Source organism: Hyaena hyaena, unplaced genomic scaffold (genome assembly GCF_003009895.1).
Source record: "Hyaena hyaena isolate Hyena2069 unplaced genomic scaffold, ASM300989v1 scaffold_286, whole genome shotgun sequence".
Lineage (NCBI taxonomy): Eukaryota > Metazoa > Chordata > Mammalia > Carnivora > Hyaenidae > Hyaena > Hyaena hyaena.
The window spans coordinates 1,021,900-1,093,988 of record NW_024080918.1 but is presented as its reverse complement, the minus strand read 5'-3'; the positions used below and the strand labels follow the sequence as shown (position 1 = coordinate 1,093,988).

The following is a 72,089-nucleotide window of genomic DNA, read 5'->3' as shown; positions in this document are numbered from 1 at the left end:
CCCTCAATCTGGAGGCTGACAGTCTGGAATCAAGGTGTCAGCAGGACCTTGCTCCCTCTTGAGGCTTGAGAGGACAACCCCTCCCTGCCCCTTCCACGTTGCGTGGCTCCAGGCATTCCTTGCCTTCCTTGGCTTGTGGAAGCCAAGCCACTCCAATCTCTGCCCCCAGTCTGACATTACCTTCTGTGTGTGTCTTCTCTTCTCTCTCTTATAAGGACATTTATCAATGGATTTAGGGCTCACTGGGGGAAGATCATCTTTCAAGATCTTTAATTTTATTACATTTGCAAAGATCCTTTTTCCAAAGAAGGGAACATAGATAGGATCCAGGGATTTGGATGTGGACATATTTGGGGGGGGGGGGACCATTCAACCCACTCTATACACAAAGGGGCTGCCATTCCAGTGAATCTTGGGAGCACCCAGAGGTGGTAGCTGAGTGCCTCTCCAGCAGCAGCACTGTTGGGTCAGAGTAGTTCTAGTCAAAGCAAGGCTATAAGTGCCCTTCAGCTGAGCTGGTTCATAGTTCACAGCCCTGCATTCACATTCGGTGTTACTGGATTTCTTTACCTCCTCCCAGAATGCTGCACTAACCCTGCTCCTGCCTGGACCACACACTTTAGTGGATTAGGTTTTGCATTTATTGACTCTTAGCATATATAAATATATTGTCAAGTTATCTCTGAAGACCTTTATACTTGATAGAATTCTGGATTCTTCTCATCTCCTTGCAATCTGTTAGAATCATCAACATCTAGGGTTATTAAAACAGTATCCAACTGAAGTCTTGCATCTCTCTTATGGTTCTGTTTGGCTAGTTGGTCATACTTCTCAGGTCTTCCACTGCCAGTTTCAAACAATTACTTAGGAATTCTCTGATGACTTTGAACAAACTGTTGAAAAATGAATCTCAAGAACCAATTCGACACTAGGTCTTAACTTAAAGGAGGTGGCATTGTAGAGTGGTAAAGAAACTCTTCTATGTGTAAGCTGGGTGCCTTGGGAAAACTCCTTAGTCCTTTTGAGCTGGCGCCCCCTGTAGATCAAATGGAGGTAACGTCATTCCAAGTTACTTCACTGGGTTGTGAGCGCTGAAAGAGATGGTGCACGTAGAGTACTTCTCACAGTGCCCAGTTTATAACAGACATGTCAAAAATGTTCGTGATTGGAATACTAGAGTTTGTGCCTCTGATAATTGTTTGGAAGAGTGTTTCCATGGTCCCTGAGAGACTACTTCAACACAAATTTGGTATTTGGTATAGATGGAAATATTCCTTAAAAGGATATTCCAGGGATGCCTGGGTAGCTCAGTCGGTTAAGCGTCTGACTTCAGCTCAGGTGATGATCTTGCAGTTTGTGGGTTCGACCCCTGAGTAAGCTCTGTGCTGACAGCTCAGAGTCTGGAGCCTGCCTTGGATTCTGTGTTTCCCCTTCTCTTTGCCCCTTCCCTGTTCATGTTTTGTCTCTCTCTGTTTCTCAATAATAAGTAAATGTTTAAAAAAATTTCTTAAAAAAGGACGTTCCTTCCTGTGTATTATATTCATTTTTGTTTATATTCAGATATTTATTAAGCACCCACTATTTGCCAGGCACAGTTCTAAGTGCTTGGGTGATGACTGAACAAGAGAGGCAATAATTCCTGTTTCATGGAGCTTAAGTTCCAGTGGGGGGAACCTTAGGAGCAAAGAAAGGGGGCAGGGCATTGCCCGGAGTGGGGTAGATTGAAAACTGGATACAGTAGTCAGGGAAGATCTCATGGAGAAGGGGACATTGGAATAAAGACTTGAAGGAGATGAGGGAGTAAGCTATATGTAGATACATGTGAGATAGCATTTCAGGCAGAGGAAGCAACAGTGCAAAGGCCCTGAGGTGGGAGCATCATGGACATGTTCATGGACAAGCAAGACAACATTGTAACTGTAGTGCTGTGAGTGAGGCAGGGAATAGAAGGGGAAAAGATAGAAAGATGACCGGACTAGATGATGACGGTCACTGGCATCACTTTAATAAGTCAGGAGGCCTTTGCCAGGCTGAGAGCAGAGGGATGACATGATTTGACTTGGGTTTTAAAAAGGACCATTCTGGCTACAGTGTGAATAGATAGTAGGAGGGGAAGGGGAGAAGCAGGGAGACCAGTCAGGGGGTATGTAGGAATCCAGCCCAAAGACAAAGGGAGCTCAGACCAGGGCATAGTACTGGAGGTGGTAAGACGTGGTCAGATTTTGCTTTTATGATGAAAAGCTCTATTTGTTGATATATGAGGTGTGGGTTGTGAAGAAAAGAGAGGTGAAAGAAGACGTTCAGATTTTTTACCTGAACAACCTGAAAGACTGTGTTACCATCAACTGAGATGGGGAGGGCTGTGGGTAGAGCAAGTTTAGGGTAAGAATGAATGACTGACTACTAGCCATTGAAGGGGAATTTAATATGTGAGTTTAGAGTCTGAGAGAGAGAGAGAGAGAGAGAGAGAGAGAGAGGTCCTGGGTATAGATATACATTTGGGAGTTGCCAGTATACCATTTGGGAGATGGTATTCAGAGTCATGTAACTTGACGATATGACCAAGGGTGGATGTAGAAGGAAAAGAGAGCTGGACTAGCGGTGGACCCGCCATGATTAAGATGCCAGGGAGAAAAGTGAAGCCAGCAAAGGAGACTGAGAAGGGGCAATGAAGAGAATGTGCTGCCTTGGAAGCCAAGGAGCTGTGTGTCCTTCATGGTGCCCCAGTTTGTATTTAACTCTGGGAATGTCCTCCAGGCGATGACCGTGAGCCCCTTAGCGGTCTAGGTACATCTGTGGTAGCTCTCCCAGTTTCCCCTGACTCTTCCTCTCTCGTGAAACATTTTTTTGCCGTTCTGCAGAGGCTTCCATGGGGGGATCAAATGGATTTGAATAATTAAAAAATAGTAAAGGAAACAAAAATCAGGAAATACACCTCAGGATAGCAATGATATTTTTAAAAAATATGCCTATAACTCATTCACATAAGCTGCATAAAATACACACATCACATGCAAACGCCCTTGCATTCATTGGTTCTTAGGAAAATTCCTGTTGGTCCCACGGCAGTACTGGATTTATACCACACCCCACCAGTTGTACAAAGGCAATGCAAATGGCACTTTGAATAGTCAGAACTCTGGTCACACATTTTGGACAGTGACTGCAACCTCTGAGTATTAGCCCTTTCCTTGTCCCATGAATACCTATTGGAAGAGCTTTAGTCACTAGTGTAAGCTGTTTTCGAACTCAGGGTCCATCTTCTTTCCCTTGACATCTTTTTCAATCCCCAGCACACTGTCTGCCTCATGGCAGATACTCTATAAAAGTTTCTTCAGGGAATGAAGGAATCAAGTGCTTGCTGTATTGATGAACAATTGAACCAAATAGACTTTCTCGTCAGAAACTGAAATGTATAGCAATTATACGTAGAAGTTGCCTTTTTTGGTGGATGTATGGCATATTTTTTATTGGATCATTTATATTTCTTCTTTTTTTTCCCCGTGTAACATAAAAAATCTCAAAAGTGTACGCTTTCTACCCCAGGACAGGGAAGACACTTTTCACCTTATTTGAACCACATGTATTTCCAAGAAGAAATTTTCCTTGTATTTCCAGAAAGAGGGTAGATTCAGCTTTTTACTTAGCAGTACTGTTGAGGACAGATGCTATTCTATTTTTCGTCTCTCTCTGTCTTTCATCTCACTACCATTTCAGGAATTATCATTTTCCGTATTCTCAAAGTAAAAAATTGCTGACAGAAGGCAAGCAAACCAATATCATCAGTGAATATACCACACAAGTGTATATGAGAAGCTCTATCACTGGCCAAAGGGGCATAAAACAGAGTGAGTCTGCAAACCAATCACAAGGATCATTTCCATGAGCAGTCACCTTATTAGATGCATAACCAACAGTCTACCTAGGGCCTCTTTCCATGGAAGAAGCTGGGGAGATAAAGATTCATTTTGTCAGTGTGTTCCAGTTTTTCATATGATTCTTTGCTGTCTCCAGAATTTTTTTTCCAGCCCTCAAACAGACAGCTATAAAATTGATTGGCTTGAAAGCCAAATAAAATAAAACACAGTAGCCTACTTTATCATTTACTACTAGCTATTTATTACGAGCAGTGCTGTGTTGGGATATCGACCCTGAGATTAAAGCTAGAGAAATATAGATTCTCAGATTCTGTGGACACATAAAGCTCCCTAGCCATGGTGACAGATGATAATGAGATTATACTCAGAGGCCATCTTTTATCTCAATGGAGCCCAACAGCTATCATTTTTTAAAAATAATGAATTGTACAAACAATGCAGGGAACATTTGCTTAGCAATTCTGCAATGCAGCTTTTTTGGGCCCCAAGTACGTTGGCAAGCTGCCCAGCCGTCTGGCCATGGAGGACACTCCCCCAGCTCATTTATCTGCTGGCTGGTGGAATCATTTGTTCTCTTACTTACTTCAACCCACCTGCCACAGGAGGCATCCTCTCCCTGAATATTTCTTGTATTCATCATGTTCTTTCTTGCCTCCAGGTCTTTTTTTTCAGAGTCCCACTAGCTGGGAAGCCCTCGGGCACATCCAAAATCAATACGTTCCTCCTACTTGAACACACAGCTTAAGTCACATCTTTCACAAAAGCTTTGGCAAAAACTTGGGAGCAAATTGGTCCAGATCCAAATCCTGGCTTTTACTGCTTATTAGTAGGGCAGCTGAGAACAACTCACAACACCTGTCTGAGTTTCACCTTATTTACTATAAAGCGGAGGCTAAAACTCTTATCTCCAAGATTCTTACCTAATTCTTATCTTATTCAGGCACAGCACAATTTCTAACCCATTGTAACCACTCAGTCAATGTTAGTTTTCCATCTTGGGCTCCTTTTCTCAGTTAAGTTTTCAGCCCACACTTAAATAATTAAACAGACACTGAATTTTTCACAGCAGGATGTCCTGGATTTTAGGTTCTTCTGTGAACCTTCCCTTTACCTTCTTGCTTGACTCTGTGGTTCTGAACCCTGGCTGCACATGGCAATCACTTCACATATACACTGTGGTTGGGCCCAAGCCCCAGAGATTCCGATTTAATTGGTTGGGATGAAGCCCAGACACTGCTTGACAGACAATTCAGCTCTCTGTCTGCACCATGACTGCAGCCAACCCACTAGACAGGCCGAAGGGAAATACATGAACTTTCTGAATGGTCTTAAATCTGGGCTCAACTAGCTTCACTAGGTGGGCCTTGGTCTGGCAGCCCTACTGAATTTCCTGGTCCACGTACTGCCCCACTCCCCTCAACTTCTCACTTCCTCTTCTCCCCGCTACCCTCCAACTCCTCTTGCCTTATCATTGCCCTCTGCTAAGGATCTGGAGCACTCGCTAATTAGATAGGAGGAAAACAGAGAACACACCCCATCAGCACATCTCCCAACTCCCTGCAGGCATACGCTGCTCTCTCCTCTTACTGTGAATGGAATGTCCCTGTCGCTGTGAAAGGCCAGATCCTCCACATAGACCCTGGAGCCCATTCCTTCCAGCAATCATCGCCACGACTCTCCCAGATCATCACGGACTCCTCTCTACTGGATCATCCCCACCAGCAATGCTATAATAATCCCATCCCCGATTACTGCACACGTCCCTCCAGCTACGGCCCCACTTTGCTGCTCCATTTCTAGGAAAAGAACAACAATTTAAAACTAGCTAGTCGTCACTTGTCTCCGGTGCTTTCCTGCCAGGCTCCCTTGAACCCCCTTCAGGCGGGCTTTCATCCCCACCGCTGCACTGAAACACCTCTGTCAAGGTGACCCAAACCCCCAAGGCCAAAGCCTCACATTGCAGCATCTGACACAGCTGATCACTCTGGGTCTTCACTGTCACTTGGTTCTCTTCCTACAATGACTGGCTGCTCCTTCTGTCTTTTTAACAGACTCTTCATTTCTCTGAAGTGAACATTGCAAATCCCCAGGAGTCAGGTCTTAGACTTCTTTTAAATTAGCTCTATCCATACTCACTGTCTATGCGACTTAGTTTAACCCCATGGCTTTAAGTGCCATTCATCTACTGGTGACTCCGAGATTACCGTCTCCAGCCTGGACAGGTTTGTTTCTCCAGCTGCCTTCCCGACGTCTCCACCTGGTTTTGTCTCTGCATCGTCAAATGTCACTCTACCACTGAATTCCTGATTCCCACCTATCCCCAAATCCTCTGTTTCTACCAACTTCTCCATCTCAGTAAAAACAAATTCTACGTTTGGAGGCTGTGGGCAGGTTCACTCCTTGTGCCCCAGGCCCCTTGCCTGATGCTTCCCTGGGTGGTAGCTGGGGGGTTTGTCGGCGTTGATTGAAAATCACCTGCGCTTTGGCCGCTGGGAACCTCACCTCCCTGCCCACTGTGTGGAGTGAGAAGACCAGTCCTCAACACGCACCACTGCTCTGACCCCACTGCACGTGCCGTGTTCCGCCTGTAGAACCCGGAAGTGGACTCTGAAGCCCACGTGCCCAGGACTGACCAGGAGGGGAGGGGGCTCTGCTCCCAACTTTCAATAAAACTGTTGTTTAAAAAGAAATAAGAAGGGGCACCTAGGTGGCTCAGTCGGTTAAACATCCAACTTGGTCTCAAGTCATGATCTTGCGGTTTGCGGGTTTGAGCCCCACGTTGGGCTCTGTGCTGACAGCCTGGAGCCTGCTTTGGATTCTGCGTCTCCCTCTCTCTCTCTGCCCCTCCCCCACTCATGCTCTGTCTCTCTCTAAAAAATAAACGTTAAAAATTTTTTTTAAAAAGAAATTCTACTTTTGTAGTGTTCAGACCCAAACAGGAGAAATCTCTTTAAGACACATCTCTTGTTACCATATCCAATCCATCAGCAAATCACCATCATACATGGTTTTCAATATTAGATGAACCAAACTCATAATTGGTAATTTATTGGGGCACCTGGATGACACGGTTGAGGGTCGGGATCAAGCCCTGTCTCTCGCTCTGTGCTGAGTGTGGAGCCTGCTTGAGATTCTCTCTCTCTCCCTTTGCCTTGCTTCCCTACTCACACGTGTGCACATGCTCTTGCTCTCTCTCAAAAAAAAAAATCGTTAAATAGCATTGCATACAGAACAATAAGTACACATACACAGTGCCAGGCACTATGTTAAATGCCTGACATATAACTTCTTTCATCTCCCTAACAAGCCCCTGATGGGTGGAATTGCCCAAAGAGGAACTTGCCGAAAGTCACGTAGCTACCAAATGAAAACGCTGAGATATCTTGGCAATAGGATTCCAGAGTCCATGCGCTTGACCACAATGCTTTACATTTACTACTTAAAATGTTTAGAAGTTTCCAGCGTTGTAAATGTTGTTTTGATCACCTTTGTGCACAAAGCCTTTTCCTAATTTAGAACCATTTCTTCAGCATGCATTCTCAGAAGGTGAATTGCTCAAAGAGCATAAACACTCTTAATCTCTAAAATGGCTAACCTATTATCAACTAACATTGGCTCTTTGATTCTGAAGTCATATAATTATTATTAAGGAATGTTTTCAGAATAGAGAAGAAAAGCTAAAGAAAAACTTTAAACAACTAAGTTGGAGCTTCGATTTAGGCACTGTGTATCTTACATACTCATTCCATCTTGTGGTCTTCGGTTTCCTAATTTGTAAGATCAAGATAATCAAAGATGCCTATATCGGGCCCTTATTTCTGTCAAAAGAAGAAGATTTAGTGTTACTTTCTGCCAAGCGAACCATAGACTCTGCAGCAGATCTAGGACTGTTCTACTCCAGAAAGGGGTTGATCCATTCCCATCTATTCAGACACTGAGGTCTGACTTTTAAATGACTTCACCAATCTGTGTCTTACACCTACTTTGGCTTACTCCTTCTTGTTTCAAGATCCACTTCTATTCACACCATCTGGACCTGAAGGAGAGGTTAAGTAAAGTTATATTTGCCATGTTTGTGTATCAACTGTGACACAAATATTTTCCTTCTCATGTTCGAATCTTAACTTTGTTATCATAGGTTTGTATAATAAATGAACTTTGCTCTTATGGGTTTTTTGGTCTCATTCCCATTCATCCTTCAGAAGATCCATATACTATAATGTGGAATCTGTAAATTATATGTACCCAACACTTGATGTTTTAGCGAATTTTCACCTCTTATTCTGGAAATAGTGATATTGTTATCCTCTACAATCAGTCAAGAAAAACTAAAGGATCCATATTTCAGAAAGGGGAAATTCTCAAAAGCTAAGAAGCCTCCTCTCCTTCCTTTTTTCCTTTCTCCATGTGCTGAATTGGTGGTTTGAAAATCTTTTTCTGACTGCAAATCTTTTCTATCTCCCCTGAATCTGAAAGGTTGGAAGCCTGGGAACTATACTTTCTAGAATACAAAGCCAGTGAATATTCCAATCTAGACTGCCAGTGCCAGACGGCTATGAGAGATGAGGGAGGCAGAAGGGAAGCCGAAGCCATATTCTTCCTTTAGCAGCAGCAGTACATTTTGCAGTGGCCCCTGTGCGTCCTTTTCACAAATTACCTGCCTCAGGAGGCATTTTCAAAAGTTCCTGACCCGTGTGGCAGCAATTCCCAGAAAGTTAGCTGCAAACCTAAGAGCCAGTCATGGGCTTGGTTTCCCTTCCCTCTTCTCCTCTAGCCCTTCCAACTGTTTTAGAAGTACCTAACTGCCTATTTTAAATACCTTCCTGCTTTAAGTACCCAGAACGGTTTCTGTTTTCCTAACTGACACCTGACAGATATGTTGCATCTCCCAATTTATACAAATCTGTGATCAGGCATTCACCCAAGAGAAACACAAGTCTAATTTGGATTACCAGTACCAGATCCCTAACCCACAAACTGCAAACTGATTTTAACCCCAAAAGTAGCCCCTTTGTGTGATTTTCTTTTCTTCTCCCTGGTCTTGGGGAATTCTATATCAAGAATTATACAACAGAGCAAGATCTTAAAAATATAACACCAATATCACCAATGTTTCAAAGTGATATCTTGAGGATGGCTACATCCATTCATGTCTCTCCTTAGCATTTTCAGGTCCCTTTCACTTGATTTTCGATTATTTGCAAATAAGTTTATGATTTTGTTAATTCTTTTTTTTTTAAGTTTCTTTATTTTGAGAGAGAGAGAAAGAGTGTGAGCAGGGGAAGGGCAGAGAAAGAGGGAAAGAATCCCAAACACGCTCCATGCTGTAAGCACAGAGCCTGATGGGGGACTTAAACCTGTGAACCAAGAGATCATGGCCAGAGCTGAAATCAAGAGTCAGACACTTATATACTATATACATATATATACATATATATGCAATGGAATATTATTCAACCACAAAAAAGGAAATCTTGCCTTATGCAATAACATGGATGAACTTTGAGAACATTATACTAAGTAAGTCAGGCAGTGAAAGACAAATACTATATGACCTCACTTAAATGTAAAATCTAAAAATGCTGAATTCATAGAAACAGAGAGAAGAATGGTGGTTCCCTGGAGCAGGGATTGGGGGAAATGAAGAGATATTGGTCATAAGTTACAAATGTCAGATGAATAAGTTCTAGGGATCTAGCATAAGACATGAACGGTGGCTATAGTTAATAAATACTATATTGTTGGGGCACCTGGGTGGCTCAGTCAGTTAAGCATCCGACTCTTGACTTTGGCTCAGGTCATGATCTCACTTGATAGTGAGATCAAGCCCTGCACTGGGATTGGGCTCTGCACTGACAGCATGGAGCCTGCTTGGATTCTCTCTCTCTCTCTCTCTCTCTCTCTCTCTCTCTCTGTCTCTCTCATTCTCTCTCTCTGCACCTCACCCACTTGTGCGGTCTCTCAAAACAAATAAACATTTAAAAAAATACTATATTGTATATTTGAAAGTTGCTAAGAATTGATCTTCAATATTCTCACCACATTTACAAAAAAAGTAACTGTGAGGTGATGGATATGTTAACTTGCCTTATTGTGATCATTTCCCAACAAATACATTTCTCAAATGAAAAATAGAGACACTAAACCGATTGAGCCACTCAGGCACCCCTGGTTTTGTTAATTCTTTGAAGGGTAGGACTTTTTATTTGTTCCCTAGCATCTAGGAAATGCTCAAAAATGTTAAGCATTTACATATATATGTAAAGTAAATACGTGGGTTTCTATTTGCCTTGGAGTAAACACCAGCTCCCACCTTTCACATTTAAGTTTCACTTTAGCACACATAGGCAGGCCATCAGGTCTCTAAGGTTCTCCATTTGATAAGCAATTCAATTTTATTCCAGAAATCTTTACCCCCCCCTCCCGTATTGATAGATTTACAATTACACATTTCACACCTACCTACCTTAACCTCAGAGATTTTCTATGGTTTCCCTAGGTGATTCTTACCTACACAGAAGCTTGAGAACCATTGTGATAAATGAAATCAGCACGCCTTCTCATTGAAATTCCCACACAAGGAGTGAAATGCAAAGAATCCAAAGACTTAGCGTTCTTTCCTTGATTCATATCTGGTAGGTGATGTATAGAATCACAGAATTTTGGACCTAAAAATGTCCTTATGGATCATTTAAGCCCCTCATTTGGCAAATTGGCAATCCTATATAGAGTTTCATTGACCATTTAGGGCAGAGCAGAAATTGGAACCCAGGTATTCTGAATTTTAATCTAGTGCTTTCTTTAAGATGGTTGTCATGTACATTCGTGCATGTGGTGAACTGAAGAACTCTAAGTGTACCAACCATACTGTGGACCTACATACATATTAGTAGTTTCCTGATAGTAGTAAAGTTCTAACAAAATTAGGATATCAGACGATTTTCCAAAGATGCAAGTTGAGTATCGTGAGGAAGGGATAACATTTTCTACTATGCACAAAGATCTAACCTGGGCTTGTGGCGGGCAGCCTGCCCCCACCCCTACTTTTTTCAGTATAACCCTATGACTTACATAGAATGTACAGGCTCTAATCTCAGTAACAAACACAACACAGATGGTTTATGGAAATTTCAACTGTGCAAACTTGAAGTTGCTGATAGAGAAAATTTTCATAAAGTTTTGCTGTACAAAATTGCAACTCTCTAGAAATCTGGCAAGAACTGCGTATTCCAAGACTGGCTGACCCAGAGAATTGCAAACTGCGTTCACAGACGGACATGCAAAGGCACTGCCTCATATACATAGAACAGTGGGACCCACATTCCTATCGATGTCCACTGGAACCTCCATGTGGGATTCTGGCGACCATTATACCATTGCTTGCACTATAAACCTTTAGCTCAGAAGTAATACACGATAAAACACTCTGAATTCTGGGGCACCTGGGTGGCTCAATCAGTTAAGCATCCGACTTCAGCTCAGGTCGTGATCTCTCAGTCCATGGGTTCGAGCCCCGCATCTGGCTCTGTGCTGACAGCTCAGAGCCTGGAGCCTGTTTCAGATTCTGTGTCTCCCTCTCTCTGCCCCTCCCCAGCTCGTGTTCTGTCTCTGTCTCAAAAATAAATAAATGGTAAAAATTTAAAAAAAAAAACACTCTGAACTCCTCGTCATTGCCATTAATAGTTTACCATCGGTTAATTTAGGAGAGAGCACACTCTAAAAGGCACTGGAGAGAATACTATAAAAATAAAATACGGCATTAGAGCCCCCAAAATCCCAACCCCCACAGCAACAGCATCTCCCATCCGAATACTATTCTTTGGTGAAAACTGGTCTTAAATTATGAGTGTTTAAAATTAAGTGATGTGTTCAGGAGAGCACTCACACAAAATGTAGCTCCCCTTACTTAAAAAGTATTTCAGGTCTTTAAGTGATTCTAACCCCTATGCCTACGCCTGAAAGACAATGTGTAAAACTGGAAGGAGCCCTAAGGGTTTCCAATTTAATATCACATTTAGTCGTCCTCCAAGGGGATATAATTCTTTGATAAGCATCCCAGAAGTCAGATCTGCGTTTGCGAGTTTTAAATTCGTTTTTAGTTCACAGTGAGATGGATCATCATAAAGGGTAACACTTTGGTTATTTTTACTCCAGGTTCTAATAGGGCTTGAGATTTTTGCTAAGTCACCTTCATGGTGTCTTCACGGGCTTCACATCTATTCAATCAATTAAAAGAGGGCCAAGCACTCTTCTCCCCTGACCCGAATGATTAAAAAATCAGTGGGCTAATAAACACAATGACCCGAATGATTAAAAAATCAGTGGGCTAATAAACACAAAACATGTTCAACCTCATGACATTAGTCTGCAGACCTGGGGCATGGCACGTCCTGTGGTACATGGAGTGGCATCAGCAGATGAACCCAGCTGTACCACCTGTTCCCGTGTCTCCCCTACCCGCCACTACCTGATACTGATACTACTGATGACTTCACCTCATCCTGGATCCTGGATCCTGGATCATCCGACTACGGGCTATACACATGTGAAACAGGGGCAGCGCAATTTCTAAATTTTGATCGTTGGTATTTATAAAAAGCATCAAAGGGCTGATTGTGAGGGCAATTAGAGCTTTGTTAGAGGCTTACATTTATTCTATGGGTTAGTATTGCTTGTATTTGGAATTACACAAATGGGGGCCATAATTGTCTCAGTGCTTAGGGCTTTTAAAGACCACATTATGGCCCCAAGTCTACCACTCAAAAAAAAATTTCACCAAAAAACTTCACCAACTTATTTCCAAAAATTCTTTCTTTCCTAGCAGGTAGTCTTCACAAAGAGCCAACTTCTCTCACCCACACAGATATACGCGAACACCTTGGGCAGTGGCACAAATCTAAGGCAACTGAATCCTGTTTGGCTGGGGAGGAAGCCATGCTTTGAGTCAACGGTTGGTCTGAAAAGGTCTAGATCGAATTTTTAGAACCAGCGTCTCCATGACTTGCAGGTGAGCTTGGGGTCCTAGGATTTAAGGGAAAAAGTGTTCTTTCTTCACTTTGTCTCCAACTAAGGGATGTGCATGCCATGCTCTCGGTGAGCCCTGTGAATGCTGCCACTTGTCAATTCCAAATACACATGACTTCTCTACTCTTGAACCATTGCTGAGAGAGAAGTGTGCACATAAAAACAAAAGCTATGTATTTCTATCACGAATTTCCCACACTTGGATCCCCTCCAGACACTATTATGAACACTGCATTCTGCTGCAGGGTACTAAAAATGGTGCTCTCCTCAAAATAAAACCTTTAAAGATCCCTTAGTAGCTATTCAGGGACTGGAATTCAATTTCAATCCTCCGCCCTTTGGCCAGCTGTAGATTCGAAATGCTTACATAAAACACTGAGAGTATGTACTTCATGGCAAATTTGATTTTTCTTCTGCAATAGAAATGTGTGTTATAGTTACCACAGACTATATTTTTACTTAGAAAATACAGAAAGCAATAATGCACCTCAACAAGAGAGAACAAATTCTTTATTTTATTTTATAGGTATGTTCCATACAAGCTTCGGATACACTCCACTTACTACATGGAGTTGGTGATATCTACACCTTCCAATCATAATACTCTCTACTTTAGGCCATTATCTCCAAAAGCATGACTTTTCAAATCCTTTTATTACAAGTAGTTCTTGCACATAAATGTTATATCCCAATAGCAAAAAAATGTAAACTTCTTTTGCAAACTACATAAATATTATAATATCTGCTTTGAAGTTATTCTAATTTTAAAATCAGAATATATTCTAAATGCTTTATATAAAAAACTTTGGTCAGTAGCCTGTGTGTCTGAAACATTTTTTTTCTTACTGACTTGGCTTTCATGTTGCTTGCATATTTGAAGGAGACAATTTTAAAAGAGAACTCAGATCAAAATTCAGTCCAAATATAAGACGAGTACCAGAAATATGTCAATAACTGTGGGCAAAATGTGAAATGTGAAAATTATTCCATGTACTAAAATCCGACCAGCTACCAGTGATATGGAAGTAACTAAAGACTCAAGTCAAGCTCATATTTGATCCTATATGAAAGCAATTCAGCCCACTTATCAACATACCTTTTTCTGTGCTGTATGTCTGTTTTCAAATGAATCCCCTCTTTCTCCTTTCTGTTAGAACACAACAGGTCATTTCTACAGCTATAGCTCTAGACTGAAAAGTCTAGATGGCCAGTGGATTTATTTCACTATTACTGTCCTTGAGGTTTTAAAGACAAATGAGAAATGTATAAACACACAGATATGTATACGCGCCCATGAGCAGGTAGGCGATCACATCAAGGCCTTTTTTTCTGTTCCAAGAGAAGTTTCTAACATTTATCTTGTTTTGCCTGTAAGTAAATCTTCTTCCTCAGAATGTTCTTTCAGTTAAAAATCAAGTCTAAACTGGAGCCCTTACTGATTTGTTTTTCTGAGATTCCCATTGAACACCTAGCTACTGGCCACGGTTTCTTTGAGGAAACAAATATAGCTGAAGCATTTTAAACATTTTAAATGCATGCAGAAAGAACTACATAGGCTTTCCAAGCAGCTATAGCAAGTGGCTCAAGTAACATTATTATTTATCTTGGTCTAAGCCTTTTAACAACATCCACGGAAAACACAAAGAGAAGGGCTACAAGGCGGTGGTGGGGCCCAGAGTGGTCCCGAGTGGTTCACAGGACTCAGGAATCCACTGTGCTGTCTTCCCTCTTTCGTGCATTTTCTCTGAATGCACTGGTCCCCTCTTTACGGCCCATGCTTTTAAACTATGTACAATAATTTTTTTAAAAATCTGCCCATGATGAATTTAGACCCCAAATAACACTGTAGGTGGGTGTGTCAGAGACAGGCAGCCATTCTCAACAGCTCCTCTCCCAGAGGCGGCCTGGGGGGCACGGGGACACCCACGGCTTAGGAGCTGCTCTTGCCGCAGACCGCACCTTCGCTGATATTGTCTTCCTTATACTGGCTGCCCGTGTCGCTCCTGCTGAGGATGGTGGAGGGGATGCTGGAGGGGCGTCTCTCTGGGTTCTTCTCCTGAGAGAAGCAGCAGATCATCTTCTTCATGGTGCTGTACATGTCCTCGTCCTTGTAGGAGTAGATGATGGGGTTCATGACGGAGTTGAGCAGCGCCAGCAGCAGGAACCACCTTTTCACGTGCTGCACGCCACACTGCGTGCAGTTCAGGCCGTCCAGCAGCAGGACGACCAGGCCCGGGGTCCAGCACACGACGAAGGCCCCTGCAGGGAGAGAAGAGGAAGCCGCGCTGCTTACTTAGATTTCTTCTCCCCCGGCCTTCAGGCAGCGGCATCAAGGGACCTTAAGGATTTGTTTTGACAACTGCAAAGCAAACTTTCACCCTTCCTCTGAGCACTGGAGACCTGGGCTCGTTAGGGGCAAACAGCTGGGCATGTCTTTGCCTATTAACCCCGTTCTCTTTCAACTCCTTGTCTGCTTACCCGGGGCTCCTAATTAGGGGCTCACATGTACCTCCTGCTTGCTAAGCACTGCTCGTACCTTATCTCTGCCAGTTCTCTGAACCACACTAGAAGGCTGCCGCCATTATGACACACGCTTTGCAGATGAGGAAACTAAGGCCAAATTCCAGGAGTATGCATGGAGAGGCCTCACACCTTTAGCCCTATGCTCTGCTTTCCCTAGATGAGATGTTCCGGGCACCTGGGTGGCTCAGTAGGTGAAGCATCCGACTTTGGCTCAGCTCATGATCTCGCTGTTCGTGAGTTGGAGTCCTGCGTCAGGCTCTGTGCTGACAGCTCAGCTTACAGTCTGCTTCGGATTCTGTGTCTCCTCCTCAAGCTGCTTCTCCCCCACTTGCACTATGTCTCTCTCTCTCTCAAAAATAAACATTAAACATTTAAATCAGATGTTCTGCTTTCCTGACAACAAGACATACTGCATCTATGGCCTTCTTTTAGACTCTTAACTAAAGTCACCTGTTCACAAACTGTGTTCTTTATAAATCTATGTTGATAGCTAGAAAGCACTGTGTGCTTTTTCATATATTCATAGGCCATCTACTGAATACTCTGCTCTGGATTAGGGTGTTTGTTCTTCTTGTTGTCAGGAAGAAATCTTCCCGTTTCATGATGATATAGAAATGTGCTTGTAGACAATTTATTCATTTAGCACAGTCTTAGAGCCATGTGTACATGAAGGGTAATCTCTTCTGAGTTACTAGATATCTGACCATACTTAGCTTACCACTAACTAAGCTTTCTGGCATGGTTTTCCTAAAATATGAGACATATTTTAGGCTCAATATTCCCCAACTTAGTCGCCAAACCTTGGATAACAGTGACAGCTCACATTTATACTATGCTTACTAAGAGTGAGGCACTGGTGTAAATGCTTTTCCTTGATTAATTCACAGAACCACACTCTGAGGTAGACACTGTTATCACTCCTAGGAAACTGAGGCACAAGAGACGTAGTCAGCTCACCATCAGACATCTCATTTTGAACCTTGGCAGTCTTTCTCCATATGGTTTCTTTCTCCCGAAGTCCCCACCATTTCTAAACGCCCTTGCTTATCCATTCGATAAACATTCACTGTGAGCCAACAATGTGCCAGGAACTGTACTGGGCACTGACTGAGGCAGAGACTATGCACTCTGGGAGCTAAAGTGCTACTGGGGAGACAGAATAAACGAGCGAGGCTGTAATCATATCACCAGCTAGTTATTCTTACTGGTTAGAATTAGTCACAGACAATATCCCTCTTGTTTCATCTTCATTCTGAGAGATACAATCATAAGCAAGTCAGGTCAAGAGCTATAAAAAGGCTGTGGGAGGCTATGAAATGCCATGAGATTTGGGGTCAGAAGGTTGTGTCCAGCTCCTTACTGTATAAACTCCATGAATGCGGCAAATCGCTGTGCTTGTCCGAGCCCCCATTCCCTCGTTTATAAAAGAAGGATAAACACTCCTGACTGTGTGGGTTGGTCGTGAGGGGTCAGAAGTAATGAAAAGTGCTTCTCAACACGGAGTTGGGTTCACCAAGTAGTGATTATCAGGAGACGCTTTGTCAAAGACATCTGCCAGATTAGATGTTTAGGAGTTATCAGGAGGGTTTAATTTCCCATTTCCCAATTCCAGCTCACCAGTGCTTCCCTTTTCACTCCATTCTGTATCATTTTTGGTCTGGCTGACATATGTCAATAAAGACCTTGGAGATAAGAGACCAGAGATTGGGTCCTAACATTCACTTCCTGTACGACTCTGGGAGACCCATGTCACCTGGCTGGGGTTCGGCCTCCTAAGCTAGTTTTGGCCAGACCACCTTAGTGGGTATGCAGTCAATTTAATGGATTTGGACAAGATTGGGGATTTTTAAATGAAAGAAGGGAATGCAATAGCTAAGAGTGTATGTATAGACCAAAAGAAGTTTTGTTTCACACAATTTTTGTTTCAGTTTTACATACATACCATGTTTATGTGTGTATTGGTTATGAAGTAAACTATTATTTCTTACTCTTGGGCTTTGTCAGAAAGTTTGAAAAATGCTAGTTTAGATCATCTTTAAGGCCTCATCCAGCTCCAATGGTCTCTGTTTCCTGTAACAGTAACATTTTTGTTCTCTGCTAGTCCCAAGAGAAGGTTACTATGTTCTCAAGAGGCAAGAACTAAACAAACCAGACATCAAAAGCTACGGCTGCCAATTCTGATGTGAAGACTCCTTTCTGTGTGAAATTGCATAATTCCATAGAAATCCCAGTAGGAGAGTTCCAAGGTCCTTGTGTTAATGGGAAAATGGAAAAATATTGATTAACCTTATACCTTGTTAAATATGCATGTCAAAATTTGATAAGAGCATATAACTTCCAAACCAACGGAAGGGGAAGAATGGAACCAAAAGAAAGGGGAAAAAAAAGGGGGTGGTGGTGGTGGATATGTTTGATATAATATATCAAACATAGCAAAGTAGGACAAATAAAGAAAAACAGAAGATACTGGAAATGAATCCAAATATGCTGATAATCAAAACTCAATGTGAACTGTGGTCTTGTGTTTTTAAAAACAGGTGAACCTAAACAATTTGATGTCTAATATGACATCCATATGTAGTAAAACCAAAAGGGAAAGCAAGACGATTAACATGAAATTTAGAAGAGGTTATTTCTGTAGGAGAGAGGGTCACTGAGGCAGGGCACAAGGGCCACGCTAAAGGTATTGGTAATGTTCTATTACATCGGGTGGCAAGTACACAGGTATTTTTTTAAGTTTTTAAAAAATTCTTTTAAGTGTTATTCTTTGTACTGTACATAGATCTTATATAATTTTGTCTGAATACTTTTCGCACACATACACATGTGAAAAAAGGATAAAAGTAAATTTCCAACATCTTTTCCTAAACACTGTTTTTATTTACTTATTTATTTTTACATTTTTGTCCAATGTTTGTTTATTTTTGAAAGAGTACGAGTGGGGGAGGGGCAGAGAGAGAGGGAGACACGGAATCTGAAGCAGCCTCCAGGCTCTGAGCTGTCACAACAGAGCCCGATGTGGGGATCAAACCTACCAGCCATGAGATCATGAAACTAGCTCAAGTACGATGTTTAACCACTAAGCCACCCAGGCACCCCTAAAAACTGTTTTTAAAATGGGATTTTTTTTTTTTTAAATCATAAAAGTTTTTTCCCTCCCAGCATGAACCTCTGCTTTAGATTGTTCAGGGGACAATCTAAACACTCTAAATAAGTCTCCAAACTGATCCCTTGTTTGTCATAATGCAGTAATTCATATATCTTCCCCCTTTGTATTGAATTGCACAAAATGATTCATTCAATCAACACTTGCCAAACCTTTCCTTGAGCAGATTCTAAGAACTTTGTATGTTCTAAGAATTTTATATGAATTAACCATTTACTCTTCGTGGCACCCTATTAGTATTATTAACACTATCTAAAAATACTAATGCTACTCTCATTTTAAACCTAAGGGAGCTGGAGGATAGAGAAGCAAGGTAATGTGTTCAAAGCCACACTGCTGATAAATGAAGAGTCAGGATTTGCACCCAGATATCCTGGTCAACCAGAGCCTGAGTTCTTATCCACATTCAGCAATGGACATAGAATCTTATTACTAAAGTGACTGACGGGGAAGGTAGAAGGGTACTTTGGGCCTGTAAAGATCCATTCATGGTATGTCCTATCTGACTGTAAAGCTGCATATGTCACGATTAAGTCAATCTGTGGTTGGCTAACATAAAGATTTTCTAGCAGGCAGGTAAGAAGGAAGGAAGCAAGGGGGCGAGGGAGGAAGGAAGGGAGGGAGGAAGAGACGGAGGGAAGAAGGAAGGAAGAAGGGAGGGAAGGAAGAAGGGAGGGAAAGAGGGAGGAAAGTAGGGAAGGGGGTAAAGGGGGGAAGGGAGGGGAGGAAAGAAGGGAGAGAGAATTCCAACAAAAACATAGGCTGGCCGTAGGAGTAAAAAGCAACAAAATCTGCTGACCTCTCCTTTATACTGCTTCCAAGAACAACAGGACACAAGCCTTTGACAGAGTAGCCGAGACACCCTGAGCTGCCAGAGGGCCGGCGCTTCGGCCTGGGCCTGCCGTCTGCGGTGATGGCTGCACACGCGGCAGTGACCCTGGGAAATATGCTGCTTCCTGGCTCCTCCACCGGGCAGCCAAGTTCTCCCAGCAAACACATCTCAGAGCAGATGCGCGGTTTATCTAACACTTCATTCTTTGGGGGGGGAGGCAGTTCATGTGTGTCTGTAATCCTGGAGAATTCTTACGAGATTGAAGGAGCTGTCAAGAACAAACAGATGGGCAACTGGCCTATTTCTTAAAAAGGGGACAGACAATGGATCCTGGGAAATATATATCGGTCAGTCCCCTATCAAGTTCCAAAAAGTTTTGGGAGAAAAAGCTAGTGCAAATGTCTTTTGAGTATTTAGACTCCGTGCTCAGACCATGCCAGCTGGGAGTACACAGAGTTTTCAAAGAGAGGTCATGACAAGTCCTAAGCACTTTTTTTTTTTTTTTTTTAAATCAGGCATTAACAAATAGGAATGAATCCAAGGTGTCTATTTGGGAACCAGTGGAAAAAAATCAAGTATGTTCCCTGTGGAGAAGAAAAGGCTTAGGAAAGGCATGATGTGCTAACTGCCTCATAAGTCTGAAAGGCCATTGTGTAGGAAAAGAAAGTACAGACGTATCGTGGGGCACGGCAGGAGGTCACCCTGAAACAGGGAAAAGTGAAGAGAGGCAAGATTTGGATATAAGCGTTCTTTCTAAGTAATGAAGCTATTTAGCAGGGGAACTGGTTGTCGGTCAGCAGAGAGCCTTCCCGCAGCAGACTACCTCCTTTGCCTGAATCATCCTGAGATGTACAAAGGGCAGGAGCTTTTCCTAAATGAGAGAGGGATAAGTGGCTTTGGAACTCGTTTCCAAGTAGAAAATTGTCACATTCTGTAAGACTAGGAATTTCAACTCCCAATAAAGTTCAAACAAATTTGACTTGTTTGTTTCCTGGACACAATGATCAGATGGTCTGGCTAAAAACTGCAAAGATGAAGACTTTGAGCTAACTGTTCCCAAACCTGGCCAGTCATCTGAATTACCAGGGCAGCTTTCTGATGATGTGGATTCCCTGGTCCCACAACAGACCCAACAGTCAGAACGTCTGGGAGGGCATGTGGAAATCGGTAGGACTAAAATGTTCCCTGGGTGGTAATGGTACAGAGCTGGTTTTGCAAACCATTTCTCTATGTGGACTCAAGGCGGTTTCAGTAAGCCGACCCCGTGAGCAAAACTGTACACTCCACAGATACTTAGCAAAAAGTCACTGAAAAGAGGGGAAGGACAGAATTCTTTAAAATAAGCAAATAAGGGGGAGCCTGAGTCGCTCAGTCAGGTTAACGTCCAACTTCGGCTCAGGTCATGATCTCACTGTCTGGGAGTTCGAGCTCTGCACTGGGCTCTGTGCTGACAGCTCAGAGCCTAGAGCCTGCTTCAGATTCTGTGTCTCCTCTCTCTCTCTCTCCCCTCCCTGGCTCATGCTCTGTCTCTCAAGGGTAAATAACTGTTTAAATAGATGATAGATAGATAGATAGATAGATAGATAGATAGACAGACAGACAGATAGATAGATAAATGAGCAAATAAGCCTTTTTAGACATGAATATCTTCAGCTTCCACTTGGAAAAATGTTTGAGCACGTCACATACATAAATAAACGTACAAACACTAGTAGCAAAGCTGGACTGAGCGCAAGGGATGCACGGTCCTCCCCCGGCCCCTCTGGGCTCTCCAGTTTGCCCTGCCAGGAATGCCTCCCTGCCTCCTAATCCAAGGTCCACTTTTCTCTCAAAGCTTAGCTCAAATTTTGCCTCCTCCACTGGACCTCCCCCATCACTCAGGCTGCAGTGATCGTTCCTTCTTCTCAACTCCTGTGGCACTCTCCACTGACAACACCCACGTGGCGCCAAGCACCTTGCCTGCTTCATGCACTCTAACACTTCCCGAGAGCTCTGGGCCAGGCAGCGCGTGCAGAGCTTAACGCACAGCGCTCATTTAGCACTCACAGCCCTGTGAGGTTGCCCCTCTTACCGTTATCCCAAGCTTACACACAGTGATTTCAAGTTTAGAGTGGCTCGAGAATTTGTCCTGGGTCCAGAAGCCAACACATAGAAGAGTCATCATTTGAACCGAGGACTTAATTCCCTCATGCAAACTCTTGAGCACTGTTGGGGCTATCCTGGAGGTAGTTTTTAATACACGTGTCCCCTTTCTTAGGCCTGTTATACGTTCCCTCAGCACGTGGATATGCCTCACCACAGTCTATGTTCTCAGAACTAAGTACGGAGCCCCACATTCAGTTGCGGAGATGAGTCGGTTGGAGGCGAGTGAAATTTAAGAAGAGCCCTCACAGGGCCAGGGGCTGCACAAGCTGTAGCATCTGCTGCTGTGAACGGTGTATATAGTCCTGCCCTTTGGAGGCTTACGGGCAGGGAACCTGGATGCTATATGTGATGAATCTGACTGTTGTCAAGGAAAGTCTCAGGTGAAGTGATAGCCAGTTGAGCTGGGTGTTGAAGGTCAAGACCAGCAGTGCTGAGGTGAGAAACAGCATGATGCACTGGGAGAATTCCAAATAGTTCAGAATGGTTTTAACCCAGAGAGGTGATTGAGGAAGTACGGTAAAGTCTGAGAGATGACACGGATCAGACCCATGTGGCCTATTCACTGTCATCTTCATACCACACACCGCACCCCCATACACATACAGACTCCAGGCACCTCTGAGCAAGGGCCCTGTGGGCAACACTCAGGAGTTGGGATTTATTGTAAAGATCAGACCTCATAAGCCTTTGCTCTCAGGTGTTTGTGGTATATAATGAACTAATTTCTCTCCCAAGCATCTAGAATGGTTATGAGTCATATATCATCCTTTGGAAGATTAGAAATATTTCTACTTTCTGTGGTTCATAAAGGAATCCCATTGAGAAAGCCTAGATCAGAGGTTTTTCAGACTCAATTGCAACTCATTAGTGAGCTGTGAAATCAACTTAGTGGGCTATAACCAGCAATTTTCTAAAAGATGAAATAGCACAGAACAGAAAACATCAGAGTGCATCAAGTATAGTAAAGGGTATGTTTCATGAGACTTGTTTCAGTTACACACAAAAATGTGTGGGTGCACTAGGCCATAATACAGAATGCACACTATTTCTTACTGTAGGTCCTGATTTAAAAAAAAAAAAAAAAGTAAAACCCACTTCTACAGATCAGTGGTTTTTCAAGTCAGGTTTTGAAAAAGTAGAGAAACACTTCCCAAAGGAAATCTCTTGTCAAAGTTCAAAATCCAAACTTCTCTGACTAAAGAAGGAGATGGGGAGCAGGGAGTGAGGAGGAGTTGAGTAAAGGCCTTCACAGCAGAATCCCTGCTCTACACATATGCATACACTGAGGCGCCCCTGGGAGCCCCACTGACCACTGTTTGAAAACTGTAGCTACCGAATGGTTGTTCATTGAAGGTTGTTTTTTTTTTTTTTTTTTTTAATTTTTTTTATTTCTAGGAGAGAGAGAGAGAGAGAGACAGCATGAGCAGGGGAGGGTCAGAGAGAGAGGGAGTCACAGACTGAAACAGGCTCCAGGCTCTGAGCTGGCAGTCAGCACAGAGCCCGACGCGGGGCTCGAACCCACAAACCGTGAGATCATGACCTGAGCGAAAGTCAGACGCTTAACCGACTAAGCCACCCAGGCGCCCCCATGGAAGGTTTTTAATCGGGGGCATGGATACATCTTATGTTTCAGAGTGAAGCTTTCAGTGCTCAGGATGGACTAGAGGTAAGCGGAGCTCAAAGTCTGCATCAGAACCACCTGGCCGGGGCTGGGGAGTGGGGGGACTCTTTTAAGTTCAGATTTCTGGGCCCTGCGCAGACCTGTCAAGGGAGAAACTGATGGAAGAAAGATCTGGGCATCTTCAGGTCGAGCCAGCTCCCTGGGGAATGCTTTAGTGTAACAAGCGTGAGAACCACTGGCCCAGCAGGGAGACTCGACCGAAGACTGGCTACAAGTCGGGCGAGAATGTAAAGGATGGGAAGATCAGTAATGGCGGAGACGGACAGAAGCAGATGGTGATCAGCAGACAGTAAGAGGGAAGAAAGTGCAGGACTTGACAAGAAGTGGATGTGAGAACAGAGGGTGAGGAGAAAGTCTGGGTGACTGGGTCACATGTGGCTCTGAGGGGGCAGCGGACAGACAGGTTTAGGGGACAGTGTTCGGTTTTGCATGCATCTACTGTGTAGATGGCCTGTGGCTCCTCCAGCCAGAGACGTGGACAAGGCAGCCGGCAGTCCTAGAGCTCCAGACTGAAATGTTGACTTGGGAGTCACCAGCAGTAGGTGGCAACCCTGGCCATATGTCCTCCCATTAATAAATATTTACTAAGCAATCACCTACCATGTGCCAGCTACTAGGAGTGAACATTTTCATGATGATTACATTTGGGTAACAAATTAATTTCCTTTTATTGCCAAGTGACAGGTCAGTTACATTGACAAGAAGCAATTAGGTTTTGTTTTAATGAGGCACTATGTTCCTTCAGTACCTGTTTAAGAGACTCGCTAATTGTCCAATTAGACTGTAAATGAGCTTTCCTCTGGTAATTAAATAAACTAGTTTCGTGCCATACTCAAAAAGCAGTATCATGAGTTCAATGTTAATTTTTAAAGTACAGTGAATCATATACTAGAATATGCAATTACAGTGCTGAAATGATATTTAATGACTGCCATTTAAGGTAATCAGAAATATCAAATTAACACTTCGGAAGATAGAATTACAAATGAAAATACTGATGAAGTGAAATATAAAATCTTCACAAGTCCCTAATCAATATCATGTTAGACAGTCTATAACAGCCCTCCTCTCTTATTTGGAAGTTTTCAAAATGCCTCAAAAACCCCTCTGGTTAATACTTCACCCCCCACAGTACACAGGAAGTCAGAAGGAAGGACACCAGTGCATCTAGAGGAAGGGCCTCTCACTGGGATGTATTTAAAATAGTTCAACATTCTTGGGGGGTTTGGTGACAGAGGTGCAGAAGACTAAGACTTCAAGTTGCATGAAACCTGTTCTTCAAGACTCATACTTTTTTTCTATTACACTAGCCACACTTGTAGCCATAGTTTCATTTGTTTAAAAATTCACATATGCAGGGACACCTGGGTGGCTCAGCATCTAACTTTATAAAGCTCAGGTCATGATCTCATGGTCTGTGAGTTTGAGCCCCACATCGGGCTCTGTGTTGACAGCTCTGAGCCTGGAGTCTGCTTCAGATTTTGTGTCTCCCTCTCTCTCTGCCCTTCCCCACTCATTCATATTCTCTCTCTCTCTCTCTCTCTCTCAAAAATAAACATTAGGGGCACCAGGGTGGCTTAGTCGGTTAAGTGTCCGACTTCGGCTCAGGTCATGATCTCAAGGTTCGTGGGTTCGAGCCCTGCGTCAGGCTCTGTGCTGACAGCTAGCTCAGAGCCTGGAGCCTCTTTCAGATTCTGTGTCTCCTTCTTTCTCTGTCCCTCCCCTGCTCACGCAGTCTCTCTCTCTCAGATTAAATAAAACATTAAAAAAATTTTTAACTAAATAAATAAGCATTAAATTTTTTTAAAAAATCACACATGCAATTTAAAAAAATCCTGACATGTGAATGGCACACAAATAAAACATCTATACCAATTAAAGCAATTACTCACACTAAATTATCGCACTTTGGCACATGGACTAGTCATTTCATCAAATAGGAGGATGTATTTTAAATATGTTCAGTCTGTTATTCGTTGTTTTTAGTCCAGGAAAAAGTGGCAGGGCACAGGCAATAATGCTAACCTAGTAAGCCACAGGGCTGTCTGATTTACTAAAATAGAAAATTACAACTCTACATAAAAGTCAGGTTCTGAACCTCATCCAAGGGAAGCTCTCCTCTTATTTGAAACGAAATTTTAAAACTTTTAAAATAAAAAGCTATTCTTGGCCAGAAGCTTTGTAATATGCAAGTCACACATTAACAGAGTATTTAAGTGGGAATGCCCTTGTGGCGGCAAATAATTAGTTCAATAATGTCAAACTAACACTTCCAGATGTGGTTTGACTCTAAATTCATATTCGTTTAGCCACAGTGACAGATTGTCACATATTTCAAAGGAATAAAAATATACACCTTAAGTGAACCTGTTTTTACTAAAGAAAGCAAGAAAACGCTAAGACACTTCAAATAGAAGATGAGCAGGTAAGCATTCCACAAATGATTCATTTTATACTATTGTCACTTCTGCTGCGCCTTTTGACTCTAACAACTGGGTTTAGACACTTGTTTTAAATTTGTGGCCAGCTTTGGAAAACTGAAAATCTCAGTGCCCAGGGGTTACGAGATAAAATTTAAAGGAGAGGCATACCAGCTAGAACCACAGCCTAGACTTAATGCTAGTGTTTAACTCTGGGCGACAGCTGGAAATCATAAAGTGAATAAGTAAGAAACACCATCCCCACCTCCAGATTCCTCTTTAAGCATAATACCTATAGACCAACAATACCCCGGAACCTCACTAACTATTATATCAAGAACTCTCTAGCTTCTAAGAAAAGGTGTGAGGTCAGCTGTGTGCATGGGGAGAGTGATAGCTGTTTGCTCGGTGTAATTTTAAGGATGGACAGATCCCAACTAGTCTACCCAAGGATCTGACATTCTTGCTGGGGTCATTCCTTCATATCAGAAAGGCCTCTGTTGCACCCTACCTAAAAGTGTTAACATATTAAGCTACAGGCATATACTACTTTATCACATAAACTGTCATTATTACCACAGAGCAGGATTCTGAGGGGATGTTACAGGGATGTTATCTTTGATGGGGCTGAACATTTTCAAAATGACTGAACGTTTTCAGGAGTATGGGACACTGCAGAGAAAAGCTGACTTGAGTACAATATGAGATTCTGGATGAAATACCAGACGGCACAAAATACCATTCTGAATTCAGAGAAAGGGAACAGGAATTAGTAGGAGTAGCACTTGACCTAGAGAAAGTTGGGCCTGGAAGAAAGTTGGGCTCAGGACTTACGATGTCATGACGCAAGAGCTATCACTCTTTCTCCCGTGCCCCCAGCTGCCACCATTACTCCGTCACAATACCTGCTTCTGAATCCACATATGGCCTCAAATCCTTCACAGCACAGCTCTAAGCTGCCTCTAGCAATCAGATGAAATTTGACTTTGGGATGAAACCCACTTAACCATCCTGTTATAGTACAAAGAGCATAGACTGGAGATGAAGCAGACACTGAGTTGACTAAGGGCAAATCCATTCACCTTTCTGGGTCTCCTACCAGTTTCTAAGCTATGGAATGATGCTGACTTGACAGGATTTTTGTGAAAATTTAAGAAGCTAATGCACAGAGTGTCCAACATGGCAACTCCCCAGAAAATGGTAGTTCTGACTGCTCATATAGTCATGCTTATTTCTCCTGCTGTGCTTCTTACGGCAACTCATATGCACAATCTGGGACAATGCTTCAGTCGCTGTTGTGTACCCCTACGTGCACATGTACTCACACAGACACAATTTATGATGCTCGGTCCTATTCGCATCTGGCTGCCCTGCTAGGCTGATCCTCAGGAAAATCCCTTTAGTACCTTATTTAACTTGGGATACCCAGTGCTTAGCCAAGCACCATATATATAGCACTTACCCAAAGCTCACTACATGAAGGAGTAAGGGATCTCAATTTGAATCCAGACCCTAGAGTATGCTTTTCAAAATGTCATTATGTTTCTCTGCTCCCAATTTCTTCACCTTTATGTTGATGGAATTGGACTAGAATGAAGGTTCCTTTTGGCCCTCACGTTTGGTAATCTGAGTTTCACTCAGGGCTTCCTTCAGTCATGGCCAATGTGTAGTCCAAGTAACTGAACAGAAAAGCAAATACGGACGCTCTCTATGCTGCCAAGTGAGAGACAGAATTTTGTGGTAAATCTAAGATGCATGTTACATGATTCCAGCAGAAACTGGTATCTGGGTGGGGACGCCCAGGATGCCCTCAGATACTAATATTTATTCAATTAATATACAGTGAGTATTTGTTAAGTGTCATCCACTGTGCTAATCATTATGCTAAGCACTAGGCTAACCCTGGGAACAGCACGACAAAGGAGACTGAGGAGTAAATGATTACCATACAGGGTGTGCACACGATACTATAAGAGCAGACTGCCTGATGGTCTTCCCAAGAGTTGAAATTACTGTTCTCTACAGGGGCACCATGGGTTGAGTTTTTAAAGGGACAGAAATGTTAAGAATGCCCTATGGCAGTGTAGCTATTATTACATTATTTTCAACATAAACAGTATTTTTGATATATTAAAAACGATATTGTTGAAACACTGAAGGAGTTGAAAATAATATTGCTATAAATGATAGTATTGAAAATAATACAACCAATGTAGAGGATGTTCATAATATATTGTTGAATTTACCAAAAAAAAGCAGGTTACAAAACACTATGGGTATAGTACGAATCTATTCTGATTAAAAAGAACAAGTTAAGCATCCATTTGTGTATGAACATGTGTGCCACAGAAAAAGACCACAAAATATACAGTATTTCCAAATACCCTAGCAAATATAATCTCTAGGAAGCATGATCCAAGTGCTATTTACCTTCTTCCTTACATCTTTCATTATTAATTGTCTTTAGTTCTTTGCTAGGAGCATATCTTTTTTATAACAAGCTCCTGCTAAAGCTATTTTTGTGTCTATTTTGGGTACAAATATATCTGCATGCACTAGATTTCTACTGCGAGAAATGCCATTAGACTGATCGTATATAGCTGAAAAACAAAAAGGTCAAGACTGCCTCTCCTAACAAATCGCTTAATGGGAGTTCCACTCCAAGCTACCTACAAAGAGTTTACTAAATAGAAAAAAGCACAGTAAGAGTCTGAGAAAATCATGAAATGGTGAAACCATGTCATAATCCTTGAAGTAGAACCAATAAAAATTAATTGTGTACAATGTGAGGTTTATTATTGCAGTGTTAATTAAAAAACATTTTCCAATAGTTGTACATTAATCACAAGAGGGACAGGTAAAGAAAGGAGAAGCACTATACTCACTGAGTCAAAAGATCCCAAATGATCACTTCTCCTCCCTCCAAAAGCATATATATTTAAAGATCATTTAAAAAAATGATATATATATATATATATATATATATCATCCAAAGAAAATTTATTGAGCTCCAAGAGAAGCCAATGTTAGTGCTAATTGCCTGGGACACAGAAGTAAATGAAATGGACATGAGCTCTTTCTCAGGTCCTGACTTCACCAGCTCCTTCTCATTGTTTAGTTCTCAGCTCCAAGTATGCCCTTTGGAAAGGTCTTCCTTTGTGACATATAAAGCAGTGCCCAGTCCAGCTATTCCCTAAAATATTATTCTGCTTGGTTTACTTGTATCACTCTCTGCACTGATCTTCTTCATTGGTTGGGTGGTTGAATGACTGATTTTCTAACTGCCCATCATCCCCAACTGGAAAGTAAACATGAAAGTGGGGCCTTTGCCCATTGAATTCACCTGCAGGCTCATTCCACGTGTACAGTATTCCTAGTTCCTTTCTGGAGGTTCTGATTCTCGGAGTCTGGAGTTGGGCCCAAAGATCAGAATGCTTAACAAATACTCCAAGGGATTCTCGTATGCAGGGCAAATGTGTGAAGTGGTGGATTTTATATAAACGCAAGTCTTAACTCTCATCCACCAATCCAAAAATCTGATGACCATCCTACTGAGAGAATGGTTTCTTAGGGATCCTTCTGCTGGAAAGGAAAAGTCTTGAATTCTGATAGACTCTGTAGAGTCATGTGAAATGTAGTCTGGTAATACTGAATCACATAAACCTATAAGAGCTTATGAGAAACCATTATCAGTCAGGCTTCTATTCAAGAAAAAATACTGTTGGTAAAGTACAACCTAGTAACTTAACTACAATGGAGCCATCAGAAAAAAAAATATTTGGAAACATATTCCTAGTTTGCATTGAGCAAATCTGCAAAGTCTGATAGAAGGAATACGAGGAAACGGATGGCTTATATACGTAGCATATAGCCTTGGGTAGGGGGACCTAAGTAGAATATGTGTAAAAGAGAACACTGAAAGGAAAGACAGACATTGCAAGAAGTACATCCAGAGACCATTAAGGTATCCCATAAGAATCCGGAAATGGGAGAAAAATGCTTGCTCCTGGAGTTAAGCCCTAAACCAAAGTCACCTTAAAGAAATAATATGGTCCTTGGACTTGCAACACCTTTACTGAAATCTGACTGAAGGTGATAACATATCAGGAAAAAGAATGTCATCGGAGCCAGGGATGCCTAGAAGGACCTTATGCAATTCCCAGGGAGAAAAGTTTTTGGCCAAGCTCAGTCCGTTCCTGTGGCTGGGAGGTCTCTACTGTTCTGATTCTGTGCAAAAGGCCACCTCTGACTGTAACTGGACTTGCCAGGTATTGAGTATCTGGACCTCTTGGTAATTAAGAGAGAGTGCAGACCACAGAGAGCAAGGAAGGAAGTAAAATGGTAGTGATACCTATGCGTTGTTCGTATTCTTGCCTCTGTTGCCTGTATTGCCTGTTGACCTCCTCCTTATTCTTTCAAGTCCAGCTCATCTGTCACCTGCTCTTCACAGCTTTCCCAGACACTCCCCACAGGCTGAGTCAGATGTTTCCATGGCACTTTCCACATGCTTATTGTCAAATCAGATACCACGAATGGCTTGTCCCTCCATGGCCAGCTAGACTGAGAGCACCTGAAGGGCAGAAAGGTTGCCACAGTCCCCTTGGATTCCCGACGCCTGATTGGGACTGGATGCTCAGTAGGTGCTCAATTTTCAAGAAAGCACGCAAGGAGAGCTGGAATGTCACAGATGGTAACCAGAGGTAACATAAGAGAACAATTAACTATTCTCTCTGCTGGGTTTTCATTTAGAATGACTCAGCCCCACGTACTGGTTTCAGATAGAACACTTCTCAGGCAATCGGCCCTGATCGCGTTTCTGTGCCACCAAGGTAAGCTCAAGGTTACAGCACCGCAGGAGACCCTCCTTATGAATTTACTCAACAGCCTTTTTCCCTAACTATGCGGGTTTGTTGGGTGGAATTCGTAATAAACTTTGCCATGAGCACAACTGATATATGTGGCTTTGAATTACTCATAAAAGCCCATTTCACTCATATACAGTTGGTTACTTTATAGGTACTTATTACGAGGCTTACGGCAATTTGACTTGCAGTGATCTTTCACAGATTCGTTCTTGACCAGTTATACCCTTTCTACCCTTGCTAATGTGTGAAATAACTCCCAATGGTCCCCACCCAAACTGTGAGCCTTGCCTTGCCTGAGGCCCCGCCAATTTCCTCAAAGGGGATCAGAGGTGCATCTGTTTCTTCCGGTTCTTTCTTCAAAGCCCTACACTCCTTTCCCAAATTCCATATACCTCTTATTTCTGTATTTGAAAATAAACTAAATTAAACCTTAAAACATATGATTTCTTACTCTATTTACCCTGTTTAATACATATACATAGACATATGCATATACGTGCGCACTTCAAATACACACTCTTGCTTTATGTTTTATATGAATATTTAATTCAGAGTTGATAAGATAAAGTGCTGGTAAAAATTTCCTTTAGAGAACTGCTGAACATCCCAGGCCTTTGGGTGGGAAGACAGTTCCCTTTTAAGACATTGTTTCTACAGAAAATTAGACTGAGCTTAGTTTCTATCACTTTATCCTGGAAAACAAGCAGCACTCTTAAACGTGAGGACTGTCTGTGCTAACAGTGTGACATGACCTAACCATCACATCCTCCTATGGGCAAGGATGATCATGGTTCCAATCTGTGTTGCCAATCATAAATGTGCTTCTTCCCCATCTAAGAATACCTGTGCAAAATGCTAAAGTTGTCTTTTCTTTCTTGTGTCTTCCTGTAATCATTAACACATTTATTAATTTCAGCAATAAGTGCTGGGCAAACAAGATGCAGTTCCTGCTCTTAAAGTGTTTGCTCTCTAGTAGGGCAAAAAGGGCATGCACATAAAAATAATTACCATTAAGGCAGTAAATGACACATGGCAGATGAATGGAGTGCGGAAGTAATATAGGAAGTCAGAGAAGAAGTCCCCACATGTTGGGGTGATCAAAACCTGATGATGTGAACAGGGTTTAAGAGTGGGGTCATGAAAATGCAGGAATTATGAGAAAGGAAGAACACTCTTAATCCATCCCCCAACCCCTGGCTAAATGCCTAGTATATAAATACATCAAAAACCTTTGAGGTCAGGCACCTTGGTGCTGTAATAACAGAAAGCTGAGACAACTCCCAGGGTGCATCTCACCCAAAGGAACTGTACACCGCATTATCACAGGTACCTGGAAAGCCAAGGCCTCCTCTTCTAAATTGGGATGGTTTATTATAATCTAGAACAGAGGAGTCTGCGGCTCTTCTTATAGTCCAAGTTTTTCCACATTCAGGTTAATCAAACTCATATGAGCCATATAAGCCGCATTACATCATTGTTTGAAAGAATCCTCTGTTTAAAAAGCTACTTTTACTATCCTGGTAATCAAATGAGATTAGTAAGTCCAAATGTGTAAACAACAATAAATAATTTATAAATTGTTAATCAGTGAAGAAGAAACATCTAAATCACATAAATACAGATAATGAGAAAGATCGTTCAAAGCTTAGAGGATTCCTTGAATCAGACCATCTCTTTACAAACCAATCAAACACACTAAATTCAATAAAGGGCAAACAAAAAAAGTCTGGGATACTGTCTCACTCAAACTGTGGAACTAAAGGCATCATGATATTCAAATAACAAAAAGCTCATCTTTTTATCCCTTAGCCATCCCCAGGAAAAACATTAAATGCTGCCTCTTTCAACATATACCTTTTTGTTTTGCTGAAACCAGTGTGCTTCTTATTGTGTACATTGACTACTTGGTATTGTTGCCTAATGATACACATATACTGAAGGATTTACTAGTTCGGTAAACTTGGATCATCTTAAACTCTTAAGCCTTGCTTCCTCATCTGTAAAACAGAGGCAATAAAATACGCAGCATGAGGTTGGTGAGGCCTCAAGTGAAAGAACGAATATAAGGCCTTTCAGTGCAGCATGTAGCACAGGGTCATTGTCATGATCACAATCTCTTATTATTGCTTTGTGATCTAATATTTGGAAAATCTACAATGGCACTGGTCAGAGGGGTAATACGACATAATGTTTTCACAGCTTGGCCTCTGGAGACAGACTGCTGGGTTCAAACCCAAGACCTACACCATTTGCTTTTGGGTACCCTTGGGCACCTCTCATTAAACCTATTTAACCCGCTTATACCTTAGCTCCCTTACCTGTAACAAAGATAGTAAGAATCCCACCTCCTGGGGCTGCTGTAAGGGCCAAATGACTGATCACACATAAAGTATGCAGGTAAGTGCTTGGCACAGAGTCAGACTTGATGTGTTTGCTGGCCATCCTTGTACGGACCCTGTTTTCCAGGCTTAAAGATGGTCAGAATGAAACTCAAGAGTCTCAGAAAGGGGGAAAATATACTAAGGTATCAGAGTTATATGAGACGCAAGAGTGTCCTGCTCTTCCCTAAGTAATCCCAGAAGATTCTAAAATAAAGTGAGTCTTGGGGTGCATGGGTGGCTCAGTCGGTTGGACATCTGACTTCAGCTCAGGTCACGAGCTCATGGTCTGTGAGTTCAAGCCCCACATCGGACTCTGTGCTGCCAGCTTAGAGCCTGGAGCTGCTTCAGATTCTGTTCTCCCTCTCTCTCTGACCCTCCTCCGCTCACACTCTGTCTGTCTCTCAAAAATAACCATTAGGGGCGCCTGGGTGGCTCAGATGGTTAAGTGTCTGACTTCGGCTCAGGTCATGATCTCACGGTTTGTAGGTTTGAGCCCTGCATAAGGCTCTGTGCTGACATCTAGCTCAGAGCCTGAAGCCTGTCTTCGTATTCTGTGTCTCCCTCTCTCTCTGACCCTCCTCTGCTCATGCTGTCTCTATCTCTCTCTCAGAAATAAATAAAAAAACATTAAAAATAATCATTAAAAATAATACATAAAATAAAGTGAGTTCTTTTGAGCACAGATGTATAGAAGGAAGCAAGTGAAAAAGACACGAATGATAGGGAGTAGCATGCTGAGCCCTAACTATTCAGCATATTTCTATCACAGCACCAGGAATGCTGCAAACATTTGTTTCCATTTTCCTGCCCAATTTTCTCTACTAGATCATATATTTAAGCCAATTTACTTTTGTATCCCTAGTTCTTAGCATGGTGCCGGACATAAAATGGGCAGTTAATATTTATTGAGTGAATGATCAAATCAGTGGATACAAGAACGGTCTAAACATCTGTGTAGGTATTTGCCCAAGTGCAAGAAGACCTTTCTTTAAATTTTTTTTTAACTTGGGTATCGTCGACACAAAACATTCCATTAGTTTCATGTGTACAACACAGTCATTCAAAATTCGAAGACAAGAATCAACAGGTGTTGGTAAGGACGTGGAGAGAAAGGAACCCTCATGCACGGCTAGTAAGAATGCAAATTGGTGCAGCCACTGTGGAAAACAGTACAGAGATTCCTCAAGAAGCCTTTTTAAAATGAAAAGAGCCAAATTGGACTCTTGGATCACTAGGAGGGAGCCAATAACAAGTGAGAAGATAAATGAACAGGAGTAACGTTCCTACATCCTGGAACTCCAATTTCATAGTTCCTAGCTTTCATTGTACGGGGGTTTTATTATGAATCATCTTGTTGGCTTGGTGATTCTAATTAGCCCATCCTGAGCTAATGGACTGATTGCACAGCGCCTTTCGCAAGATGGTTTTGTTTTCTGCAAATGATACATACCCATGCAATTAAAGTAGTTAATGCCTGTGCCTACTTCAGATGAGATCAAGTTATCTTCCATTCTATGAAAAAATCTCATCGGTAGGTAAATCTAATAAAAATTTTTATAGAGTCATAGACTCTGAGACTTGCAAGAATTATTTTTCCTTTAAATTTTTTAATCTTTATCTGTTTTTGAGAAAAGAAAGACACAGCATGAGCAGGGGAGGGGCAGAGAGAGAGGGAGACACAGAATCTGAAGCAGGTTCCAGGCTCTGAGCTGTCAGCACAGAGCCTGACGTGTGGTTCGAACTCAACAAGCTGTAAGATCATGACCTGAGCTGAAGTCGGATACTCAACTAACTGAGCCACCCAGGCATCCCAAGAATTCTTAAAGCTGGTCTGTGTAACCTTCTGTGTAGTGAAAGAATCCCTAGGTAACACCAGACATGAGGATCACCTAGTACTTACCTACCACTTCCAAAAAGAGGGGGCTCGCCTCAGTACACTAGGCAGCCAGCACCATTGGAGAATAGCTTGACTTTTTATAAGTTCTTCCAATAATGAGCTAAAAATATCCTTTCTGTAATTTTTACCCTTGACCCTAGCTGTAACTTCCAAACCTCAGAAATATAATTTCCTTCCCAGCCAGCAATTCTTAAAATATTTTAAGATAACAGTTCTGTCCCCTTCTCTTTGTTTGATGACACTCCCCCAATTCCTTCATCTGTTCTGGATCCTTCAAAACCCCAGTCACCTTCCTGTACATGGGACTACACTGACAATATTCCTCTCCAAATGTGATGTCCTAGACTGGCTCTGGCGCCCCTGTGGACTTACTCATATCCAGAGAATGCAGAACAATTTCTTCTCTAACTGGATTTTTCACATTTGATTAATATGCCTATGGCCATATTCCCCTTTAGGCAACCACACAGCATGATGTCCTCAACACGACAGAATTTCTGGTCAGTAAAAATTTTTTAATGTCTATTTTTGAGAGATACAGACAGAGTGTGAGTGGGGACAGAGCAGAGAGAGAGAGGGAGGGAGACACAGAATCCGAAGCAGGCAACAGGCTCAGGGCTGTCAGCACAGAGCCCGCCACGGGGCTCAAACCCACAAACTGTGAGATCATGACCTGAGCTGAAGTCAAACTCTTAACCAACTGAGCCACCCAGGCGCCCCTCAATCCTGTCTTTTAATCCCCAGGTTTCAGGTGCAATTGTTCAGTTACTGGTGAATCACCTAACTGTTCAACTACTCTGCCCACAGCTCTTGATTATCAGAATATTATGTCCAATTATCAAAGGGCTTCTTGACATCCACATACATACCACCTACAGCATTCTCTTTATCTACTCACCGAGCAACTTTCTCACAAAATGTACACTGGGTTGTTATTTCATTGATGTGGATCTTATGAATACTACTTCTTTCTTTTTTTTTTTTTACTTAAAAATCCTTTGTACAATATGCTAAGCATGATTCTTCATCAAACAGTAAAACAGGCAATATAAATTCATGACTTATTTTCTGAATCCAAACAAAATCACTCACATTTATAAAGTTTTAAAAAAATCCCCAACCATGGTCCAAAAATGAAATTTAAAATTCACAACTATTGTATTCCTTTTTTTTTTTTTAACACATACACTGTGTCCTGGGAAATAATAACATTTCATTTTCAATCACCATAATAGCTTACATGGTACTTTATTTTTTTTTTAAGTAATCTCTACACCCAATATAGGGCTTGAACTCACAACCCCAAGATCAAGAGTCGTGTCCTCCAAGCCAGCCAGGCACCCCACTTACATCGTACTTTAGAAAATTAGAAAATCTTAAAACCACACATCTCAAAATTAACAGCCATTTCTGTGCTTTCTAATGGCCTCATTTTATAGATGAGAAAACTGAAACACAGACAGGTTAAGTAAATCTTGCTAGCAAATAATATAATTAAGGCTGATCTACCCTGCAAATTAAAATACCTATATTCTTAAGAAAAAGGTGATTCTGTCACTGAAAGAAAAACACTCTATTAGTTATTAATTTAAAAACTCACTTTATATGAACACAGCACTTCAGTTATTTAAAGAAAGAAAGAAAATTCCCCTAGGCTGATTCCATATAGTCAGCAGATGTGCTTCCCTGCAGATTCTGAGCTAGTTTAGGGCCAGCAAAGAGAATCTGGGGGCCCTTTCCATTTTAGAAAAAAAAAAACAAGGTGACATGAACTCTGATGGAGTCAACAGAAAATATATGAAATGTCGAACTTAGGCAGAAGTTTGTCATCATGAAACATGGAAATATGATTCATTAGTAAAGTCATTATTACATATACATTATACACACACACACACAACTCACATCAGTCAGTTTTCATGGAAAAGGAAGGCTGAAATACTAACAGTCATAATGAGATATGGAAATAGGAGGGTAGTGAGATTTTACATACCGTATTTTTGCTGGGCCACAGTAAAATTAAAGGTTAGAAACTTACATTCCTATTTGCACAAGAACTAGGGTGAAAAGAATATCATCTGAAACTAGAAGAAAAATGATTCAAAAATGGTACCTTTACAATACACAAAATTCTGTACTATCATGTTTACTTGTAAAATATTGAACAATGTGGCCTCTAATATGATGTGACTTTTTAAAAGTCTCCCTAGAACAGCAGAGCTCTGTAAAACACAGAGCTAACACATACTGGGGTATAAAGAGCATCAGGCCAACTCCTGGAGAAACAAGCTGTACTCACCTCCCTCCAGGGCAGACCCTGGCCTGGAGGCTAGGGGACAAGATGGGAACCCTTGGAGCGAAAGGTATCTATGGATAAGGATCACTGTTGCCACCAAACCCATGCCAACAGTCTGCTCATCAGCCTCTTTGCATGAATGCTAAGAACTCTGTGCCACCCAGGGTTGACATCAGGTCCACCATGGATTCCTTCGGAGATCACCTTCTTTCATGGTAAATTCCGCTATCTCTCGTGGTCCCATTCTCAATGATTCCAGAATCTGCCCTCATACATACAGGTTACGTGCTCCAAGCTATAGGTAACAAGATTACCTTCCTCTCAGTTGCCCAGGAGAGAAATTTGGGAGTCATCCTTGACTACCCCCTCTCATGGAACATATGGCAACAGTCACCGAGTATTGTCAATTCTACCTCATTAATGTCCCTTATTCCATTAATTTCTTCCCAAACATCCGATCCCTCTCTTACGTCAGATCGCCATCTTCTCTAGCTTGGATTAATTTAATAGCCTTCCAAATGGTCTTCCTGCCCCCAGGCTCTACCTCCTCTAATTCATTCTCCAAAATGTGGTCAGCAATCTGTATATAACACAAGTCTGACGAAGCCACCTCCCTGCTTAAAAGTCTTCAGGACAAGTCCAAAGTCCACAGCCTGACAGGTAGGTTCTTCATGACCTCACTCCAACCGACACACCACCCTCCTTGCTCCTCTGCCCCTTTATTTCATCCTCTGTGTTATTTGCAGTGCCCTGAGCTGGCCACGCTGTCTTTTGTTTCTGGATCTTTGTCCTCACAGCCTCCTCTGCCTTCAACGTGCTCTACAGATCCATAATCTAGTTCTTCACAAAATCCCTCAGCTTCCAGCACTTGGCTTAGTAAATACAGCAGCTTACACTCAATGTGAGGGGTTCTGTTCAAAACATTTTTATGCATTTAGTTATTTAATCTTCACATCAACCCTCTGAGGTAGGTATTAACATGATCCCCTTTTATAGACGAGCTTGCACGATCTCTCAAAGTTGCGTCATGCACTTCTAAGTGCTCCCCAAGCCCCCAGTGTTCATCATAAAACTTACTATTATGTATTTCCCCAATTTTCTGTACCACAGACTAATGGTCCTAAAGGTAAGAGACGTGTCTGATCGTTAGTGGTCTCCTAGATGAAGCTCAATAAATGTCTGCCAAACTAATAAATTATGACCATGCTCAGCAATATGGTATACAGGTTGGGAATACATTCTAGAACCAACTTGCTTGCATTCAAACTTCAGCTCTTACAATTACTAACGGTGCGATCTTGAGTAAGTTGTTTAACTGCTCTGCCTAAAATGGGGATAATGATAACATATACTTCATATAAGAGTTAAATAGGTTAATATCTGTCGAGTGCTTCAATGAGTTCCTGGCACATAGGATGATTATGTAAGTGTTTGGCATTATTAGCATTCATGTTAACGAAGGACCTAAAACCACTTGTAAAATGGAATGAATATCATTAGCTCAATTTTACAGGCAAGAGGAGCTAAGATCAAGTGACAATCCTCAAATATATGCTAACTCTAAAATTAAATATCACCATCCAAAGACTTATTACAATGTATTGGAGAAAGAGCTGTAAGGACTCCTTACAAAACAAACCATCAGGAGGCTTTTAAAACCAGCAACGACAACAGCACATGAGTAGTCTCCTAACCAAGTCTAAAGAGAAAATGATCCAGAACTTTCAGAGCACGCCACTTCGTTATATAAAGGATAAACTCCTACGTGGGAGAGCCAAATTTAGAAGAAAGTTACAAGGAAATGTTTCATAAAACTAACAGGACCATCTCAGATTTGTGAGAGTGTTTAGGACCAAAGCAGCTCTGTTTTATGGAGAAGATTCCCTGAACAAATTACTGACAGTGAAAATGCTTGCACCCTCAGACCTTGACAGGGATTTAGCTGTGTGCTCTTAAAAGCAAAGCCGATATCTTTTTAAAACAAAAAAATTCTAAGAAAAGATAGAACCAAAGGAATAAACATTGTGACAGGGTTTTGTGAAACAATTAAAGTATTGCATTCCTTGTTAGGAACATTGTCTTTGCTCAGAGATTACTGAAATGAAGGCCCCATATGCTGAAACCAGTGGCTAGTTTTCATCAAAGGAGACACAGACATGGAGAAAAGTCGTATTCAGAGTTGACCCTTTGTTTAAATTCAAAGCCTTGGTGCTCACGTCTAATCCCTTCTTTGGCAATGATTGGCAATGAAAATAGTAAAGTAGTCATTGAAGTTCATATCTTTTCTTTCTAAACCACATGTCAAAAATCAATTCCTAAAACTCCATTTCCCATTTTTGTGACAGAGATTAAATCCTACTTAAAAAACAGCAAAATCATGAAAATTTTTACTTGCCTGAGAGGTTTGCAAGAACAGCCAAAGCTACCTCATGACGAAGGATGTTTGTTTTATTCATTACTTCGATTTTTTAAATTTGGAGACAACAAAACCCCATTATGTCTAAAAATCTGGAGAACCCCTGGATTTCACTGAAGAGGAATCTGTTTAGTGGAAAAGCAAAATGGATGAAGCTACAATGAGATTCCAGAAAATTCTCAATGGCTCTGTCATTCGCCAAGCTTATAACTGCTACACTTTGATGTCATTGGGTGTGCATGGCTTCGTGCTTTGAGATTAAAATGGACACCAACAACTCAGATTCCCTCTGTTATGGTGACTGCTTCTAGCGGCACACCCCTCTCAATTAATCTCTTGGTCTCTCTCACATCCCTTGTCTCTCACTGTCTTTGTCTCTCTGTCATACACACTCACCCTCCAGCCACATGGCTATACAGGTGAGGCTCCTGGCATATCTGATCCCACTCCTGACCAAAATTAGTTCCTCTAAAGCACCAGATCCATAAAGAGCCAGTTAAAATCCCCTTCCTAGACTGCATCTTCCTGCCAGATGTGAATAGTCTAAAGGTTGGCATCTGATTCCAGGCTGGGGCCATTGAGTCCCTTCCTAGAAAATTTGTAAAGGCGAGAAAGAACGAGACCCCGATATATACCCGGAGAAACTGTTGGCTGCCATGTTTTGTACATTATAAACAGAAGTAGCGGTGGGGGTGGGGGTGAAGAAAAGCAGTTTGCAGAGGGAGGTTAAGACTGAAATAAGTGCACAGGAGAGACCAAGATGAAAAATGAATAGACTTTCCTGGATAGCACAGAGTTTTCCAACCTCTGGTTCCAGGCTATTCCTTAGGTATGTTTATCTACACACCCTAGGGTTCTATGACCTTTCATTCTTCTTTTTCACCTAAACGACAACAGTTGGTTCCTGTTTTTATAATCAAAAGGACAGTTAATACACGAAGAGAACTCCAAATTTAAGTACAGGACCCCAAACTGAAAAAGATAGTTTCTTCCAGATACGTCATAGCCACCACTATCAGATCAATCGTTTGCTGTAATTTTAGAGTCGTAGACAAAAGGAGTTCAGTCCATGGTCAAAAGCCAAAAAGTTCCCAGAGAGTTTCAAAACAGAAACACGAAAACAAAAACAAAAATAACCCCATACTGCATGGCTACACAAGTGCTTTTAATGGTGTAAATGAATTAGTAGAAATCATTTTCCTTACATTTCCTTTAGCTTCCTAAGTTAGAACTTTGAAGATGTATGTTAAAGAAATATACTTAAGTAGATTAGTTTTCACTTTGGTAAAATGTAAAATATTCATGCAGATTATAAACCTCATCAGTCTGTTTATTCATAGCCCTCCTAAAAATCGTCACTTAAAAAAATTATCTGTTAAAGTACTTATGAGTCAGCACATTTTTTTCTTTATGTAGGTAAGTGAGGGTAGATTTGGGAGTTCCTTTTAGAAGAAGAAGATAATAATAACAGTCCTATGTTTGAATTTCAAGTTCAGTATCATATTTGGCATGGATTTCAAAGTCTTCCAGGGGTGCTGTTTTGTTCACAAGGAGGTTTTTCTTGTTCGAGCCCTCTTGCATAAGACTCTCGGAGCAGAGCAAAGAAAAAAAGATTTACTACGTGTTGAGACGTGAAGAAATTAGTGTACAGGAAACGTAAAACCCCCAAGAAGCAATGCTTCAGTCTCTGTAAGCTGAATAGCAAGGCAAGTTCATCCTTTCCTTACAAGATGAGGTCAAAAAGCGGGGACCAAGTGCTGAGAAGAACAAAAATTCCCATCTTGGTCTTCACACTGTGGAAATTAAGCCAAGCCCACACAGATGACAGGGCTGGGCCCAAAGTTCAGTGCCTCCAGACAATTCTAACTGCTTTCTCTGCCCTCACATTTAAAACTGCCTTCTTTTATCATAGCCTCGCTTCTCCTCCACACAGCTATTCCTCAGTCCCTGGCCGCTGTGCTCAGACGATGTTAGCATCCCTGAGTTGGGAGGGAAGGTGGGTGGTGATCTGTCCTCAGACACAGGAGGGAGTGGAGGCTCCTCTCGGTGACTACCTTCCAGCTAACTTAATTTTCAATTATGATTTTTCTCTTCAGTTGTGTTAAGACACATTTAATAGTGAACTGGATTCTTAGGCAGCAAAGAAGTAGGAAGAAGGACCCATCAGTCATGAGTGTGCTGGCCTAAGCTTTTTCACGCTGGAGGTGCTGTGGGCCCGGGTCATATTTTAATCGGTTTCACACAGGCGGTCCTCTTGCTAGGGAAAGAGGCTGTGCGGATCTCCACACCTGCTAGACACTGGCAGAGACTTCGAAGGCTTTCAGGGGTTAAATTCTAGTCAATGCTAATAGCACCACCCTCCTAAGGGTGTAAATGTAAGCATTTCACTAGTTCATTCATAAGAACCTTTTCTTTCTCACAAGAAAAGTAAGTGGCCCAGTTATCCTCTGGTGGCAGATCAAAAGTCAGTGAGGCTTTGAGGCCACAGAATCTGCCAAATCACTCCCTCTCAGGGCTTCTGCTCTCGCTTCACCAGCCCTGCCTAAATGGAACTGTCCCCCATCACCACTGGGTTCACTGCCTGTGGGTTTCTTCTCAGGTGTCACATCAGCAGAGAAACTTCTAGGACCACTCAGCCTAAAGTAGCCTTTCCCTCCCTGTCTCTGCCCTGCCACTGTTTATCCCTTTCCCTGCTTTATTTTTCATCAGGGATCTTAACACTACTTGACATTATATTCTAATTTATCTGCTTATGGTTCACCCACGTGAGCATGTAAGCTCATGAAGGCAGTGACTTCATCTTACTCATCTCAGAACCTGAATGAAACCTGGCCCATAACAGCCCTCAGTAAGCACTATCTGAATGAATGAATGAATGAATGAATGAATGAATAGGAATGAAAGTCAAATATCTCAATTTCTCACTTAATATATGCTCATCTCCCTGTCAGCTTTCATTTACCCCTCTATGCTTTCTGCGCTTGGTTTGTGGACAAGGGTAGATAGATGGAGAGTTTCACCCTTTCGAATGTCTTGTGCTAAAGCAGAAATGCTTCATGTAAAGGTATAGGAGTTACAAAAACCTGGTGTTGACAGAAAACATAAGGAGAAAGACACTGCACCGTGTGTGGGAGTGTGGACTGAGATAATCTATTGGAGGATAATTTAGAAATATCTGACAGAATTTTAAAAGGGCATTTTCTTAACTTACTAATTCTCGAATAATATAGCCCACAGAAATAGTTCCATTAACCATCAAATGCTCGGAGAGGTACCTACAAGGATGCTCACTGTCGCATTATTTGTGAGGATGAAAAATCAGAATAGCCCATAAAATATCAATAATTCAATGTGGAATACTTTATAATCTTATACACTTGCTGAAGAGAATTAGATATGTTGATATTGACATGAAAACAACACCCAAGACATATTGTCAAATGAAAAAAGCAAGCTGGCAAACTACTATAAATATTAATACATTTCTGTACAAAAATCATTATGTGTGTGTGAGGAGTACACACACTTAGACACACACTTATTATTTGCCAGGAAAGGGTCTACAAAATGACACTTCAAACTGTTAACAGTGGTTCTGATCTTTCTAAAAGAGAGGACAGAAGGCAACTTCTACCTTCTAAATCCTAAATTTCTCTAATGTGTAAACTTCTGCAACCAGCAAGGACTATTTTCATTATCACAACAATAATGAAGGCTTTAAACTTTTTTAAATTCTGGAGCCAGAGTACTTTAATATTTATAAAACTATCTACATTCTGAGCTCTAGTCTTGACATTCAGATTAACAAGTTCTGTCACCTCTCTAGGCTTTATTTATTCCTGAGTCATAAAACGAGGCTAGGAATTTCTGTCCTGTCTGCTGCTTGGGGTTATTGGGTAGCTAAATCAAATTCACAGGGTGAATTTTGAAAACATTTTGAAATTACCAAGTCAATTCAAGAAGCCACCATGTATATCATCGTTGAAGCTCCTTGTTAGCAACGTCTTTCATTAATTCCTAAGAATACACTTTAGAAGGGATTTATGTTAGGACTTTTACAGGTGAGGAAATGGGTGGAGAGAAATAAAATTTCTCCCTCAGACAGCAGAATTAGAATCCTGTGCCACTTTTAAACCTTCATTCTATCCCAGGTATTACCCAGATAGAGCTAGAGGACAGGGCTCTGCAAACCACAGTCCCTCCCAGATGAAAGGGACTGGTACAGTCAGGAACAGGAACAAGCACCCTTGGAAACTATAAAATGAAATAAAACTGCAGTGAAAAAACTGTATGCTCCTTATCTTGCAAATGTGCTGGTCCAGGCCAATTTACCTCTTTAATTATGCTCCAATAAATGCTTTTATATATGCCACACCATAATAGTTTAGGAAAACCTCTTCAGAATAAATAGTCAAGATTTTTAAAAAGAAGAAGAGAAAATGTAGGTTTTGCTAAAACAAACATGCCTTCCCTTAGAGGAAAAATGAGGCTTTTAGAAAAAAGCAGGGACAGTGACTTTACCAAACTATGGGAAAGGGGTACTTTATCCACTTGGAAGTTTCTACAAGTTTGCTTGCTGTGGCATGGCAATGCTTCCATTATATACAAACAAAAGACCAGGTCAATATTTTCTACCAGTTCCATGCAGCCCTGAGCCTAAAAGTTATTTATTACCCTTGGCATTTCTAAATAAGGTGGGTGGGCTCCAATTCCCTCAGCCTCAGGCAAGCAAATTTTAAAAAGTTAAAAAAAAATTTTTTATGTTCATTTATTTTTGACAGATAGAGAGAGAGGCAGAGTGTGAGCAGGGGAGGGGCAGAGAGAGAGGGAGACACAGAATCTGAAGCAGTTTCCAGGTTCTGAGCTATCAGCACAGAGCCTGATGCGGGGCTCGAACTCAGGAACCACGAAATCGTGACCTGAGCCAAAGTCAGGTGCTCAACCAACTGAGCCACCCAGATGTCCCCTGGCAAGTAAATTTTAGTTCATCATTACAAAGTTCCATCAATTTCCCACCACTAGCCTGAGTCTAGACATAAAATAAGCAAATTCAAGATAGTAGGTTTACTAATCATCAAAGATCATCAAAAAGCATTTCCAGATAAATGTTCCTATTTTTTTTAAAAAAGGCATTTTAAAGACATTTCAGCTCCGTAACTGAACACTAGACTACTGATCACACTGCTCCTAGATATTATTTTTTAAATAATAATAATTCTTCTCTCTTCCTTGGAAACATCCGGAGATGTTTCACAGCAACAAAAAACTGTCTTCTTAGAGGCTTCTTTGCTTATCACTTGAGTCCCACTATGTGCAGTGCCTTGTGCAATATAAACACAAATGAGATGCAGCAGTCTCTGCTCTAAAGAGGGTCACCTAACACAGAAAATTAAGGTTAGAAAATCTATCCCTAGTTTGCACTTCTTTGAAAGTTCCAGTCCTATTAGAGAATCTCAAAACACAGTATGAACCCCTACAATTTTTCTTTTCAAGATATTGCCATGACAGGTTCCTATGCCCAGTTTCGACAATGATATTAAAGATGTGTCGCTGGAGCTAGTAAACCTTGTCATCAGCTTAAGGTTAGAATTCCTATCCAGATGCCCAACAGACACATGAAACGATGCTCAGCATCCCTCCTCATCAGGGAAATACAAATCAAAACCACACAGATACCACCTCACGCCAGTCAGAGTGGCTAAAATGAGCACATCAGAGAACTCTAGATGATGGTGAGGATGTGGAGAAACGGGCACCCTCCTACACTGTTGGTGAGAATGTAAACTGGTACAGCCCCGCTGGAAAACAGTGTGGAGGTTCCTCAGGAAACTAACAATAGAACTCCCCTAGGACCCAGCAATAGCACTGCTAGGAATTTACCCAAGGGATACAGGAGTGCTGATGCACAAGAGCGCATGCACCCCAATGTCCATAGCAGCACTCTCCACAATAGCCAATATGGAAAGAGCCTAAGTGTCCATCAACCGACAAATGGATCAAGACGATGTGGTTTATCTATACCATGGAATACTACATGGCAATGAGAAACAATGAAATCTGGCCATGTGTAGCAACTTGGATGGACCTTGAGGGTGTTATGCTGAGCGAAATAAGTCAGGCAGAGAAGGACAGATATCATATGTGTGCACGTATAGGAGGACTAGGAGGAACTTAACAGAGGACCAATCGGGAGAAGAAGGGGGGAAACGGTGGGGGAGAGGGAGGGAGGTAAACCATGAGAGACTCTTGAATGCTGAGGACTGATGGGGGGGGGAGGGGGGTGATGGGCATGGAGGAGGGCACTTGTAGGGATGAGCACTGGGTGTTATATGGAAACCAACTTGACAATAAACTATTTTAAAAAAGAAAGGGTTAGAAGTCCTGTCTCCCCTCTTGTTTATAGCTCCTTCTCTTTCTTGGCCTCCTTCCTCCCTCCCTTTCCTCCTTTTCTTCCTTCTTCCCTTTCCTCCTTCTTTCCTTCTATTTCCCTTTCTCCCCCCTTCCCCCCTCCCTCCTTCCTTCCCTCCCTCCCTCCCTCCCTCTATTCCTCCCTCCCTCCCTCCCTCCCTTCCTTCCTTCCTTCCATGATTTACTCACATGAAGTGCCGTCTAAAACATTTTTGGGCAAGATTTCATTCCATGCTTCCCCAGGAGTGCAATAATATTGGAAGCACGGTTTGCAGGTCATTCTGAGAGGTCAGTGAGAAGTCCCCTGGTGTTAATAGCTTGAGTAATATTGTTTTCTCCTTCAGACCACACCATTAAATTGTTTTCACTACCCACAAAAGGATTGTTTGTGTCAGAGCAAATGAGATCTGATACAAATTCAAACTGGCTAATTTCAACCTAACAAAATAATTTATTCCTAATAACTAAAAGAACAAGACAATGACAAAAAAATTGTTAAGTCTCTTTATGACACAGAGGCAGGAGAGAAGAAATGTATTAAATAGATGGGTCCCCTCAGGGCAAATTAAGCCACTTCAGTGTGCTATCTGCAACTTTTGAGGGAACACCCTGCAGCCCATTCTCCTAGAGACTGGGGCTGGGGGGTATTTCCCAAGTGTTTTTTAAAACCGCTACGTTACGTTCTCTAGGAATATCAGAGATTCTGCTTCGGGTCTATTTCACTGAACTTCTTTTGTTTATGAACCACCGTAGTTTCTGTTGTTGTTCTTTCGGTCATCCGAGTGTAAAGCTCTGAAGCTGGGTTCATCCTTCTTGCTGCTCCCCTCATGCCCGATATGCCTCCCCTTCCTGAGGCATCTAGCCTTTTAATGTCTTTTAAATCTGTTTTTCCTGTTTTCTCACTGCCACCATAGTTGCCTTGCCTGTGAAGTGTTTCTGCATGGGACCTGGCACTTTCTCCCAAACACGCAGGTCAGGGCTCTACCAGCAGACCACCGAGGCAGAAACTGGCACGCGGGTGCAGGAGGGGAGGCAGAGCTTGGGCATGTGCTGAAAACGCTGCCCGGCGGTCCTGCTACAATGCCCCACGCCACCTCCCGAAACCTCATTTTTCTAACAGTCTGGGTCCTCTTTCTACAGCGCTCGCAACCGAGCACCGGGAGCCAGTCAGAGCCCGCCTCGGGTCAGGAAGAGTGTGAGGGGCCCCCAGCTTCAATTCGGCCACATCCCTGGTCTCTGCTTTATACTCTAGTCCCACTAGTTAGGTCTCCGTGGTAACCTGCCCGGTACCCCAGGTCTGTGAGGCTGGGTCTCTCCCGGACTCCTGTGAGTCTCACAGAGACCTGCGTGCCTCCAGAGGATGCATCCACACCCATCCTGATCCCCGGCCTGGCCCAGGTCAACGACCAGGCTCCCATTACCTGCAGTCAAGCTTCCCTGACTTCCAGCCACTGATTTCAAGGTGGCTTCCTGTATCTGGTTGTTGGAGGAAGGGGCATCTGTTGTCTCCAGCTCTCTTGCCTGGGTCCCAACCCTTCCTTGGTGGCTCCCGGCACTATTCTTGGGCCTGCGCTGTTGTGCTGTCACGAAGGACCTGCCACTTTTACCTTGACCTGTCCGTGGCACTCCCTCAGTGGGCACGGGCCTTTGTGAGCCTGCAGATCCAGCCGGCCCCTTGCCTCCCCTGCAGCAGCCAACAGCCCCGGTCCCCCCAGCCTGGCAGCCGCCCCAGGTTTCCACCTGCTACACAGCTTGGACAGTGGCAGCTTGAAGGGAATACATGCTTTCCATCCAAATGTGGCAGCTCCCATCTGTACTGCTTTCTGTCATCACCTTGGGACCCTTTCCTGGTCTTCAGATGTTGGAGAGGCTCCATCCAGGGGGCCGAGGGACCAGTGGGCCGGCTGTCCCCTTAGGGACATATCCCCTTTGCATATTTCCCATGTAAAGTGAATACCCAGAGAGCTCTCTAGGTAACTCAAGAGGAGCCCAGGGATGCTAGAGACCTTTATCTCCTGTGGAGGCGTAAGTGCTGTGAGCTTTGCATCCAACCTTTCCCGTTCACTGGATAAAGGGCTGTCTCAGCCTACTACTCCTTGACTGATAACTATGGAACATGCATTAATATACTCCAATATGTCTTCAAAGGACCTTAAGAGAACGAGGCTCTCTCACAGAACCCTTGGACCCTAGTCTACCCCCTTTTCTGTTGTCCTAGGCTGCCTCTGCCTCATGAGCTCCCCACGTGCTGGCTGGGTTGTGTTCTCTGAACATCCAGTGCCTGGTCACACCAGTCTCTGAATGATCCAAGACGGCCATCCTCTCCTGAGGCCCTGAGGCCTCTTGAGGTCCCCAGGTCCCCAGAGGGTGGCCCAAGGCACTTCGGAGGGGCTGCAGAGCCAAGTCCCAGAGAACTCCTCACCCCAGAGAGCCTCAACTTTCTGTGTGGAACCTGAAGACCACAGTCCCTCTACCCCATAACCACGGAGACTACTATGTTACCTCCCCTTCCTAAACTTACGGGAATCAAGAAAGCCCTCAACTTAAGAACTTCCATACTGTCCCTACAGGACCCCCATGCTAGCACTGTCCTCCCCCTCAATGACAGAAGTCCAGAATCCAGTGCCTGGTCCTTGGCATTGTCCCCCTCTGACCACATCCAGAGAGACTCCCCCAGTCAGAAGGGTCTACATGATCCCTTATATAAATGCAAGCAAAGAAGAATCAGGAAGCTTAAAGGTTCTCTAGGCTCGTGTCAATGCTACCTGTCTAAAGTGCAGGCTGCCTTAAAACAAAGCAACCAGGGGCGCCTGGGTGGCTCAGTCAGTTGAGTCTCTGACTTCAGCTCAGGTCACAGTCTCAGGGCTCGTGTTGGCTCTGAGCGGAGAGGTCAGAGCCTGGAGCCTGCTTCAAATTCTGTCTCCCTCTCTCTCTGCCCCTCTCTCGCTCACGCTCTGTTTCTCTCCTTCAAAAATAAATAAACGTTAAAAAAAAAAAGGAATAATATTTCCCTTCTAAGTTAGAGCAAATGGAGGAGAATCCAGTTACTATCCCCATAAGTGAGCACTAACCTCCTGGAGGACCACCTCTATGTCCTTCTGAGGGTCCATTCCATGCTACTGAGGAGACAGAGTCTTAGCTTCTAAGCCACAGAGACCCACTTAGAGCCCACAATCGCTTGCTTCTGCTATGCAGCCTCAGTACCCTCAGCAATGCCCCAGCCGCAGTGGGCAGCACTGAACTGCACTCAGAGGGCTTCCAAGTTTGCTGTGTGTCCCTGGAGTCATAGCAGGACATCCGAGTGGCCACGCAGATCCCAGGAACTTTGTCACATGTTTCCCAGTCAAAGTAAACTCAGTATTGGAGCCCTGAGCCCCCACCAGAACATCAGGCCTAACTGTAAGGAGTCCCAGGACCCAGGAGCTTGGAACACATCCGGGGAAGGAAAACACTCATATTCCACAGAGGAATTGTGCAAGTCACACAGAAAGTTCTGACCTTCCATATGAGGCCCATTTGTGGTGTTTTTTAGGGGGGCCCAGCCATGAGGGGGACTGTTCTGGATAAAACACTTATAGGCCTTGTCTTGGACCCAGCTAGGAACAGATACAGGGCAGGAATAGATGGGTCCTTGCTTCACTGGTAAGTCTAGTTCTAGGAGCCCAGTAACATATGAACCGTATGTGAGAGCTCCTGGGACTCCCTCAGCCACACAGCTCGTCTACCTCCCGTGTCAGGCCTCAAGGCTGGTATAAGGAGCCCGGGAAACAGGCACCTGACAGGGAAGCTTCTAAGAAAATACCTCTCACCGCTGGGGAGATGGATCACAAGATGACACACAAGGCCGGCCCTCATAATCCTGGGGGAGGATAAATTCAATGAGACCTAAGTCTTTGCAAGTGGTCCCGGGGGCTGGTTAAGGTTAGGTTACACTCAGCAGCCACACCAGCCTCATGCGTGTGCGGCCTGCACAGTCACACACAGCCTGCGCTCACCAGGGCCCTGAGCTCTGTTTCAAGATCTGCTGTCTCCATCTTGAAATCCTCCGTAAGCTCACCTTTGAACTTGTTGTTTGTAAGTGATGTTTGACGGGACAACAGAGCATGAGTGTGAGCAGAGACGTCCAGAAGACAGGAGAGAGCTTTAGATCTTAGTGCCTGTAAGTGGCACTTTTTTCCTGCCTTGTTTTTATAAGGGGCCCACGAATCGTGCAGCCAGTCTGTCAGCAGCCTTGAAGTAACAGCCTCCCAAGTCACCAGCTAACCCTCGAAGGATGAAATTGAAGACCTAAAGACCATGTAGCTCTCTGGAGACTTCTCTACCTCTGATCCCATTTCAACCAAAGAAATCTCCTTTTCATGCCTTGAGTCACTCCTTAAGGTTTACTCGGTATCTTCTTCAAACTCATCCCCAGCTCAAAAAGACCCCTGGTAAGAACTAGGACACGGGGCGTCTGCATTCCAGAAAGCAAATCATGTCATGATACCATAGGATAAAGAAGGACCCTGAGTGGCAGTAGGACCATCCCTGTGGTTATGACCAGGACAAGGCGGGGGGGGGGGGGGGGGGGGCGTCTGAACTCCAGGCAGAGCAGCTGCTCGGGTCGTGTCCCGGGACCCATGTGGTGAACATGTCTGTTAAATCATTCTATAAACACTTGTTGAGTAACTACTGTGCGCCAGGCACCACAGAAATGAAGACAGACACAGTCCTGTCCTTGACAAACTGACTCTAGGAAGAGATAAAGGCACTCAGCGAATAAATTATAGTGAAGCAGGCTAAATACTTTTAAACATATAAATAGCATTTTATAGAAGCACTGGATAATCAAGTCTGAAAAATCAGAAAGTGTCACAGAGAAGGATCTCAAAAGATAGACAGGAGTTTGCCATGCTAAAAATACCCAAGAGAGGCACCTGGTTGGCTCATTTGGTAAAGCCTGTGACTCTTGATTTCAGGGTCGAGGGTTCAAGCCCCATGTTGGGTGTAGAGATTACTTTGAAACTAAAAAGAAGGGAGGCACCTGGCTGGTCAGTCCAGTAAAGCATCTGATTTTGGCTCAGGTCATGATCTCGTGGTTTGTGAGTTCAAGCCCTGCATCAGGCTCTTCACAACAGCTTGGAGCCTGGAGCCTACTTCAGATTCTGTGTCTCCCTCCCTCTCTGCTCCTCCCCTGCTCATGTTCTCTCTCTCCTTCTCTCTCAAAATTAAGTAAACATTTTAAAAAATAATAAATAAATAATAAAATTAAATTAAAAAGAATTTAAAAAATGGAGGGAGTCTGTCTCTAGCACCCATATTAGAAAGAAAGAAAGAAAGAAAGAAAGAAAGAAAGAAAGAAAGAAAGAAAAGAAAGAAAAGAAAGAAAAGAAAGAAAAGGAAGGAAGGAAGGAAGGAAGGAAGGAAGGAAGGAAGGAAGGAAGGAAGAAAGAAAGAAAGAAAGAAAGAAAGAAAGAAAGAAAGAAAGAAAGAAAGAAAGAAAGAAAGAAAGAAAGAAAAGAAAAGAAAAGAAAAGAAGGAAGGAAGGAAGGAAGGAAGGAAGGAAGGAAGGAAGAAAGAAAGAAAGAAAGAAAGAAAGAAAGAAAGAAAGAAAGAAAGAAAGAAAAGAAAAGAAAAGAAAGGAAGGAAGGAAGGATGGAAGGAAGGAAGGAAGATAGATTACCCAAACGGAGCATCAAGCAGACCTGTCCGCCTGCAGAACAGTGAGAGGCTGGGCACAACAGAAGCCTGGGCTGTGTGGGAGGGGGGTGTCAGAAAAGAAGGTTGGGACCAGAATTGTGAAAATGACCTCACAATTCCAGCCCAAGAATTTGGGCTTTATCTGGAATGCAAGAAAGGCCAAGAAAAGATTAGACATTGTGCTTTTTAGGATGAGGTCTCAGCTGGTGGTATGTAGGAAGGCCTGGGGCAGGCAAAGCTGGGAGGAGGGAATCCAGACAGAGATGCCGGTAAGCAGGATGGGGGGCGGGGGAGGGTTCAGTCTAAGGGAATGTAGTCAGATCTGAGATACCACTCAGGCAGGTTTGGTGACTAACGGGATCTAGGCGGTGGGAGAGAGGGCCATACTAAATGCTCCTGGTTAGAAGGCAAGACGGATGGGACCTCCACCGTAGTCACGCGGTACGACCCGTGGAGCAGGTTTAGAGGAAAACGTGAAGTCTGCCATGCCTGCGGGGCATCTGGGCGTGTGTGCGGGACCGGCAGCTGCAGACAGAGATTCAGATCTCCTGAGAGAGGCCCCAAGGACGGAGACACGGCTCTGGGCGACATTCACAGAGAGGCGTTGGGCCATGCCACAGGAGGAAGGTCATCTTACGAGAACTTGGGCAACCACAGGAACAAAAGGCGTTTCAGGGATGGCCAAAGATGGGAGGGACTGGCAAGAGACGGACGGACCCGAAGGGGGAAGAAACCATGAAGCAGACGGCTATGCAATAAGGAGTTCCAGTCAGATCACTGAAACTGGCAGTTGGGAGGGCAACGGTGGCTTCACTGGCACAATCTTAGCAGGGGCAAAGCTGGTTTACCACGGTTGGGGGCAGTAAGAAAACAGGATAAGAAATGGAAGGAGTCTGGCAGCACAGTAGTTGGAAAGGAGATGTAAGGTCAGGGGCTATAATTTTTTATGGTCAAATACACAGGAGAGCAAGAATTACGAGAATAGGCTCCTGGAGAGGCTGGATGTAATGGCTCTCAAGAAAGCTAGAAGGCAAGAATGGCCTTTGCAGGTTGGCTAAGATGGTGGAAGGGGGGGTAATAGGAGTATTCGTGTCACATGACGTCTATCTTCTTGGTTAGAAGGCAGCAAGGAAGGTGAGGTCGGCTGGGAGTGGAGAAAGGGCAAAGCTCAAGGGCTTTAAGAAGTCTTCGTTTCCAGAATGAATTCCTGCCCCTGAATCTTAGTTTCCAGGATGGATCTCTGCTTCCTGCTTCCAAGTTTCTCTGACCTTGGCTATCTGCTTATTGGATCTCTGCCTCTTGCCAGATGTCTGCAAGCTCATGCTCTGCTGGTCTGCTCCCCTTCTGCTCTCCCTGCTGGGCTTCCCTGGCTGCTCCTCCTGGCCCGTGCGCTCTTGCCTTACTGCCGACACCTGAGGCCCCCCTGCTCTGGAAGGGGCCAGCTCTGCCTTTTCTGTGGCCTCTGAGCTACTTACCATCCACAGGGCCTTTGACCAATTACAGCAGTCTCCTGAATGATCTCTCCCTCCTTCAACCATCTCCTATCTTTCTAAACCTCTGCATTTGGTAACTCCCATCTTCCTCTCAACCCATCAATGCCTTCCAGACTCTTCAAGGGCTCTCCATCTCCAGATGAAGCAGTTTAGCTGTGGCCACAGGTCTATATAGTTTGACCTGTGGAGTCTTTTATCAAAAGTTGAATCTGTCCGGTTACCCACAGGTGTCACCCCTCCCCAATGCCTTGCACCTACCCCAGGCTCAATCCATGGACCAATATCATCGTACTGGCCTCTGTAGACATTTGACAACAAAGTCCACACCATCTTAAGATTCAAGGCCTTCCACTCTGACTCCAGTATGCCTCTCAAACCAGCCTGTCCTTACTGTGCAAACCCCTTATTCCAAAAATCTGTTTGCTCTGCCCTCCTTCCCACTCCTGGCCCCAGTATGGTTTCCCTCGAGAGAGATGATAGAGATAGAGATAGAGATAGAGATAGAGATAGAGATAGAGAGAGATATGCCTGTCTTCCATCTTGCCATTCCACCTATCTGCAATACTTTGCCATCCCTTTGCCATCCCTTTGTCATAACTGAGATCTGGCTCAGAGACTGCCTTTTCATGGAAGCCTCCACAGACCATCCAAACCCACAGCATTTTTTGCCTGGACTCCCTCATTTGGCCCTTTTGTATGTTTCTTTGTCCTCAGTTCTCCTGTAAGTTATCTTTGGGGGGGAGTAACCTTCCTGTTTCCCCAGATCAGCCTATAAACAGGGTTCCCTTTAAGTCTTACATAAAAAACCCAACAGAGCAGACCGGCCTCTGTGTAATTTATCTCACACATGACCCAACTGTCAGTTCATAAACCCCAGTCACCTCCTAACAACCATAAAACATCAGAGCAAGCACAGGTTCGTAATGCCTCTAGGGCAGAGGCCATGTCTTAGGGTAGTATCCTGCCTAAAGCCCAGTAGGTGCTTAGTAAATGTTCACAATGAGAAAGTATAAAAACCAGAAATCTCTTCTTGTTCAGAAAACCAGAAGGATAAAACAGGCCCCATATTGGGCCATGAGCTCTTTGATTTGATGAAAACAAACAACTCTTGGCATGTATCATGGTAATGGAGGCAACCAAGGACAGGTATATTTCACCAAGGCAAGAAGGGAGACCCATCAGAAGAAGCAGGAACTAGGAAGTCCAGAGCTCTGGCCATAACACTAGCAATGATTTAGAAGGTGAACTTGGACAATCTCTCAACAGATACGGATTCTTCAAGGTAAGAGGGTCTTTCCTTCTCACACTCTGCAGTTACACCAACAATCTGGTGGTGAAGGAGAGTGGCCTGCTGGAATAGAGGGACAGCTTCAGAGCAAGTGGAAGGGCTGCTCACCTGTGGTGTCCCCCAGCCAATACTTCCGGTTCACCTACCCTTTATCCCAGCTTCTACGTTGCTCCCTAGGTCTGACAGGCCTGGTTTCCCACAAATATCTTTACTCCTAATTCCCACCCAACCTGTTTGCTTCAGCTACACACTGAATGCGGTGGCCCCCAGCTGAAGTTCTAAAAATACAATGTTAACATGCACTTGATAAAATTCTACCATGGGTCAGTACATACTGACTATGGCTATTCCAGGTGTTAGCCCAGTGGTGTGACACCTGGTAACAGGCAATGGCCACCTTCTCCTTCGGCAGAAATCAAGGCCTTAAGAGAAGGCATTACTGAGCTCTGGAAGTCCAGACCTTCTAGGAGGCTGGCTGGGTGTTGGTGGGAGCACAGGATGTAGTGGGTAATGGAACATCTCTGCTAAGTGAAATAAGCCAGAGAAAGACAAACACTATATGCTGTCACTTATATGTGGAATCTTAAGAAAAAAAAAACAAGAAGAAGAAAGGAAGCTTATTTCATAGAAACAGAGACTAGAATGGTGGTTATCAGGGTGAGGGGGACATGAGGAGACATAGGTCAAAGGGCACAAATATTCAGTTATAAGAATTGCAAGTTCTAAGGATCTCATGCACACCGTAATGGCCATAGGTAATAATACAGTATTGTGTACTTGAAAGTTGCTGAGAGTATTTCTTAAGCATTCTCACTGCCAAAATTTAAAAAAAAAAAATCTAACTCTGTAAGGAAAGGGATGTATAAATTATCTTGATCTTGGTAATTATTCCACAATGTATATGAATATCAAGTCATCACGTCAGATACTTTAAACACATCCAGCTTTGAAAATTATTTCTCAATAAAGCTGGAAAACATGGGAAAACACAAAAGTAGAATTTGAGAAGTGTTTCTGTACCTGGCACTGAGGAAATATTTAACAATTACTTATTCCAGCTGAAGAGGAAGGTTTCAGGTTTCTTTTAAAAAAAGCCAGAAAAACAGTTGTGAACGAGGAAGTGTGATAGGGGAATATAAGAGGCGGAGTGTATTTAGTGTAACAGAAATGAAGGGAGTGTGGAAGAAATGGAAGAAAGAAGGCAGGGCACAGATTATACTGGAAATGAGAACAATGATTTGGAAAAATGACTTTTGATCTGACTGCAGAGGGAGGCATCTGAAGCAGTCAAGCGGGAGGTGAAAAAAAGAACCAAGAGCCAGACTTGAGATAACAAACAGCTACATAGACAGAGTCCTAAACGTGCCTCAGTTGGAAGGGGTCTTAAGAAATGAAGGCAACCTGGGGCACCTGCGTGGCTCAGTTGGTCGAGCATCCGACTTTGGCTCAGGTCATGATCTCACGGTCCGTGAGTTCAAGCCCCTCATCTGGCTCTGTGCTGACAGCTCAGAGCCTGGACCCTGCTTCAGATTCTGTGTCTCCCTCGCTCTCTGCCCCTCCCCCACTTGCTCTCGCTCTCTCGTTCCCTCTATCCCTCAAAAAACAAGAAACATTAATAAAAAAGGAGGCTGCCTTAAACAAAAAAGAAAAGAAAAGAGAAATGAAGGCCATCTAAAAAGATGGGACAGAGTAGAGTTCAGTGGCATACAAGGATGGGGTTTAACTTGACGCTATCTTCTTTGTAACATCAGGTAGTGAGGTCTTCCCCATCACCATGTCCCTGCCTGGCATGCAGCGGGTAGGCCAACCCATACTGTGGAAGGGCAATACCCAAGAGCCACTTGATCCCTTTCAGCTTGTCCCGGAAGCAAACGCCTCTCTCTCCGAAGGCACCTGCTGCAATACCATGAAGCACATAGAAAAAGTCTCTGCCAAAGAGGTGCTCCTTGGATTAGCTGTTTTAAAACAGAAGTTTGAACAACCCTAGACTCGGGGCACTAAGTATTGGTGCCTGGAAGGCTTGACTCTAACAAGAGTTAGTCATTCTCTGTCTGATATGACTTCACAGCAACAAGAGGGCTCCTGCGTGCCAACAATCTGATCATTTCAGCATTTCTTAAAGCAAAGGTTTAACTTTTTTTTCAACAGATATCTGATAACTCAGGCATGCAAGGCAGCCAACGCTAAGAGCAGGTTTCTGTGATGCAGAAACCACAGCAAGGCTACTAATGCTGAAAACAAATGTCTCAAAATTTCCTGGGATTCTGTTAGCTTTTCGGACTCCCGGTGTGTGCGTGTGTGTGTGCGCGCGCGTGCGCGCTTGTATGTGTATGCACGTGTGTACACTTTTTAAAAAATTATTATTTATTTTTGAGAGAGAGGGAGAAGACAAAATATGAGCAGGGCAGGGGCAGATACGCTATTTTTTTAATGGAGGAGGGCATTGATGAAACCTATAAGTAATATCAAAAGGCCCAGGTTCTGGTCTCAGCTCTTTTCAGACAAAGAACAAACTTCCCAGCGCTCACAGAAGCTTTGACTAACAAAGCATCCTGGTAGGATTCATTAGCAAGGCGGGACAGTTTCTTATGAGGAATGTCTTCTAGATCACACACAAAGATATCGGTGCTTTATTACAGGATTCTTATTAAGCTAACACTTAATGGGCAGGGTCTCATTTAGGATGTTTTATTCATAAATGTTGCAAAAGTGAAATGAATTATTAATGCAAAGATCATCTGTCAGAGACAGGAATCATTAGCGGCATCTCATGGTGGGTGTCGGTGTTTACAGGGACCAGTAATGCAAACTCAGAGCCTTTCAGTTCTGCGGTGACCACATGTTCAAGTTGGCCCCGGTGTCTGGGAACTGAGCTGGGGCTATTTGCCAGCTGTCAGGCAGCCTCGGGGAAGAGCATACCCAGTCACCTCCCTCCCAACCCCTTGTCCACATCACAAAACGTGCTAGCACGATGCACAATGGCCTCAACAACAGGCCTCTGGTCTCCCTCTCCACCATACCTGTGACATTCCTGGGGAAGAGGGCACTCACTTAAATGCAGGGCCAGCCTCAGAGTCAAACTAAGGCCTAAGGAGAGTAGCCGATATTTACTTAGCACGTACTATGTGCCAAGCACTATGCTTGGTGCCCGCGTGTGCATTATCTCATTGCATCCTCAGAACCCTGCCATGCCAGAGGCACTGATACCATCCCCATGTGTAAGAAACCAAGTCCCAGATGCTGTGTAAATTGCTCAGGGTCACATAACTTGGAAAGGGGGCAGAGCCAGGATTTAAATCTGGTTCCCTCCCTGTTCCCAGGCCCCTGGTCTTGCCGTCTACATCCTTCATCACGTTTCAAGAGCGTGCAGCAGTCCTTCCCCCAGAGATGTTGCCGTAACTGTCACTGCCATATGGCAAAATCTTTAGAACAAATCAAGAGTGAGCTAAATGCTGAAAATTCAAGTGACTTTACAGAAATAAATTGAAATCAAGGGAGATGCAAATTAAAAACCTCATTAATACAGTCGATGTTGTTCTATCCCTATCACTTATGTGCAGCTGCTAATTTAACCCTGAAGAGTGGGGTCCTGGCACCAATCTGCTTGAACTTGTATCTCAGCTCTACTACTAATCTTAGGCAAGACAGTGAACTTCCTGGGCTTCAGTTTCCTCAATCAGTAATAATAACAGGACTTCCCTCAAAGAGCTGTCATGATTAAATGGAAGAGGACATGCCAAGGGCTCAGAACCGTGGGTCTATGGGCAAGACACTTAAGTCCATCCAAATGTCCTTATTAACAAAACAGATCTGCACAGCACTGTCATGAGGGAAAGTGAAGTCAAGTCCCCAAAGCATGTAACACGCAGACTCCTGATGGTAAGCCCTCAAAAAGTATTCGTTTTCCTCTTCCCAAGATTGCACTGCCACTCACCCTTCAAAGACCTCGGTTTCCCATATTATAAAATGGGAGGCCCATCCATTCCTCGGCCGCCATCCACCTCCCAGGCACATCACAGCCAGAGCGTGCCGAGGGCCAGGCTGGGTGTGAGGATGCCTGCTTTCTATTTTCAGTTCTAGCTCCTGGGAAGCCACTTCCCTTCCCTTATTCAATCTCCTCAGTCATTCACTCACTCATTCTATTATAATTTTTTTAAATGTTCACTTATTTTTGAGAGAGCTACAGAGAGGAGGAGGAGCAGAGAGAGACTAAGACAAAATCCGGAGCAGGGTCCAGGCTCTGACCTGCCAGCACGGGGCGTGACGTGGGGCTCGAACTCACAGATTGCGAGATCATGACCTGAGCCAAAGTTGGATGCTCAACAGACTGAGCCACCCACGCACCCCAACTCATTCTATCATAATCTCAACAAATATGTTCCAGTCAGTGTGCTACACGTTTGATATATACAAAGATAGATAAATAAGGTACAATCCTCGACTTTAAAGCAGGCACACTCTAGTTTGACACGAAGGCATGGAACATGGAACAATTAAGTGGACTGACTGAAGTATGGACAAAAGAAGAGAGATGGCCCAAAGGCCGTAGTAAGCAGAGGTACCTAGGTAGGGCAAGGAAAGATTCAGAGAAGACAGGCCCTTGAGTTGAGTCTTACAAGATGACAGGGAGTTTCCCAGAGAGAATAAGGGGGAAGGTATTCCACCACGCACAAGGCTTAGGATCCCAAACAAAGAAAACCCATAAATAATTATAGCTGAGTATAGGGCATATCTAATGGAGAGGCAGGAAAATAGAATAACATGTTCCCCACTTATCTTGTAGGATTTCCCTGAGACTGAATGAGAACATGCATTAAAACGCTGAAAAAGGGGAACCTTGGGTGGCTCAGTTGGCTGAGCGTCAGCTTTGGCTCAGGGCAGGATCTCAAGGTTCGTGAGTTCGAGCCCTACATTGGCTCACGGCTGTCGGTGCAGAGCCTGCTTTGGATCCTCTCTCTCCATCTCTCTGTTCCCCAACCCCACTTGCTCTCCCTCAATAATAAATAAATATCAAAAAAATAATAAAGCCCCGAAAAAGATACAGTGCTGCAGAAACACTGTATGCTTATTACTAGTACTCTAGCAAGGCTCATGATGGACTTAATTTTCACCTATTTCCTTCCAGCATGAGAACGCCCAGCCCTGTTTCTTTACCACCACTTTGGCTCCTCCTTCTCTCCCCTGAGAGAAAGCAAGAAGGATTTAGCACTGACCTAAGTGGAGAGGTAGGAGGGAGAAATGACAAGAAAAACATGCAGCTCTTTGTTTCAATTACCACAAACCTTTTCAAGGTCCCTTAACCATAATGTTCCTTATATTGTAAAAGATTTCAGTCATTATTGGCCAGGAGAGCAACCTTGACCACGGCTTTTCAAGCAGATTTGACCAAAACCATGTTAAGAAATACATTCTAGGGGCACCTGGGTGGCTCAGCCCATTAAGCATCCAACTCTTGACTTTACCTCAGGTCATGATTTCAAGGTTCACGGGACTGAACCCCATGTTGGGCTCTGCACTGCCAACATGGAGCTTGTCTGGGATTCTCTCTCTCTCTCCCTCTCTCTCCATCCCTACTCCACTTGTGCTCTCTCTCTCAAAAATAAACAAACTTAAAAAAAGAAACACATTTTATATTACAATCCTCTGAACACAAAGAAAGTGTTAGTTACAATCTCCTAATTGATTTCATTAGAGGTCACAACCTGAAGTTTGAAACACACCATCCTAAGAGACAAGAAGTTTATGGAAGATTTCAAAAGTATGGTTCATGATACCCTTCAGGCTTCTTTTCTTCTGACCTTCAAGACTTTGCAAAATAGAAGAAAATCCAGCCCATTTCCCAGAACATCCTTGCATTCACAGTTCACATGGCATACTGTTTGACAATAAATGAGAGGTTTGCCCATGGGGGGCTTCTTGTGCATTTGTTTAGTTGCTACAGCCAGTTAGGCTTGTTAACAAGTAGGAGCTCAAAATACATGACTGTCTCTTAGGCAGGGCCTCGGTGTCCTGTGGAAAACAGGATCATGTGTCCCTAGAGTCTTTTCCATGAGAAGGTTCAGCAAGCAACTTCTTCCATGTAAAAGGCTCATCACACATTATGAGCCAGAAGTGAGCAAGCATTCTGTCTCAGGGCTGCTAAAATGGGCACACAATGCCTAGATGCCTTTCCACTCATATGCAGATTTAAAATTCACACTACCATCCTCACGACTACCACCTCCCTCAACAAGGAAAAATCTGTTCCCTATCCAGCTCTGTACGCTTTGTACACAACCAAAATACTAAAGCTGGAAAAAAACACAAAGGTCATCTGGTCTACCTCTGTCCTTCCAAAGAGGATGGCCAACTAAATTTCCTGACACAGCTGAGTCATTTTCTGGTGTACCACAACGTGCCTCAGTATTCCACTGGGCCTTCCTTGTGGTACTGCTCAAGCTTTCAATGCTTCTAGTGCCACTTTTGATTTTGTCATTTCTCTTACTTAAAATCCCTTGCCCATTCAAATCCCACCCATCCTTCCAGATCACACGCCAAGCCCTCTAAGAAGCCGTCCCCAAACTCTGTCCGTCCATCCCATTTTCCTTCTCTGAAAGGAGATTCAGCTTACTGAATTCGTGTAACTCTTTGCCTTTTAGATGCTGTTCAACAGACAGTTAATAAATATTGGTTGATTGCCTTTCTAACATTTAAAAGAGGGTATATTTATAAGAAACTTCAATCTTATATTAACCTTTCCTATAAACATCTATATCAATGTAAGCAGAAAGGTTCAAATGATTAAATCAGACAATCATTACAGAAATAAGTATTAAGCTACTAACTTGCACATACATAGAACCAGTGACTACAATGATGATAGAGGCCACCACTGTTGATTTTTCAAAGATACTATCATTTGGGAGACACTTGTGTTAGGCAACTGCATTCTTATATGCATCTTCCTCCCGAAGGAGATACTATGATAGATGATTTCATGGAAAAAGACTCTGTGCTTTGAAACACAGTCAACCCACTGAACTCTGGGTTGACTCTGATCACTTATTGTTATAATAGGATCATTGGATTTATAACCTGGAAAGAATTTAATGATCATCTAATCCACCTCACCTGATGAAATTTAACCAGGAAAAGTTGAGCTTATAATGTGCTTTGGATCCCCCTTGTAGGAAATGACAGAGTTGGGGCTAAAACCATATCTTCCACAACCCAAAGAAATCAGGATCTAGAAGTCTGAGAACCTCATACTACCCAGCTCTTCAGTTTCATTTCCTCTGTCCCTAGACTTCTCCTCTTCCACCAGATCTCTCTGTCTCACCACGAAGGCACTTCCCCAGGTCCTCACCACCAAACTCTCTTCCCACCATTAACCAATTTCTCCACACTGTTCCATCTCCGTGCCACAACTTCTCATCCTACTTAGCAATTTCAGTTTATTCTTTTTCCCTCATCTGACACCACACCTGCCAAAACCACATAGCTCCTGTATTTTACCCTTCCGTAACCGTTCCTAAGTTACATTCAAACCCAAAGCTAGTGACCTTGACTATCCTACAGAGTCCTATTCTCCCCACCTAGGATTACAGAAAGCTCTTCTATCTCACACTGTATATGATATATGATATGCTGAGAAAAGAAAGTTTTCTCTTTAATCAGGCAGGTAGTTTCTCAAGACAAATAGCCAAACTTGGGGCACCTGGGTGGCTCAGTTGGTTAAGCATCTGACTTCAGCTCAGGTCATGATCTCACAGTTCGTGGGTTCGAGCCCCGTGTCGGGCTCTATGCTGACAGCTGGCTCAGAGCCTGGAGCCTGCTTTGGATTCTGTGTCTCCCCCCCTCTCTCTCTCTGACCTATCCCTGCTCATGTTGTCTCTCTTTCTCTCTCAGAAATAAAAAACATTCAAAAAAAAAAAGACAAATAGCCAAACTAACAATGATGCTTGCAAATCAAGAAGGGAAAATGGTAGAATTCACTGACTCTCCCAACAAATACCGAGCATCACTCTTACCAAAAACATCAATAACCTGTCTAGTTCGAGGGTGGAAGAACTGATTAATGTGACTCCTCCCTTTTCTTACTCTTAGCCTACATTCTTGTTAAGGGGTAAAATGAAGAATGAGGTGGTGAAAGCAGAAGACAGAATAAAGAGGAAACCAGCAAAAAGGCCAAATAAATCAAAACTGGCTGCAGAGTACAGTGTTAAACACGTGGGCTCTGAAGGCCAACGACACAGGAAGCGCTGGCACCACCACCCATCACTGAGTGGCCTCGGGCATATAGCTCTGCTCAGTTTCTTCATCTGGTAAATGGGAATAATAACAGTAGCACTTATATCACAAGATTGCCATCAGGATTAAACAAGAGGATATGTATAAAACACTTAGGACCATGCTCGACACAGAGTAAGTACTATATAGATATTTGTTAACTAAAACAAGCCTTCAGTTTGAAATCATATTAACAACCACGCTATATATATATCTGCTGACTTCCGTATCTTACTAGCAATTTCAGGACCCAGAGATATCATGATGCCTCCCGTACCACGTATTCCCTGCACGCTCTAATATGAACTCTTTCCCAGGAATTCATTTCATAATTCCTTCATACTGGGACTTGACAGGAACATACTCCAGGGCCTCTCTCAAGAACAGTCCTTGCTGCTGCAACCGCCACACCACACCTGGCAAGAAATGGCCTCTCTAACAGAAGACCAGGCCTGTGAGCCCACACAGCATCAGTTCCACCTGTAACCTGGCCTAGCCCTGTAGGGCAGCTGACCAGATTGAAAACAAAAGAAAAAAGGGAAAATGCTTTGCACCCAAATACCCCTTCTGGGGACAGGGCTCACAGTGCAAAGCCCAAGTCCTCATTGCTGTTCAAACTTGCTGTCCTAGAGCCTCTCCTCCCTTTCTTCATTTTGTTCTGATCAGGCTCAGATATCAAGTTTGATCTTCTCAAAGTCACCTAAAAACTACTCGTTTGCTGGGGTATCTGGGTGGCTCAGTTGGTTAAACACCTGACTTCAGCTCAGGTCATGATCTTATGGTTTGTGAGTTTGAGCCCTGCATCGGGCTCTGTGCTGGCAGCTCAGAGCCTGGAGCCTGCTTCGGGTTCTATGTCTCCTCCTCTCTCTGCTCCTCCCCTGCTCATGCTCTTTCTCTCTCTCAAATTAATAAACATTTTTAAAAAACTACTAGTTTGCTAAGCTAAGCCTAGTAAGACCTTATGTAACTCCACCTCCCAAGACTATTAACATTGCTGACACTCCCTTTCCTTGATGGCTCTCTTCTGGCAGCTTCTAGGCCACTATATTCTCCTGGGTTTTCTGGCTACTCCTTGGAGGGCTCTGCTGGCCATTCCTTGCCTCCCCACCTTCCTTACACTGGAGGGGCCCCCCGCTCGTTCTCTGGTCCTCTTCTGCACGTTGACCATCCACATTCACCCCACCACAGTGAGCTTATCCACTCCTGTGGTTGAAATACCATCTCTTCCCTCAATGACTCTCAGCAAATCTCCAGTCCAGACTTAATCCCTGAACTCCTCATTCAACAATTCATTTGGATGTCTAATACGATTCTAAACTTAGTTTGTCCAAAACCAAGCTCCTGATCTTCCCCTCAAACCTCCTCTTCAGCCTCCCCATCTCAGTGAATGACACCCCCCACCCTCCCTACCCTGTCTCATGCTTCACACCTTACCCATCAGCACATCCTATCACCCGACCGTTAAAAACCATCCAGAATCCAACCACAATGGCACTACCTCCCAAATACCCTCTCATCCCAGTCACTATCACCTCTCTGAGTCCTGAAACGCCCACCCTCTTAAGCAATTTTTCTTGCCTTTGCCCTTGCCCCTCACAAACAGCATCCAAGGAGTTATCATTAAAATGTAGGTCCAATCATGTTACTTCCTTGTTCAAAACCTTCCCATGGCTTCTCATCTCATTCAGAAAAACCAAAGTCCTTATGATAACTACATAGCCATACATGATCTGAGTAGCCTAGCACCTCCCCTCAGCTCCCTGACCTCCTCTTTCCCCTCTCCCCACCTGCTCTGCTCCAGCCACACTGGCCTCCTAACCTTACTGCGTCTCGTGCTGGAAGCCCTCTCCCAGACACACACACTTGGCTGACTTCCTCACCATCTTCACATCTGCTCAAAAATCATCTCTAGCTGAAGCTAGAATTGTAAACCAGACCTGCTTAGCCTCCTTATTTTCCTGCCCTACTTTATTTTTCCCAATGAGACTCATCAACCTATTTTATAAATGCTGTATTAATTTGTATTACAAAATTATTTTGTTTGTTCCCATTACAATACTTGAGTTGCTTTCCCCTGCAAGAGTGTAAATGCCAAGCACTTTGGGGATTTATGACATTTCTTGTTCACCACTGCATTTCTACTACTTAGCAAACACCCTGTATACACTAGGCACTCAATAAATATTTGCCGAGTGAACGGGAATAATGGCTCACTTGGTTCCTCTTACCTAAGACAGTCATCACCGTCTTCATTAGCTTCATGGGTGTCCTTCGGCGGGTGATGGACCCACTTGTATGCGGAGACAAAACGTTGGTTTTCCTCTTGACATACATGTAGATCCGCAGGTACACCACAACCATGATGAAGAAGGCCACAAGGTTGGACACAGTCCAGAAAATGAGGTAACTCCTGCTGTAAATGGGGGCCAGGGAAGAGCAGGCAGAGATGTCACAGAGGCAATTCCAGCCCAGTGTGGGGACCGCCCCCATAAAGATGGCGATGCCCCAGACAAACAGGATGAGCAGCGTCACCCTCTTTTTCGTCAGGTTGCTGTGGATCCGCATCCTCATGATTGACATATGCCTCTCCACAGCGATAACCAACAAATTGGTCAGAGAGGCAGTCAGGCTGGTGTCCAGGAGCCCCTGGCGGAGAAACCAGCGGTTGACGGTCAAAGTTTTTGAAACGGGGCCAGTGTTAAACATCAGGAACACATAGGCAATTCCGGCAAAGAAATCTGCAGCAGCTAGGTTAGCCAACAGGTAGTAGAAGGGGAAATGAAACTTCCTGTTTTTGATCACTGCTGCGATGACTAGAGAATTAGAAAAAAAAATAAACAGGCAGAAAAATGTTCCAACGCACAAAACAATCACAAGCTTCGTTCCTGTCCACTCATCGGCAGTGTCTGTGTTGCTCCTATTATAAAAAAAGTCCATCCGCTTATCATAGTAACACTCATTCATTGTGGAGAAGAACTGAACATCCTAGAAAGAAATTTAAAGAAACAAACATCACTCTTTGCAAATCCAATCACTGAACCATCAATTGGCACTGCTAAGCCCCGTGTTCTAGCCAACTTCCGCTAGTCCTTCAGATCCCAGTGTAAATGTCCCTTGCTCCAGGACTCTAGCCCCTGACCTCCCATTAGAGCATTTATCTCGCATCAGTAATCATTGTCTGTTTCCCAGGCTACGTCCAAGTTCGGTGAGGGATGGTATGTCTGCTTCATTCACCTGGCTGCCTCGTGACAGGTATTTGCTGTACAGGTGGCTGGTGAGTGAATGATCATGGATCAGCAACAGATCAAATATTCTGAGCCCTGCAATATCCAGTATGCACCAGTAACAATTACAACACAGCACATAAATGCTTTCCAGCTGGTGGTTTCTAGTTCATTCCTTTCTTACGGGCTCTGTTCACTAGGCAAGGGCAAGTTGGTGGTGCCAGGCACAATCTCACCAAGATGATGAGTACCGAGATACTCTTCATATGACCAAATGGACTCCCCAAGAGATGAACTTTCTACCCCTTCTGATTCTACTCCTGATCCTCCTTTTAGCATCTTCTGGTTTCAAGCTGTAATAACACTTACTTATTAAGCATGTGATGCAGGGCTGAAGACTTTGTTCTCAGTACTCCTCCTTACTTTTTTTGTTAACTTCTTCTTTATTGTCGTAACTCAAGTTATACCAGTGGGAATGTGCTTACTGGATTTTCAGACTCGGTCACTTTAAGCCACTTTCCTTCCCTCGGCTTTGAACGCAGCAGGTGGTGTGAGCTCTGGAGGTTATAGGCAGACGTCCAAGGATATAAGAACATACTGCTAAGTGAGGGCGAGTCCTCAGGACCTATGTCTGAACGTAGACCCCAAACTGGGGCATCAGGCAGACACGGAAGATGCTGATCTCAAGACAAGATCTCTTGGACACCAAAACTAAGGGATTCTGGCCAAGGAGGAATTGAGAGGGGCCTAAGGATGCCTCTCCATGTATGCTTGGCAGAGAGGGAACAGGTGCTCTGCCTCACGGTGGTCTGGCCACAGCCAGGAAGGGTCCAATCAAAGGAGACTGGAGTTGAAAGCCAGGAAACTGAGAGCTACAGTGACCATGGACTCCCTTTCAAGGGCTGAGGCTGCAATTTATTCAGTGGAGGACCAGAGATCCAGTAGGTCCAGGCACCAGCACATCACTGGTGCAAATGACGTGGCTCTAACGGCGAGAGCTTGACCGAAATCCCGAGCTTTTAAGATTCTTTTTTTTTTAAACCCCTAGCTTTTAAAATGTCATTTTATATGATTAAAATAAACACACTGGCAATGGTCTCAAGAGACAAATGGTCCCAGTGTCTTTCAATGACTAGGATGGGGGACTCAATTTTAATCACAAAAGAAAAACTACTCTCTTTGACAGATATTCACCAATGTTTAACTGCCAATAGCAGATCACTCCAGACAATGGGCCAATATACCTATACTATATCATGATAATTCCCCCAAATTAAAAAAGAGATATATAATTTTAGTAGCTTCACAATGGTCCAGTATATGAACATGACTGGCTTTAACTAATCCCTACATGTTGGACATTTCAGTTGTCTGTAATGTGAGTTCGCCTCTATTAGCAAGGCTGCACTGTTGTACATTATCTGTACATACTTGACCAATGATGTGCTTAGGATTTTTTTTTTTTTTAAAGAGAAGGACCAAACCCTTGTTTATTTGTTTTATAAAGGCATCCCCACAATTGGGTTGGAGGTCCCCTCTGGTGGGGGCAGCCCTCTTGACCCACCGCCACAGGCAGTTTGCCCAAGGCGATTGCTTAGGATTAATCCATAGATTTCAACTTCATGAAGTAAAGGATATAAATTTATTTAAAGGTTTCTGATCAATAGTGTCAAACTCCCCTAACGACAGATCCTATTTCTAATCCCACCAGTAGCAAATGAGAGTTGAAGACACTAATCTAGTGTAATTCAATTTAATACTCAAGGTGAAAATTCAGCTTTCAATAGTATTGAAAGTATACAGAAATTCAAGACAAACCATTCAAGGGGCACCTGGATGGCTCAGTCAGTTGAGCGTCCGACTTCGGCTCAGGTCATGATCTTGCGGTCTGTGGATTTGAGTTCCTCATTAGGCTCTGTGCTGACAGCTAGCTCAGAGCCTAGAGCCTGCTTCAGATTCTGTGTCTCCCTCTCTCTCTCTGCACCTCCCCAGCTTTGCATTCTCTCTCCCTCTCTCCCTGTCTCTCTCTCTCCCTCTCAAAATAAATAAACATTAAAATTTTTTAAAAAGACAAACCATTCAAGAACCACATGAGAAATTTTAATGGTGCAATTATTGTGTGTCCTTTCATAAAAAATAATTCATGTACTTTATTTTGCTATATACTCCAGATAAGCTAAGAGAAACACATTTCTTTTTTTTATAATTTTTTTTAGGGTTTCTTTATTTTTGAGAAAGAGAGAGAGTAAGTGCATGAGCGGAGGAGGGGCAGAGGGTGAGGGAGACACAGAATCTAAAGTGGGCTCCAGGCTCTGAGGTGTCAGCACAGAGCCTGAGCTCGAACTCAAGAACCACGAGATCAGACACTTTATCTACTAAGCCACCCAGGTGAGCCACCCAGGTGCCCCAAGAGAAACATGCTTCTAATTTAAAAGTTATGTTATCCTTTACTAACTCATCTGCAATATCAATTAATATGTCAGAAAGACACTGGGATAAAGAGACCACCAAGAAAACTTTAAATTTTCTGAATTTCCTCTTGAAGGGGTCTTAACATTTTAGTTTTGGTTCATAAATATGGTAGAATTTGTAATTATATGATACCCTAAAATCTCAATGATTTTTACTTGAAAATTCTTCAAATTCAACTTTCCCCTCATCAAAAGCCAAATGGCACATGCTTAGACATATCTGAACAAAAATCATCCTGAGACTGAGCAGTAGTTTTGTCTTACCAAGTCGAGAGAGAAACCACAGAAAAAAACATGGTTAACCAGAACTCTTACCAAGCAGCTCCCTACCTCCCAGCCTCAAACCCTACTTTTGGGTGAAACCAACAATGAGAGTAAATAAAGTTCACACAGGGAGACTATGTAAAAGATTCCCCAGGATGCAATACTGTACAGCCACTGAAAATCGTATTTACCATGAAGCTGGGGTATTATGAGGAAAAGCACATGCCATTATCTTAATTGTAAATAATTATATACATATGTATGCATACACATACATATATATTCATATATATACACATGCATATATTTCTTTAATATCTTTTAAAAATATAGAAAAATATAAGGAAAAAAATCTCAAAGTGCAAATAGTTCATGAAGAATGGTAGAACTGGGGATCATTTTAAAAAATTCTTTCTTGGGGCTCCTGGGTGGCTTGGTTGGTTAAGTGTGCGACTTTGACTCGGGTCATGATCTCACAGTTAGTGAGTCCAAGCCCCACATCAGGCTCTGTGCTATCAGTGTGGAGCCCGCTTCAGATCCTCTGTTCCCCTCTCTGCCCCTCTTGCCAGCACTCTCTCTCTAAAATAAATAAACACTTAAAAAAAATTCTTCCCGGTGTTTTATCTGGTCCACATTTTCTGTAATAAATAAATAAATAGACTTTTAAATGCTAGTTAAATTCTGCCTTGGGACCACACATTCCACTTAATGTGTCCTACCTTTCTTTGACAAATACAGCTCTGAAAAATCAGAATTAACGTTCAAAGGAAAAGCCTCAAGGATTTGCTGTGTTCATTATTGCTACTCTCACCAGCACAGCACACTTGAGGGTTTTTCAGTGATAATAAAAATAAAATGGTTTTCTGCCTAAAATTTCACATAGCCGTAAAACCTCATACATTGACAAGTAATCAAATCAGGACGTCCCTTTCCCCAACTCTGCTGTAAAACATTTCCTAACGCAATCACCCCAGAGCTCCAAAAATGAATAGCATGGAAGTTTTGTGAATTAGTGCTTTTGATTTTTTTTTCCCTCCCCCTGTAATATGCTGCCAAGCTTACTGATGGTCCCTAGTACCTACTAATGACAGGTCATCATATTTTCTTAGTTGGAAATTACCAAAAATTTAATGAGTTTATAACACATGATTGATATAGTGTCTCTTGAACTCTCTCAAACCTTAAACTAGGATTCTGTGATTCCAGCCTCAACTTCACCTCTGCAGAGATACCTTCTCCGATCAATCCAAATTAACCACAGAGGCCTGTTTTGTCTTCACCATGGCATCTATCATTTGTTGTATGTTTTCTTCTGTGTTTATGCACTTATTGTTCATCTCCCACCACTAGACTGTTTCGTTCCAACCGAGCAGGGAACTTGCCAATTCTGACCACGTCTACAGCAGCAGCATTTGTGGGAGGAATGAATGAATCTCTCTGTCCTACACTCTCTCTTCCGCCATTAACATGAAAGGTTCAGTTAAACACCGTTGCTGACTCACACATCATGCACTAAATATGGCACTTAAGAGAACTACTTCACTTACCTGTGCTCTTGGGGTAGTTACTTAATATCTCCATGTCAGTATTACGATTCCTAATTGCTAATATTTGAGTGATTACTTTGTGCCTGGTGGATCATCTCATTTAATCCTTGTAACCAGGATGTCAATACTATTATCATTTTCATCTGGCAGATGAGGAAACTGAAGTGCCCTTCCCTAAGGTCATACAATGAGTAAGAGAAAACTCTCTGTTCAGGCAGCCGTGTCCCCAGGGCCACATGCTTACGGACAACACTACACTTTGTCTCCATGGGCAAACAAAACACCAAAGAACTTCAGTCCTACTTACAATAATGATAGAATTACCAAAACAGAATGATCCAATCAAAACACATTCAAAAACTGTCCTGTACTATAAAAAAAAAATTAGGCATTATAAATAGCCTGGGTTTCTCTGTTTTGCTCTAACAGCCCTGAGAAGCCCAGAAAATGCACTTTTCTGAAAATATGTTTTCAAGTTTTATGGTAAGTTGGCCACACAATATGGTCAATTTCAAGACTAATGTCGCTAAGCTTTAATTCTGCCAAATCCCAAGCTGGGTTTTTTTCCCCTCCCCCCCCCCCTTTTCTTTTTCTTTTTTATACCAAAGGTTTAGAGGATTTGGCTAGTTCCGACCCCCAAACAAAAGATGTTAAACTTTGGAGCTATTACCACAACTTCAAACTTCAGTAATTTAAGACTTCATAAAATGATGGCTTAGAAAGTCTATATGGGGAATCCAAATGAAAACTTCATGAGCAAAGCTTTCATTTAGACTCTCCCAAACTTGATTCTCTGAAAAAATGTTCAGCTAGCCCATAATGTGGAAACAATTATGAAAATTAAGACATTTGAAAACCACTCAAGCAGCTTTTATTTCTAGCTACATCTTACAAGACATGGTGCTGCTGGCCTCTTAGCCGGCTTTCAATAACGCTCCCCCCTTCCTCCTGGGACCCAACAGGGTGCATCCTGAGTGAGGTCAGTGGGTGCTGTGCATATTTCCTTTTCCTATGGCCTGCGAATGTGCAGTAGTCCGCTCCCCTCTGGAAACTCCAGTTAGATGGGAGTTGGAGGTTAGGTCAGCTGCTGTGCTAATGGCCAGAAAAGAGACCACTTCTGCATAAGCAATCACGTTTGCTCACTGAATTCTTTTTAATAATTCATGTTAATGGTAAAATCAGGCTAGCACGAGAGATTTAAGTCCATATATGATCCCCGAGGTTCATTTTAGCCATTAGTTTCAAAACCTTTGGACTTGCTATTCCCTCTGCCCAGAAGCCTCTCCCCCCACGGATACACAGGCTCATTTCCCCACTTCATTCCTGCTCAAATGTCACTGCATCAGACAGCCCTCCCCTGCACACTCTAAAGGAGCACCTCACACCACCCTGCTGTGCATGGCCCTCTGTCCTGCTTCATTCTTTGCAGCAGTTCTCATTACCTGTCACCATCTACTGGGGTTACAGTCTACCTTCCACACGAAGGAAGTCAAAGACATTGTGTTGTTAGGGTGCACCCCCAGTACCTGGAACAATGCCCAGCACACAGTAGGCACTCAGTAAAACACTCGTTAAATGTAGAACTAAATGCAATCTTTGTGCACACATGTCTGCGTGCCCCTGTTTACCCAGTCTGAGCGCTATTACTTTCTTCTTCTGTGTACCCTCTAATTTGGATCTCACAACTCTCTCATTTCCCTCCATGGACTTGGCCCCAAGCCCTGGTGGTTGAGAGGTGTGAGAAGTAGAGTTCACCACCCTTGAACAGGGTGGTCTGAAGGGCAGTCCCACAACTGAGACCTCTCCCTTGTGTGTATGGGTATCAGAAACTAGGACTCCTCTTTGAACATAACTTCAAAAGAGAGGGCAACCCAATGGCCAAAGCCAGAACAATTTGAGCAACAAAATAAAAGAGCATTGGGC

The 72,089-nt window shown here is 43.1% G+C and overlaps 1 protein-coding gene across 1 annotated transcript; it reads right to left on the bottom strand.

The window, feature by feature from the left end:
- Positions 1–13,655: 13,655 nt before the first annotated feature.
- LPAR3 (lysophosphatidic acid receptor 3) lies at positions 13,656–65,624 on the bottom strand. The gene is made up of 2 exons (XM_039246919.1): positions 64,889–65,624; positions 13,656–15,161 (listed from the first exon to the last, which is right to left on the bottom strand). The coding sequence occupies exons 1-2, from the start codon at positions 65,622–65,624 to the stop codon at positions 14,833–14,835; spliced, it is 1,065 nt and encodes a 354-aa protein (XP_039102850.1). The 3' UTR covers positions 13,656–14,832.
- Between the last annotated feature and the right edge of the window lie 6,465 nt (positions 65,625–72,089).

Bases quoted from the DNA above. Each gene is read 5' to 3' on its own strand.
- LPAR3 (XM_039246919.1), bottom strand. From the start codon at position 65,624: ATGAATGAGTGTTACTATGATAAGCGGATGGACTTTTTTTATAATAGG. The intron at 15,162-64,888 runs GTAAGAGGAACC...CTCTCCCTGCAG, and splicing joins GACGGTGATGACTGTCTTAG to GGGCCTTCGTCGTGTGCTGG.